General features: G+C 41.0%; 1 protein-coding gene and 1 pseudogene across 1 annotated transcript; one reads left to right on the top strand and one right to left on the bottom strand.

Annotated features, from left to right (window-relative positions):
• The first annotated feature begins 29788 nt into the window (after positions 1–29788).
• Positions 29789–30079, top strand: LOC100658556 (UPF0450 protein C17orf58-like; annotated as a pseudogene).
• A 15422-nt stretch (positions 30080–45501) lies between these two features.
• NPY (neuropeptide Y) lies at positions 45502–54109 on the bottom strand. The gene is made up of 4 exons (XM_064290381.1): positions 54048–54109; positions 52722–52909; positions 47747–47827; positions 45502–45644 (listed from the first exon to the last, which is right to left on the bottom strand). The coding sequence occupies exons 2-4, from the start codon at positions 52907–52909 to the stop codon at positions 45620–45622; spliced, it is 294 nt and encodes a 97-aa protein (XP_064146451.1). The 5' UTR covers positions 54048–54109; the 3' UTR covers positions 45502–45619.
• Positions 54110–72089: the final 17980 nt, after the last annotated feature.

Below are 72089 nucleotides of genomic sequence, written 5' to 3'. Positions count from 1 at the left end.
GGACTCACTCACAGGCCCAGGCAGAGCAGAGTCCACACCTGAGAGTGAGTGTCTCCCTGCATTTCGTGCCCAGGTACTTTGCTTGTCTCACCTAAGTCCCAACTCTCCTACTAGCCAAAGCCAAAAAGAAGGCCATCTACAAGGGAAGCTGGGTGAGGCATTCTGTGGCATTCGGCCTCCTGGGGTGCAGAGAAGAACCGAGAAAGGAAGAGTATTGATTTGGGGGACAGGGAGAGTAATGGAGAATAACAAGCCTCATTTTTCACAGGTCCTGGCAATAATTTCTAAAGTCCTTACATAACGCCTTTGTTCATATAATTTTTTAAGGATGACTTTTTGAAAAAAGAAGAAAAATAAGTTGGTAATAGTCATTTACACACAAAAACACAATTGATATTCTTGTGACTACTCTCAATGTAGCATTTTATCCAATTAGATTATTTGAACTAGTTTAATGGGAAAAATCACTCTCCATCTGTAGAAGGGGAGCAGGGGCATCTCTTTCATTCCTTCCTGAGACTCCTTTTGTTAATTATGAAGACTTGGATTTTTAAGGCCAGGCACTGAAATTTCATGAGTTGGCATTTTAAGCAGAAATAGCAGGCTGATAGAGTTCAGTTTTACTGACAGAAATGGACAAAGGGCTGAATGAAATTTTACTAATAATGGTAAAATAAGGAGCACATTACCTTATTCTTCCACACACTTCATACATTTTTTTTTTTTTTTTTTAGAAAGAGACAACATTTTTAGCATTTCACAGAATCACTAGCTGTGCGATCATAAGGAATGGCAACCAGGACAGGCTTAGGCAAGGAAGAGCAGTGGTCAGCCAGGTACCTTCTCCAGGTAAGCAACCAGTTGGTGAGTTCATTCACAAGTAATGGATTGACATGGACCTCAAGAGTCCTACAAGGAAAGTTAAATGTCAAATAATAGATCAAGAAAACCAAGAACCTACCATGCATATTATTAGTTCTATACTTTCCACTGAAAACAATTTTGCAATATAGAAATAACTGGAAAGGAAGTACTTTTAGAACAAAACTTTTGTATACAATCAGCTTCAGTGCACAAATCAATACTGAAAGTTTTAGTGTCTTCAGGTGTGGTGGCAACAACTAAGAAAAAAATATCTCATAGGTATTGAGTACTTACCTATGCGAGGCACCATTAGGTATACTGCAAGCATTAGTTCATTTAACCTTATCACAGCCCTATGAGGTTGTTGTTGGTTGCCATCAAGTTGGCTCTGACTCATGGCGACCCCATGTATAACAAAATGAAATATCACCTAGTCCTGGGCCATCTTCAAGATTGGCAGTATGTTTCCGTTCAGTTCAGCACTAGACAAGGACCCACCTTCTAGAGTTCGGTAACAATTTTGGTGCCCAACATGGAGCCTCCGTCTGGAGGCCAACACCCCCTGACAGCGAGGGAGAAATTCCACCAACCGTCAGCGCACACTGAGCCTCTTGTTTGGGAGGATTCGGTGGGTCTCCTAACCTTAACCTAGACAAAGACTGGCCAGAGGTGCTTTTACTTTGAGAATTAGAAACTAACTTGGGATGGACGTCCACTAGGTAAGTGCCCTAGGAATTTCTCTTATTAAGTGTAAGTGCTTGGGATTGTAGGTGGGGAGGTATCTGAAGGATTGAGGTAGGACTAAGACATCCCCATTAGGGGGGATTGAAGCCCTACTAAGATCATCTTCGTTATCTTGCCCCACTACTCCTCCTAGCTGATGGCGGAGAATGGGCAGCCTAATTTATGGTTGTTGACTTTGGTTAAGCTCAGGTTCTGGCTCTATTTCTGAGTGTGTGTGTGTGTGTGTGTGTATGTGTGTGTGAATCTTAACTATGACAAAAGAGAAGGATGTCTCTCTGGCAAAACAAAAACCTACAAAAGTGGTATAAGCTAATGATGAATACTTGTATTCTGAGAGACCAACCTGCCCTGGATCAAGCTGCTACATTACCCTGTTGAGAGTCCAGGTGGCCCGTACGTAGAAGCAGGCTCCAATTGAGCCCCTATAATGCTGTGTGGGAAATCTTTCCTTAAGGTAGTCTGGGGATGTAGTGCTTCAGATGATCCTTAAGTAGTCCAGGAACTTAAGTGTTTCCCGGTATCTTAGGTAACCTTAGCTTAAACACTTCTGCATCCTGGCTCCCCATTCCTTGCTCCATTTTTATTTCAGTCTCCTGGGCTGGGAGTGAGGCTGACTTACATTTCAGTGGTTTAGCGCCTAAGATTGACCATTCTCTTGGCCCTCCAAAATCTTAGGGGTGGAGCAAAGTGGCAGAAGCTGACAAATAGTGCTGGTGCCCAGAAGTTGGAAGCCATCAGTGTGTGTACAGTGTTTATGGGGAGGTTCATTGTTAGTTGGATTGAAGGGAAAACCTCTGAGTGTATGAAAGGGCCTGGCAGCAGGAGGATGTCAATAAAGCTTCTGGTGGCAGTAAAACAGAAGGGTCCTGGAGACCATCTGCCTGGGTTCAAATCTTGGCTTTGCTAGCTTTTGATTTTTGGGTCAAAGGGCTTCATTTCCAGGTGGTTCCGTTTCCTTATCTGCAAAATAGAGATAAACAACAGCAGCTGATAAACTGAAAACCACTTAGCTCATTGCCTGGCATATATTCTTTATAAACTATGTTAATGCCAATTGAGCTGGAAGTTCCCTGAGACCATGGTCCCCACAGCCCTCGACCCAGTAATTTGTTCCCTCAAGGAGTTTGGGTATGTCTATGAAGCTTCCACGACTTTGCCTTGAACAAGTTGTGCTGGCTTCCCCAGTATTGTGTATGACTTCTCATTTTGTTTTATGGGCCTGTCTAATCTTTGGCTGAAGGGTGAACCTCAAGAGTGACTTACATTTTTCTCCAGCTCTGTCCAGGACCCTCTGTCGTGGTCCCTGTCAGAGCAGTCAGTGGTGGTAGCCAGGCACCATCTAGTTGTGCTGGACTCAGTTTGGTGGAGGCTGTGTGTTTGTGGTTCATTAGCCCTTTGAACTAATCTTTCCCTTGTGTCTTTGGTTTTAAGTTTTCTTTGCTTATTACCCCCAGGAGCTATCATTCCTTGCCTGTTTTAGGTCCCTAAAACCCTGTCCCATGTCAGCAGGAAGCAGCCAGCTGAGTCACCGGCCATTATCCCTTAAGAGTAAGGAATTGCTACAACTCAACGGGGGATTGTAACTTGACCCTATGAATGCCAGTAAATTTCCAGTAGTCCTTAAGCTAGCCCAAGCCAGAGTTGGTCTACCCTGCATGTGCAGAAGGGCCACCGTGAACACTAATTGACCTCAACAGAGGACGCAGCATCAGGAGGAATGAATCGGAAGGAAAATCATCACCCAGACCCTATTCCGAAGCAAGAGGTCTAACAAGAACCACGTCACCTCCTGTTTCCTGGCCACCTTTTAGAATTTTCCCTCCCCAGTATGCCTGTGTGGCTGCCATCTTGCTGTCCAAATCGCATACGAGCCCTGCTTCCCTACAGCTTGGGGAGCCAGATCTGAGGAACTTCCTCATTGCTCCTTGCCCTGGGTATTACAATAAAGTTACTTTCTCTTTCTCAAAGACCAGTGTGCAGATAATTGGCAAGTCTGAGCGTGCCATACAAGGACCCACCTTTCTGGGTTTGGTAACAAGATCACAGAGATAGTGAGGACCAACCCTAAATGTGAGCCCAGCCCATTTGCCTCTACTGCCCAAGCCCTTAACCATGGCCACGTGCCTCTTGAGCAAATGAGGGCTGACAAATAAATCTTTTTTTTTTTTTTTTTAATTTAAACAAGTATGTAGGAAAGGGTATTTTTTACAGTAAATTTATGGAACATTTTTAAAAGACTTTAGAACAGTAGAAAGCTTCTGAAGAAAATGTGAAGTTTCCCACTCCTAACAGAAGTAAAATGTACAGTCTTTCTCATTTTGTTTTTAAAGCATTTGTTAAAAGAGACAGAGAGAAACTGGAGAGAATACCACTGAATGCTTGAGCTCCTTACAGCTGCTAAAGGTTCAATCATGAGCAAAATAGGCCTGGTTCTATTGACGTGCACCTTCTAGTATGATAGAAAGTTGTTTACACAATATTATTTGAAAAAAGCAGGTTACAAAATGGTATGTAGAGTATGAGCATTCTTCAATTTAAAAAAGAAAAAAAGTGCTTGCCTGTGTTAGTGTTTGTGTGTGTGCGTGTATGTGTTTGTCTGTAATTGGAAGAATATCAAAACGTTATCTCTAGGTGGTAAAATGGAGATGATTAGATTAGATTAGATTAGATTGGATGAAATCTAACTCATTTTGTTTATTTGTAATATCTAAATTCTTTAGAATGACCATAAATCACAGGAACTGTGATTTATTCTTCTTTGTCATTGCAGCTTCCAGCCTGGTGCTGGGTAAAAAGTGGGCCCTCAGGAGGAAGTTGTTGACCCAGAGAATGGCCTGCAATTTCCAATGCCCACAGGCTTGGATGGCACATTCCCAGTATCTGTGTGATTGGAGCTAAGGTATATACATTAAAAAAAAAAAAAAAAAAGGTATATACATTATCTTCATTTATTTTACTGGCTGGTGTGTCTGAGCGTGCTGGGTGGGTGTAGTGAAACGAGGTCTTTTATGTGGCCTTTTGCCTTGATTCTTTGGAAAAAAAGCTTGAGATATTTTTCCCCTAAGCCCTGGGGAGTTACCCTTGCCTTAGTTTTCTACCCCAGATGGTTCGTTACTTTCGTTCAGGTTGATTGACATTTCCTGCTTAAATCTGTAAACAACTTGGTTTCATACTTTTTGTCTGGCCCGGGATGTAGCCTGCCCTGTAATTGATATGCACCTTTCAGGAATTGGTCAATATACTATGTAAATGAAGTGATTATGGACTATGCAAATGAGGTGACTATACCTACTATACAAATGAAGAGTCTGTGGCCTACCAAGAGGGGGTTGGCCAATTTGTAGCCCCTGCTGCGAGGGGCCTTGTCTTGAAATTGACAAGGAGCTGTGTAAATTTGCAGCCAACCCCACAGTTTTTCAGACAGAAAGAACCAGGAAGAGAAGCAGAAGGAAAAAAGCAGAGAGAAGAAGCAGAAAGAGAGAGGAGGCAAGGAACCTCTTGAAAGAGCTGTAATATGGGTCAAGGGCTGTAAAACAAAGATAGCAAGAGGGCCAGAAGGGGCTGTCTTAGTTACCAAGTGCTGTTATAACAAACAGAAATTTATTCTCTCATAGTCTAGGAGGCTAGAAGTCTGATTTTAGGCTACCAGCTCTAGAGGAAGTCATACTCTCTCTGTCAGCTGTAGGGGAAGGTCCTTGTCATCAATCTTCCCCTGGTCTAGGACCTTCTCAGCACAGGGACACTGGATCTAAGGGACATGCTCCCCTCCTGATTCTTCATTCTTAGTTGTAGGAGGTCCTTCCATCTCTCTGCTCACTTCTCTTTTATATCTGAAAAGAGATTGACTCAAGATACAACTTAATCCTGTAGATTGTATCCTGCCTCATTAACATAACTGCTTCTAATCCTGCCTCTATTAACATCATAGAGGTTAGGATCTACAACACATAGGAAAATTATATCAGATCACAAAATGGAGAACAATGACACAATACTGGGAATCATGGTCTAGCCAAGTTGACACATATTTTGGGGGGACACAATTCTACCCATAACAGGAGCCCTGCAGCAAAATTGGTGGTGACAGATGCCAGGGCCAAGAGGAGCCTTTCCTCAGTGGGCTGATTGAGAGAAGCTGAGAGAGCCATCCTGTGCTGAAGAAGGGAAACTTTGCCTGCATGCTTCCTAATCCTGATCCTGAGTTGTAGCTGGTTGATCCTGATGCCAAGTTGTACCTTGATACTTCCTTAATAATTAAACCACTTAACGGTAAGTATGGTCTGTGAGTCCTGTGTGGCTATTGCAATGGATTATTGAACCCAGCAGAGAAGTAGAGAGTGCTGTGAGAGGGACAGCTGGTGTCAGAATTGATAAAAAGTTTGGAGGGTGGTGGTATGTCTGACCTCCACCTCATGGGAATCAGCTTTGGGCTGATCCTGGTTATCAGACCCCCTGAAGTTAAACAGGTTCTGACACTACTACTGCTACTCCCACCTTTTCACAGGGGGGTAATTTTCTGATTTAGGCATAAAAGAAAATGCTTATCAGTATGTGAAATTTTGACAGAGTTGAATCCTGATAAGACCCTGGTTGGTATCCAGAGTTTTGGAAACTTTGCCCTTCACACTGCTGTGACTGTAAAATGCTGCTGAGATGTGTTAGGTGTCCTGAAGAGAGGGAGGCTGTGTTAGACTAATAGGATTGTTAATGGATTTTGTTGCTTTGTTGAGTTTCTCAAATTATACTATTAGGTATAGCGCATTATTTAGAAATTGCTAGAATATATAAATTTGGTTCATTGATTTTATATTATCCATATCCATAATTTGTGAATTTGCTTTGTTCATGTGCAGGCTCTTTAGACCTTGGAAACAGCAAAGAACAAAGTGTTTTGTATGCACTTGCTGCTATGTGAAGGGAGGTGAAATGTAGTTCTGGCTTCGACAGATAAGCGAGTCAATTTATGTTACATTAAATGCATTCACTTTTTAGTACAGCTTTAATTTTGGCCTGGTTGAAAAGGGGCAGGGGATGACAGAGTGAAATTTTAGGTCTATAACAATTTATTTTTAGGGCATGATTTTCCAGATTTGGGTTGGAAGGCAACACACAACGTCCCATTATATCCAGTGCTCTGGGAGGGTTAAAATAGAATTTCATTTTACAACAATCCCAGCTTTTCTCTTCCCCAAATCAGGTTTACCAAGTCTCTTCTCTTACATCTGATTCCTACAGGATTTTATAAAGCTTTTTGTTTCTAAAATTTCTTTATTGATTTATGATTCACAAATGGAAAAATTGTGCAAATAAGTATACAGCTCAATTAATTCACAGAGAGCACACACATGTAGCCATCACCTAGGTCAAGACACAGAAAATTGCCAGCAACCTATGACCCCTCTCATGTCCCTCCCAAACACTTCCCCGTCTCCTCTGCCCAAAGATAACCACTGTCCTGACTTCTAACATCATGGAATAATTTTGCCAAATTTTGAATATAAATCTATTCATTCATGTGGCTGTATGTGGCTGTAGTTAATTCATTTTAAGTGCTGAATAGTATTTTTCTTTTGGTGGATATACTTCTGTGGGGGCATTGGTGGTTCAGTGGTAGAATTCTCACCTTCCTTGTGGAGACTCAGGTTCAATTCTCGGCCAATGCACCTCACGCACCGCCCCCACCTGTCTGTCAGTGGAGGCTTGTGTGTTACTAGGATTCTGAACAGGTTTCAGAAGAACTTCCAGATTAAGATGAACTAGGAAGAAAGGCCTGGCAATCTACTTCAAAAAATAAGCCAGTGACAATCCTGTGGATCACAACAGGCCAATCTGCAACTGATCATGGGGATGGTGCCACAGCAGGCAGCATTTCATCTCGTTGTGCTTGGGATCACCTTGAGCCTGGGGCTAAGTCAATGGCAACTGCAACAACAGGGCTGCAGAAAGACATGGCAAGGTTCAAAACATCAAAAACCATGATCCCAAGATCTTCTGGCCAATGTGGCATTCTAGACAGACTTATCATTCCATCCCACTGCAGTAAAGACCCTAAAAACTTAGTAAAACAGATACAAAAGTCAATCCTGGGACCCTAAGCATCAAACGAAGGGATAAAGAACCAGGTCGAACACTGAATGGAAGAAGAAACTGAATGAAAATGAGAACAAGGAGAAATATTGAGTGGAGGTCACCTGTCAACTAACATGTCACAGCTTCACCATATTGGTGCACAGCCAGAAACAACCCCAGAAAGGGAGCATGGGAAGGCAACTCCATGAAGCTCCCAATAGGAGACAGAGCACCCAGTAACCAGAGAAACATGCTTTCCCATCCCTCATCCTTCTGCTCTGTACACCACCCCCAGCCCTTCCTGATGGGCCAAGCTGTGCTGCTCAGCTAGAGAGCTACTGGCTGCCATCATCCCGGGTCTGACCCACCCCCACCCACCAGCTCCTGTTGTGCCATTTTTTCCCTTTCCTCCTTTTCTTTCTCCCTGTCACCTAACCCCATACCCCACCTCTACCCCTTCTTGCTGGGCCGCACCATGTCACCTTAGCTAGAGAGCCACCAGCCCACTGTCACCCCAGGTTCACAATGCCCCCACCCACCAGCTCCCATCATGCTGTATTTTTCTCTTTTTCTCTGTTCTTCCATTTCTTTCTCCTTCCCACCTAGCCCTGTATACCATCTCTACCTCTTCCCACCAGGCTTTACTACAGGAGAAAGAAAGGGAAGAAAGTGGGGGAAAAATGCCATAGCGGGTAGAGAACTACTGGCCCGCCATCATCGCAGGCCCCCCACACCCCCACCCGCCAACTCCTGCCATGTTATTTTTTTCCCCTTTCTTCGTTTTCTTTCCCCTCCCACCTAGCCTGTTACTGGCCCCAGGTCCGTACCACCCCCACCTGCCAGCTACACTTTTTTTCTCTTTCTCTCCTTTTCTTTACTTTATTCCCCCTACCTAGTTGCATACTCCACCTCTTCCCCTTCTTGTCAGCTCTCATGGTGCAGCTGTGGCTAAAGCATCCTCAGCTCAAGCCCACTGCCGCACTGGGCTTGCACTGCCTTACCCTTCCCACCACTCGACCAGCCGCTGAGCAGAGAGAAGAGAGCTCATTCCACTCCTCATCTGACACAGCTGCCTCTCTGGCAAGGGACTTTGAATTCTCCCACACAGCTAGACCAACACCAGGAGGCAGACAGCACCACCAGTCCTACCTCAGACACTTTGCCAAACCAGTGTAGAGTGAAGTGAGCTCACCATACCTACTGCTGCCCTTCCCACCCAGACAAAGTGGTGAGAGTTATTGTGCCCACAGATGAGCAGGTAGCAAAGCACACCCAGCCCAACCGCCCTGACATATCAAAACAAAACGAGCAGGAAAAAACAAATGAATACACAGTCAATAAATATGGAAAATAATACCTTAATGTCTCAGAGACAATAGACAATGTCAAAACATATAAAAAACAGGACAAGATGGCTCCAGCAAGTGACCAAAATAAGGAAAGAGATGACCTTCCACTAGAAGAAAAGGCAGTGGAACTACCTGAAATGTAATTCAAAAGACTAATATTTAGGGCTTTCCAAGAAATTAGGAAAGAGATCAAGGAAAGCACATGGAAAACAAAGGAAAAAACAGACAAAGTCATGGAAAACACAGACAAAACCAACAAGAACAAAATCAGGTTTAACACAGACTAAGCAATAGAAGAATTCAGGAAAATAATACAAGAACAAAACATCAAAATATATAAACAATTAGAAATCATACAAATACAGCAACTAAAAATCCAAAGGATAAACAACAATATTTCAGAAATGGACAACTCAATAGAAAGTTTTAGGAGTAAATTTGAAACACTGGAAAACAGAATCAGTGAGATTGAAGACAAATTCAGGGACACCACTTTGAGGAAAAAGCAGAGAAAAAAATGAAGAAAACCTAAAAATTATGTGGGACACAATCCAAAGCAAAAATTCGCATGTCGTCGGAGTTACAGAACAGAGGGAGAAAATAGAAAATGCAGAGATTGTTGAAGATTTGCTGGCAGAAAACTTCCCAAATATCATGAAAGACGAAAGCTGACCATCCAAGAAGCTCAATAAGCCTCTTATAGGATAAAAACCAAAAAAAGTCACCAAGATTTTTCATAATCACATTTGCCAAAACCAAAAACAAAGATAGAATCCTGAAAGCAGCTCAAGAAAAACAAAAAAATCATTTACAAAGGGGAAACAATTAGACTAAGATCTGATTACTCAGCAGAAACCATTCAGGCAAGAAGGCAATGGGATGACATATATAAAACCCTGAAAGAAAAAATGCCAACCAAGAATAATATATCTTGCAAAACTCTCTCAAATATGATGGTGAAATGAGGACATTTCCAAATAAGCAGAAGTCAAAGGAATTCATAAAAACCAAACCAAACTTACAAGAAATATTAAAGGGAATCCTTCAGTTAAAGAACCAACAATATCAGACAAAAAGTAGAGTCTAAGATACAAGACGGCAGCAGCCAGATACCAACCTAGGGAAAGAACTCTCAGTAATAAAACAAAACTGAAAGACTTGAAACAGAGAAACAGGGATGTAAATCTGTAAATGATGAAAATGTCAAAACAATAAAAGCAGGAATAAATGCATGGGCATAGAACTTTTGAATGGAAAGAAAGTCAAGATGATATCAAGTAATAAAAGACTAGCTCAAACTTAGGAAGTTAAGGGTAAATTTCAAGGTAATCACAAAGAAAGCTAACCTGCTCATCAGAATAAAATAAATAAATAAAGTCTCTGTAAACACAAAATCTATAAAAAGTGAAAGAAAAGAAAATCCACAAACAACAGAAACCCAGCACAGGAGAGTAAGAAGAACAAAGAAAATGTCAGCACCACACACACACACACACACACACACAACAATATAACAGCAATAAACTCATACCTATTGATAACCACACTGAATGTAAATGCCTTAAATGCATCTGTAAAGAGACAGAGACTGGCAGAATGGATCAAATAAAAAGGACCTATCAATATGATCAATATGCTGTCTACAAGAGACACACCTTAGAAACAAAGGGATAAATATATTAAAAATCAAAGGATGGAAAAAAACATATCAAGCAAACAGTAACCAAAAAAGGGTAAGAGTAGCAATAATAATCTCCAATAAAATAGATTTTAAGGCAAAATCAGCCATAAAAGACAAGGAAGGATATTATATAATGATTAAAGGAACAACCTACCAAAAAGACATAATCTTAATAAATATCTATGCACCCAACAACAGGACTCCAAAATACATAAAAACAAATTCTAATAACACCGAAAAAAGTAGTAGACAGTTCCACAATAATAGTAGGAGACTTTAACACACCACTGTCAGTAATGTACAGAACATCTAGAAGGAAAATGAACAAAGACACAGATGATCTAAAGGCCAAAATCAACCAAATTGGCCTCATAGATATATATAAAACACTCCACCCAACAGCAGCAAAGTATACTTTTTTTTCCAATGTACATGGAACATTCTCCAGAATAAACCACATTTTAGGCCACAAGGGAACCATTAATAGAATCCAAAACATTGAAATAACACAAAGCATCTTCTGATCACAATGCTGTAAAGTAGTAATCAATAACATGAAGACCAAGGAAAAAAAATTAAATTCATGAAAACTGCATAACACCTTGCTTAAAAACAACTGGGTAATAGTAGAAGTCAAAGAAAGAATTAAAAAATTCTAGATCAAATGAGAATGAAAACACATTATAGAAAATCCTTTGGAACACAGCAAAAGCAGTGCTCAGAGTTCAATTTATAGCAATGAATGCAAACATTTAAAAAAAAAAAAAAGTACATGCCAAAATCAAAGCCTTAGCCCTACAACTTGAACAAATAGAAAAAGAACAGCAAAAGAAGCCCACAAGCACCCAAAGAAATGAAATAATAAAGATTAAACTAGAAAAAAATGAAAAGATAACAGAAAAACAATAGGAAGAATCAACAAGACCAAAAGTTGGTTCTTTGAAAAGATCAACAAAATCGACAAACCATTGGCCAAACTGACAAAAGAAAATAGGAGAGAAAGCAAATAACCCAAATAAGAAATGGGATTGCGGACATTACAACAGACCAAACTGATATAAAAAGGATCACAACTGGGCCAAACCAAAAGCATAGAGGCTTCCTAGACATATCCAAACACTTGAGGGACTGAGTAGCTGGTGCTGGGGCCTGGAGACCATAGTCTTGGGGGACATCTAGGTCAATTGGTATAACATCGTTCATAACGAAAATGTTCTACATCCCACTTTGGTGAGTAGCATCTGGGGTCTTAAGAGCTTGTGAGCAGGTATCTAAGATACACCTATTGGTTGCATCCCACACAGAGAAAAGGAGAACAAAGAAAACCAAAGAGACAAAGAAAATATTAGCCCAAAGAGCTAAAGGACCACATGACCCAGAGACTCCACCAGCCTGAGACCAGAAGAACTAGATGGTGTCTGGCTACTGCCAACAACTGCCCTGATAGGGATCACAATGGACAGCCCTGGACAGAGTGGGGAAAAAATGTAGAACAGAATTCAAATTCATGTAAAAAGACCAGACTTACTGGTCTGACAGAAACTGGAGGAACCCCCAAAACTATGACCCCTGGAAGCTTTGTTAAGCCAGAACTGAAACCATTCCCAAAGTCCAATTTTCAGACAAAGACTAGACCGGCCTATAAAACAAAAAATAACACACATGAGGAACACGCATCTTAGTTCAGTCAACTATACGAGACCAAATAAGCAGTTTCTGTCCAAAAGCAGGATGAGAAGGCAGGAAGGAACAGGAACTGGACCAATGGACACAGAGAACTTGGGATGGAAAGGAGGAGCATGCTATCACATTGTGGGGATTGCAGCCAATGTCACAAAACAATATGTACATAAATTTTTGAATGAGGAATTAACTTGAGCTGTAAACTTTCACCTAAAGCGCACACACACACGCACACACACACACATGCACAAAAGACAGAAAAGAAAACATCATGCCTATTAACAGGAACCACTATAGAAAGGCCCTCATTCAGAACTAGGACACCAAGTTCCATTGTGCCTTGGCATGCTTTGCTGCAGAAAACCTTCCACAAACCAAATTTCTACCTGGTGGGATAGGACCTGATGGGACAGAGCAGAAAGGCCTCTCACTAGATTCCTTACACATCATAGAGCAAGCTGCATGTGGTTTTATTCACTTCATGTACCCTCACAGCTCCTTATAGTCATGACTGCTGAGGAGAATTCTTTCCATCACTAACACAAAATGCTACACCCGGCTTTCCAAAACTTAAACACTCAAAAGGTTTTTTGAACCATTAATAAATATTGCTTATTTCAAAAACTGAAAAATGAAATGAGTTGGGGAACATTATAACAGACAAAACTGGAAAAAAAAAAAAAGGATCATAACAGAATACCACGAAAATTATACTCCAACAAATTTGAAAACCTAGAGGAAATGGACAAATTTCTAAAAACACACTACCTACCTAAACTAATACAAACTGAGATAGAAAATCTGAACAGACCCATAACGAGATAAAAGATTGAAGAGATAGTAAAAAAAAAAAAAAACAACAATAAAAGCCCTGGCCCAGATGGCTTCACTGGAGAAGTATACCAAACATTTAGAGAAGAGCCTCACTCCAGTACTACTAAAACTATTTCAGAGCATAAAAAAGGAAAGAATGCTCCCAAATTCATTCTATATAGCCAGCAAAACCTGACACCAAAGCCAGACTAAGAAACCACAAAAAAAAGAAAATTACAGACCAATATCTCTCATGAATATAGATGCAAAAAATTCTCAATGAAATTCTGGTGAATAGAATTCAACATCATAATAAAAAAAAATAATTCACCATGATCAAGTGGGATTCATACCAGGTATGCAAGGATGGTTCAACAATAGAAAGTCAACCAACGTAATCCACCACATACACAGAACAAAAAAAAAATGAATTACATGATCATCTCAATCAATGCAGAAAAGGCATTTGATAAAGTCCAATGTCCATTCCAGATAAACTCTCAATAAAATAAGAATAGAAGGGAAATTCCTCAATATAATAAAGGGCATCTATACAAAACCAATCACCAACATCATTCTCAATGGAGAGAGGCCAAAAGCATTTCACCTGAGAATGGAAACAAAGCAAGAACGCCCTTTATCACCACTCCTATTTAGCATTGTGCTAGAACTCCTAGTTAAAGCTGTAAGGCAAGAAAAAGAAACAAAGGGCATCCAAATTGTAAAGGAAAAATTAAAACTATCCCTATTCACAGATGATGTGGTCCTATACACAAAGAATCTCAAAGATTTTACAAGAAAACTAGTGAAACTAACAGATTCAGCAGAGTAGCAGGATATAAGATTGACATACAAAAATCAGTTGGATTCCTTTACATCAACAAAGGGAACTTTGAAAAGGAAATCAAGAAAACAAAAAAAAAGCCCCTAAAAAGATAAAATACTTAGGAATAAATATAACAAGGGATGTAAAAGACCTATACAAAGAAAACTACATGGCAGTACTGCAAGAAACCAAAGGAGATATACATAAATACAAAAACATACCATGCTCATGGATAGGAAGACTCAACATTATGAAAATGTCAATCCTACCCAAAGCAATCTACAGATATAATAGAATTCCCATCCAAATACAAACAGCATTCCTTATTGAGATGTAAAAACTAATCACCAATTTTATATGGAAAGTAAAGAGGCCCCAGATGAGCAAAGCATTATTGAAGAAAAAGAACAAAGTAGGAGGCCTCACACTACCTGATCTCAGAGCTTACTATACAGCCACAGTAGTCCGAACAGCCTGGTACTGGTACAATGACATACACATAGACCAATGGAACACAATCGAGAACACAGATGTAAATCCATCCACCTAGGGTCAACTGATCTTTGACAAAGGACCAGTGGGAAAAATACACTCTTTTTAAGAAATGGTGCTGACAAAACTGGATGCCCATCTGTAAAAAAATGAAACAGCACCCATGCCTCACCCCATACACAGAAACTAACTCAAAATGAATCAAAGACCTAAATATAAAACCTAAAACGATAAAGATTGTGGAAGAAAAATTAGGAACAATGCTAGGGGCCCTAATACATGGCATCAGTTCAATACGAACCATAAGTAATGATGCATAAACACCAGAAGATAAACTAGATAACTGGGTGCTCCTGAAAATTAAACTTTAATGCTCATCAAAAGACTTCACCAAAAGAATAAAAAGAGAACCTACAGGCTGGGAAAAAAAATTTGGCTACGATGTATCTGTCAAGGGTCTGATCTCTAAGAGGTACAGAATGTTTCAACACCTCAATAACAAAAAGACAAATAATCCAATTAAAAAATGGGCAAAGGGTATGAACAGACGTTTTACCAAAGAAGATAACTCAGGCAGCTAACAGACACATGAGGAAATGCTCGTGATCATTAGCCATTAGAGAAATGCAAATCAAAACCACAATGAGATATCATCTCACCCTAACGTTACTGGCATGAATCAAAAAAACAGAAAATAACAAATGTTGGAGAGGTTGCAGGGAGATTGGAACTCTTATGCACTGCTGATGGGAACATAAAATGTTACAACCACTATGGAAAATGATACAGCGCATCCTTTAAAAGGTAGAAATAAAAATACCATACAATCCAGCAATTCTACTCCTAAGAATATATCCTAGAGAAATAAGAGCCATCACACAAACAGACATATGCACACCCATGTTCAATGCAGCATTATTTGTAATAGCAAAAAGATGGAAACAACCTAAGTGCCCATCAACAGATGAATGGATAAATAAATTATGGTGCATAGCCACAATGGAATACTAAGCAATGGAAAAGAAGAATGATGAATCAGCAAAACATCTCACAACATGGTTGACTCTGGAGGGTATTATGCTGAGTGAAATCAGTCAATCACAAAAGGACAAATATTGTATGAGACCACTATTATAAAAATTCAAGAAAAGGTTTACACACAGAAAAAAACAATCTTTGATGATTACAAGGGAGGGGAGGTGTGGCAAGAGGAAATCACTAACTAGATAGTAGACAAGTGTTAACTTTCATAAAAGGAAAGAGAACACACAATATAGGGGAAGTCAGCGCAACTTTACCAAGGCATAGTCACAGAAGCTTCTTAGACACATCCAAACAGCTCAAAAAAACCCAAACCAAACCCAGTGCTGTCGAGTCGATTCAGACTCATAGCAACCCTATAGGACAGAATGGAACTGCCCCATAGAGTTTCCCAGAAGTGCCTGGCAGATTTGAACTGCCAACCCTTTGGTTAGCAGCCATAGCACTTAACCACTATGCCACCAGGGTTTCCAAACAGCTCAAGGAGCTGAGTTACTGGGTACGACGGTCTTGGGGGACAGCTAAGCCAATCGGCATAACATAGTCCTAAAGAAAATGTTTTAAATCCTACTTTCGTGAGTGGCATCTGGAGTCTTAAAAGTTTGCAAGCCGTCCTCTGAGATACATCTATCGGCTCCATCACATTTAGAGCAAAGGAGAATGAAGAAAACCAAAGACGCGAGGAAACTAATAGTCCAAAGGGTTAGTGGACCACATGAACCACAGTCTCCACCAGCCTGAGACCAGAAGAAATAGATGGTACCTGGCTATCACCACCAACCGCTCTGACAGGAATCACAATAGAGGGTTCCAGACAGAGCGGGAGAAAATTGTAGAGCAAAATTCAAGTTCACAAAAATAGACAAGACTTACTGACTTACTGGTCTTACAGAGACTGGAGGGACCCCCAAGACTATGGCCCCTGGACACCCTGCTAATTCAGAACTGAAGCCACTCCCAAAGTCCACCTTTCAGCCAAAGATTAGACAGGCCTATAAAACAATGACACAGGTGAGGACCGTGCTTTTTAGTTCAATCAAGTATGTGAGACCTGATGGGTAACGCCTGCCCAAAAGCAAAGCAAGAAGGCAGGAAGGGACAGGAAAACTGGATGAATGGACGCAGGGATCCCGGAGCATAAAGGGAAAGGGAGAGAGTGCTGACATATTGCAGGGATTACAACCACTGTCAATAAACAATTTGTGTATAAATTTTTTAATGAGAAACTAACATGTACTATAAACTTTCATCTAAAACACAACAAAAAAAATGAAAAAAAAAAAAATCATCAGCCCTACACATTATGTCCTCAAGTAACGCATAGGAGGACTTTTGCTCCAGGAGTCACAGTGCAGGTTCTGAGGGGGCTGCTTTTTAAGTACCATTTAACAGAATAACTACATTTTCCTCATCACTGATGGTATTCAAACATCATATTTGAAAAGTGTTGTAGCCTCAGTCCTTCTTAGACCCCATTGAAGGTTCCCTTGACATCTCTCTATTTGGGGGATTTGGACACAACAGCAGTGCTACTCAAAGTGAAGCCTGTGGACCAGCAGCATCAGAATCTCCTGGAGACTTGTTAAATATGCACACTCTTGGGTCCCAGTCCAGACCTACTGGATCTGAAACTCCGTGGGTGGGGCTAGGTAACCTGGTCTAACAAGCTCTTCCAGAGGAGTCTCATGCACAAGAAAGTTGTGAAACACGGATATATAGTATTTTGTGAAAATTTTCAGGAGGCTGTGCTGACCTCAAAGTCCCTGGGTGGTACAAATGGTTAACACACTTGGTTGCTAACTGAAAAGCTGGTTGTTAGAATCACCCAGAGGCACCTCGAAAGAAAGGCTGGGTGGTCTAATTCCAAAAAATCTGTCATCAACAACCCCATGGAAGACAGTTCTACTCTGAAACACCTGAGGTCACCATGGATTGGAACTGACTCAACGGCGACTGATACTGGTTTACCTAACCTGGATGTACTTGCCACTGCATTTAATTATTAGGTTAAAAAAATAAAATCTTATATATATTCATTGTTACAGGTCAAATGCTACAAAGATGTTTAAAGCTCATCTTTCCTCCTCTCCAGTCCCAACCTTCAGGGGTAGCTGAGGTTAACAGTGACAGGAATCCCTTTGCACCAATCTGTGTTTGTTCACACATACACAAACACATGTACTCCTAGACGGGTTTTTTTTCTGTTCCTTCTTTCCACTTTTTGTTGTTGTTATTGTTGCAAAAATGAGACCATATCCCAATACACACATGGCTTCGCAATCTGCCTTTTTCATTTATTGCTCCTCCAGGTCTGTACGTGTAGTTCTTTTTTTCCACAGGAGTTGTAGGATATTCCTCAGCATGAATGCTCCATATGTTATCCAATCATTTTTCTATTGGTAGATATTCAGCACATTTTCAGTGTTTCACAGGGGATAAACTAGAGAGCTTCTGCTGTGAAAATAATTTCTGATCTGAAATACAGGCTGAAATTGAAGGGGAAAAGGCAGATATATGAGAAAGTTCTTGATATTCTTGGGTGTAAAGAAGGGCCTATAATGAGTTCCTGAGCCATTCAAACTGGAGTCCTCTGTCTTCAAGCATTTAGCAAACACTTGTCAATTGTCTTTTATGTACCAGGCATTATGCTCATTGTTGGGGGTATAGTGATGGACAAGATAGACATGGTCCTGATCCTCAGAAAACTAACTCTTTGGTGGGGTGACCTGCAGGCACAAAAGGCAATTATAACGCAGTGGAAGAGACATGTCAGGCAGGGTGCCATAAAGAAAGAGAGGGGCACGCAGAAGGGTCCCTGGAAAAAATGCCAGCTAACCTATCTGGGTGAAAGAGGGGTAGTGTTCAAAATAGAGGGACCAGCCACTTATATGAAACATCTAGAAAAGGCAAGTATATAGAGACCAAAGTTTATTAGTGGTTACCAGGGGTGACAGGGAGGGGTACTCATTGCTTAGGGGACACTGAACTTCTGTTAAGAAGCTGTCATGGGTGATGGAAACATTTGGAAATGGATAATGGTGATAGCTGAACAACATGATAAACATAATTAATGTCACTGAATTGTACATGTGAAGAATATTGAAATGGCTTTTTTTTTTTGTACATATATATTTACCACCAAAAACAAAACATAACAAAAAAAATAGAAAAATGAGCATGTGAGTTTGGGGAATTGCAAGTAGTATGAGGGGAAAAAAGATAAGGCTAGAAGTACAAACAGGATGTTAGTTATGAAGGCACGTAAAGGTTTTAACTTTTTCACACACAGACACACACACGCAAAACCAAGAGGCTTTTCTAATATAACAAAAAGCTACCTGTCCAATCTATCATAGAAACATCTCGCATTAGAAGATGGTAGGAAAAACACTTGGGCCCTTTAAGTTGAAAGTTTTGCCAGACTTGAACACATAAAATAAGGGACATTCAGTAAACCCAGGCAGGAAGCACCTTAATCAAGTTCGTGAGTTTAGTTATATTCTGGGTGAAACGCAGTTCCCCTAACCTGTGCTGATATACCTCTGTCACCAAAAATCCAAAATTGTTATAATATGGGAAAAACACTTCCAACTAATACGTGTTGAATGCCTACTGGGTGGTAGGTTCCAGAAATATAACGAAGTGGAGATTATTGTTCACCACATTCCGTTGAGAAGTCATTCTCATTAGAAAAGCAGGCTGAGCAGAAGACAGATTACATGTTCCGAAGACCTGTGCATAGACGTCATGTGCAAGCAGGATTGCTGCGGGGGGCATGAAGAAAATGTGGGAACCATGTGTCTGTGAGGGTATTACATAAATGAGACAGAGCAGGAGATACCTTAGCAACTGCAGAGAATGAAAGAAGAAGGTGAGATGAGGAAAACAGGATTTCTGGGAAGTCTTTGTTTGTAAAACCCACAAAAGAAAGTTCTCTATTAGATCTCAAGACTTCTTAAATTAAACCACTGGTTATTTGAATAAGAAACTACACTGAGCATGGACCATGAGGGCGACAGCTGTATTTGGGTTACACATCTATTATTTAACCCCAGCCACAAATCTTTTCAGTGGACTGAAGGCTAACTGCCCTGGGAATAACAGTGATGAGGCCTGCACTTGTAGTCCAAGGTGTGCTCTTCCCATTTCGTCCTCACTTTCTCCCATCCATGTGATAACATCGGCCATGTGGGTGCCTGCTTTGTCTCCTGACAGAAGTCTACGACACAGCCTTAAGTATGGCTTACACTGTGCCTGTTTCCACAACAATCCATAGGACAAGTATGTTACACCTCCACCTTCCTCCAGTCCCTATGTCCAGAAAAGTGGCCACAGAGTTTCTGAATTCCATTGATGCTCTTCTCAGAGTTCTGAGTACAGCAACTTACAAGATCTTTTCTTTTTTCTTTTTTAACATGTTCCTAATATGTGTACACTATAAAGCGCTCAAACAATATACAAGGGTAGATAGTAAACTTGGGAAAGTCCACTACTCACTCCACCCTATTCTCAGAAGTAGCCAATGTGATGTCTATCTTTCTAGAAATGTTTCTACACACATACATACACCGTACTTATAACAAAAATGAGATTTTACTTATATTCTGTAAGGTAACTTGCTTTTTTTTTTCTCTCTTTAACTTAATATACCAAGGATATCTTTTCATGTCAGTATATGTGTTGTTGTTGTTAGGTGCCATCGAGTCGGTTGCAACTCACAGCGACCCCATGCACAACAGAATGAAATACTGCCCAGTCTTGCACCATCCTTACAATCGTTATTATGCTTGAGCTCATTGTTGCAGCTACTGTGTCAATCCACCTTGTTGAGGGTCTTCCTCTTTTCTGCTGACCCTGTACACTGCCAAACATGACGTCCTTCTCCAGGGACTGATCCCTCCTGACAACATGTCCAATGTACGTAAGATGCAGTCTCACCATTCTTGCCTCTAAGGAGCATTCTGGCCACACCTCTTCCTAGACAGATTTGTTCGTTCTCTTGGCAGTCCATGGTATATTCAATATTCTTCGCCAACACCACAATTCAAAGGCGTCAACTCTTCTTTGGTATGTCTTATTCATTGTCCAGCTTTCACATGCATATGATGCAATTGAAAATACCATGGCCTGAGTCAGGCACACCTTAGTCTTCAGGGTGACATCTTTGCTCTTCAACACTTTTTTGAAGAGGTCTTTTGCAGCAGATTTGCCCAATGCAATGTGTCTTTTGATTTCTTGACTGCTGCTTCCATGGCTGTTGATTGTGGATCCAAGTAAAATGAAATCCTTGAACTCTTCAATCTTTTCTCCGTTTATCATGATGGTGCTCATTGGTCCAGTTGTGAGGATTTTTCTTTATGTTGAGGTGTAATCCATACTGAAAGCTGTGGTCTTTGATCTTTATAAGTAAGTGCTTCAAGTCCTCTTCACTTGCAGCAAGCAAGGTTGTGTCATCTGCATAACGCAGGTCGTTAATGAGTCTTCCTCCAATCCTGATGCCCCGTTCTTCTTCATATAGTCCAGCTTCTCTGATTATTTGTTCAGCATACAGATTAAATAGGTATGATGAAGGAATACAACCCTGACACACACCTTTCCTGACTTTAAACCAATCAGTATCCCCTTGTTCCGTCCGAACAACTGCCTCTTGATCTATGTAAAGGTTCCTCATGAGCACAATTAAGTGTTCTGGAATTCCCATTCTTCTCAGTGTTATCCATAGTTTGTTGTGACCCACAGAGTCGAATGCCTTTGCATAGTCAATAAAACACAGGTAAACATCCTTCTGGTATTCTCTGCTTTCAGCCAGGATCCATCTGACATCAGCAATGATATCCCTGGTTCCATGTCCTCTTCTGAAACCAGCCTGAATTTCTGGCAGTTCCCTGTGGATATACTGCTGCAGCCGCTTTTGAATGATCTTCAGCAAAATTTTGCTTGCATGTGATATTAATGATATTGTTCTATAATTTCCACATTTGGTTGGATCACCTTTCTTGGGAATAGGCATAAATTTGGATCTCTTCCAGTCAGTTGGCCAGGAAGCGGTCTTCCATATTTCTTGGCATAGACGAGTGAGCACCTCCAGTGTTGCATCTGTTTGTTGAAACATCTCAACTGATATTCCATCAATTCCTGGAGCCTTGTTTTTCGCCAATGCCTTCAGAGCAGCTTGAACTTCTTCCTTCAGTACCATCGGTTCCTGATCATATGCCACCTCTTGAAATGGTTGAATATCGACTAATTCTTTTTGGTATAATGACTCTGTGTGTTCCTTCCATCTTCTTTTGATGCTTCCTGCGTCATTTAATATTTTCCCCATGGAATCCGTCACTATTGCAACTTGAGGCTTGAATTTTTTCTTCAGTTCTTTCGGCTTGAGAAACGCTGAGCGTGTTCTTCCCTTTTGGTTTTCCATCTCCAGCACATGTCATTATAATACTTTACTTTGTCTTCTCGAGAGGCCCTTTGAAATCTTCTGTTCAGTTCTTTTACTTCACGAATTCTTCCTTTTGCTTTAGCTGCTCGACGCTCAAGAGCAAGTTTCAGAGTCTCCTCTGACATCAACCTTGGTCTTTTCTTTCTTTCCTATCTTTTCAGTGACCTCTTGCTTTCTTTGTGGATGATGTCCTTGATGTCATTCCACAACTCGTCTGGTCTTTGGTCACTAGTGTTCAATGCGTCAAATCTATTCTTCAGATGGTTTCTAAATTCAAGTGGGATATACTCAAGGTCATATTTTGGCTCTCGTGGACTTGCTCTAATTTTCTTCAGTTTCAGCTTGAACTCGCATGTGAGCAATTGATGGTCTCTTCCACAGTCGGCCCCTGGCCTTGTTCTGACTGATGATATTGAGGTTTTCCATCGTCTCTTTCTACAGATGTAGTCAATTTGATTTCTGTGTGTTCCATCTGGCGAGGTCCATGTGTATAGTCGCCGTTTATGTTGGTGAAAGAAGGTATTTGCAATGAAGAAGTCGTTGGTCTTGCAAAAGTCTATCATTCGATCTCCGGCATTGTTTCTATCACCAAGGCCATATTTTCCAACTACTGATCCTTCTTCTTTGTTCCCAACTTTTGCATTCCAATCGCCAGTAATTATCAATGCATCTTGATTGCATGTTCTATCAATTTCAGACTGTAGCAGCTGATAAAAATCTTCTATTTCTTCATCTTTGGCCCTAGTGGTTGGTGCATAAATTTGAATAATAGTCGTATTAACTGGTCTTCCTTGTAGGCGTATGGATATTATCCTATCACTGACAGCGTTGTACTTCAGGATAGATCTTGAAATGTTATTTTCGATGATGAATGCAACACCATTCCTCTTCGAGTTGTCATTCCCAGCATAGTAGACTATATGATTGTCCAATTCAAAATGGCCAATACCAGTCCATTTCAGCTCACTAATGCCTAGGATATTGATGTTTATGCATTCCATTTCATTTTTGATGATTTCCAATTTTCCTAGATTCATACTTGGTTCATTCCAGGTTCCAATTATTAATGGATGTTTCCAGCTGTTTCTTCTCATTTTGAGTTGTGCCACATCAGCAAATGAAGGTCCCGAAAGCTTTACCCCATCCACGTCATTAAGGTGAACTCTACTTTGAGGAGGCAGCTCTTCCCCAGTCATCTTTTGAGTGCCTTCCAACCTGGGGGGCTCATCTTCCAGCACTATGTCAGACAATGTTCTGCTGCTATTCGTAAGGTTTTCACTGGCTAATGCTCTTCAGAAGTAGACTGCTGAGTCCTTCTTCCTAGTCTTAGTCTGGAAGCTCAGCTGAAACCTGTCCTCCATGGGTGACCTTGCTGGTATCTGAATACCAGTGGCATAGCTTCCAGCATCACAGCAACACACAAGCCCCCACAGTATGATAAACTGACAGACATGTGGGGGGTCAGTATATGTAGAACTACTTTATGCTTTTTAACTGCTACATATAGTACAGTGGTACCATAATTTCATCAATCATCTATTAATGAACACGTAGCTTATTTTCAACTTCTTCCATACACAGGTCCACAGAAAGGTAGATATATCATTGTGTAAGGATACAATCTATTCTATAGGATAAATTCCTTGTAATGAAATTAATGGCCCAAAAAGAATGCATTAAGAAAATCTTTCTCTACACTTTTGCCTAAACTGGCTGTTTTCAATTAATCCTTTCAATTCGTGTCTTGCTTAGGAAGACCTACCTCACACTAACATTATAACAAATATCCCTATATTTGCCATTATAGTTTTTTTTTTCCCCATGTGGATGATTCTTTAACCCAGGGGTCAGCAAATTACTGCCTATGAGCCAAATCTGACCCGATGCCTATTTTCTTAGAACACAGTCACAGTCATTCTTTTACATATTTCCTATGGTTGTTTTGTGCTACAATGGTGAGTTGAGTAATTATGACAAATAACATATGGCCCACCAAGACTAAAATTTTTCTATATGACACTTTATAGAAATACTAACCCCAGCCTAGAATTTATTTTGTTTATTGTTTGTTTGTCTGTGTGAGGCAGGAATTTAACTTTAGTCATTCACTCAAAGCCATTCAATGACTATTTTATATTTTCTCTACCCAAAAAACCCAGTGCCATCGAGTCGATTCCGACTCATAGCAACTAATTTTCTCTACTAATTTAAAATACCATTTATTCCGGCTTCGTTCTGTACCACTAATCCAATTATCTCTTCCTGCATTAATACCACACCTCATTTCTTTAGTTTTACAGCTTTTCTTTTTTTTTCCTTCCTGCTGTTTTACAGTTTAAGTTTTTGTGTTTGGTAGGACAAATCCTTATTTGCTCTTTTTGAAAAATATTTTTTATATTCCTTTTTTGTTTTCTCCTTCTGTTGAATTTTAGAATTTGCTTGTAAAGATCCCAATGAGGTTTTTAATTAAGATTTCATTGACTTTAATTTGGGAGAGAGTTGAAATCTTTACAATATTCTATGACAGTGACTGCTTCCTCATGGCCTTACCCACAACAAAGGTTATCATTTTTTCATCTTTGCCAATTGGTAGACCATAATGGAGTTTTATTCTAATAATTAATGATAGATAAAGTAGGTATTTTTAGGTTATTTTTATTTTTCCCTCTGCTTTTTCTTCCCACTAGTTAAAACGAGCATCTCTCTGCAAGGGGCAGATGCAAAAGGCAGAATTTTTACTACATTATCAGCAATGCAGTTTTCTATGCCATAGACCAATTTAACAATTGGTCGACTGAAAGACATTGATCCCTAAAATAAGATCTTTAGCAAACATCCCCCTTGTAGATAGACTCAACATCACTGCCCCAAAAGCCTCCACCACTTCCTGTTGCCAAAATTATTTTTAATTTGCTGCGCGCCGAGTGAAGAAGTACAAGTAACCCTGGTCGTCAGGCAGGCATGCCCTGCAAAGGGCAGCAGGGAGTGGCTGCGTTTCCAGCTCCTGTCTGCTCACTCTTAATAACTAGCCCCTGCTTTAGCCTCTCTTCCCTCCTCTGCTACGCTTCACCTTATACCACTAGGGAGTCTCAACAGAGTAGGAGTGTCTTAGGTTGGATTCCCCGGGACACAGGCTCTGTGATGGAAATTTGGAAGCAGGAAGGGTTTTTTTTTGGGGGGGGGGGGCTTGCGACTCCACAGAGGGAGAAACGGAACCACTGTGCAGTCACAGCCGAGGTCTCAAGGTCTCATCTACCTGTCCTGCAGTGAGTGCTGCTCTGGAGCTGGGATGGCCCTTCAGAGTTGTGTCAAATTAAGCAAGCAAGCGGCTGGGGCTTTATACTCCCACATCAAGCAGTCACTGGATGCAGTCTGCCCAACAGCTCTGTTTACCTGACAGTAATTCCCAGAGAGAGACCCTGCTGAGAGTCATCATCCGTGGAGACTTTCAGCACCTAAGGGAATAAGGGTCTCTCTCCTGAAGGGGATCTGGGCAATGCATTCCAGGATCCCCTACAGGGAGTTCACCTGTCTTTCCTTGTACCACTCAGCATTTCTATGAGCTTTTGTATTTAAGTTTTCATGTAAAAACTTCATGTGACATAGAAGTAACATTCTATACCTTCTGAACACATCACCAAAATTTACAAGCCAAATATCTGGAAACAATGGTTGCAGAATTATGTTTTTTTACCAAAACCCCAAAATATGTTTTTCAGATAAATGAGAAAAAAATTGACTATTATAAGTCAGTTATACAGCCAATGAACTAACACTTTGTCATGGTCCCTTGGCATTTTGCATCTGTTTTATGGAAAAAAAATTATGAATCACAGCACGTTGCAATGAGTCAAAATATCTTGTGAAATTATTCCTATGATCTTCAACAATAACAGCAACGACATCAATAATAATGATGGCTATCATTTCTATGATGCTTTAGAGTTTACAAAATACTTTCACACCATCAATTTGCTGCAGTCTTATGAGAGGCAGAAATTATTATGAAGAATCTGAGGCTCAGAGAAATTAAGTCACCTACCTGCTCAAGGACACATCAGTCATCTTAACAAGCAGGCTTCAGCCCGGAGCCAGCACTAGCCCATGGATGCTGCAGCCAGGATTGTCTCTGGAACCTTCTACCTCCCCTGCCTCAATTCTCTCCTTCTCAGCTCCACCCCCACCTTCACCCAGTCCAGGTCACACACCCTTTCTCTGTTACTGCACCCTAAGCACCCACTCTCTCCAACCAAGATTTTCCTTCCTGGGAAGATTCCTCTACTTATCTTTATTAAAACCTGCTTACAGCTGGTTGTTCCTGGGAAAGAGACTCAAACTATTTCATACCAAGCTATCAGTGCTCAACAATGGGAAATAAACTGCCCTCTATGCCCATTCCCAGGTATACATCATCTATATTTTAACTTACTGTATTACCCCACTGCACTCAAGTCGATTTCAACAGTCAGAATTGACTTGACGGCAATGGGTTTGGATTTTGGTTTTTACATAGTATTGGAATATGGAACAGGTTAATGAGGAAGGTATTTTGGAGAAAGAGGGTCTTTCCACCTGTCGCTGTGTCCCCCATTCATGCTATTTTACTGATCTACCAATGAAGCATTAATCACACAGAGCCGTGGGCCTGGAGTCAAAGGACTGTGATGAGCTGCTGCTCTTGAGCAGACACTTCACTTTCTGCCTTGGCCTTCTCCCCTCTTAAGTGAGGAATTGGATTAATGTTTCACTTTGCAAGGTGACTAAAGGGACCAAAGGCATAAAAATCTCAGTGTCATTTAAAACAGCAGTTGTGTCAAAATTCGGTGGCTAGAGGAACTTGTAGTTGGAGATGGTCCAAGGGTGAAGCCAAGAACTCATTGTGAAGCCAAGAACTCATTGCCTCCCCCACCCTGGGCTTCACACTGCTGGTCCCTGGGGTCCCAGGAGATTCTCTGGTGCATATGAGCTGCAGAGACAAGCTCTGCCACTAGCCGATACTGGTACTTATAGTTGTTACCTGTTTTACTTTGGCTTGTCCTTGAACACGTACAAGGGTGACATATTTGAGGCATTTCACCTCTTACGAATTTTTTTTTTTTTTTCTCTTCCTCCTATAAACTTTTCACCCATTAATGCTGTTTTATGGCTTTAAGGAAGGAGAGGGTGAGTGCTGCCTAGAACAAAGAAGGTAGGACAAAAGGGGATATGACACAAGGCATCAGATAGGAAGGGAAAGTGGAAGCCCTTTTGTCAGGAAGACAGGGAGATCTGATGAGGTAAGATTAGCGTTAAGGTGCTGTTGTTCTTTGGAGTTAACTTGGTGTATATGTGAAGGGAGCAGTGAGAATATAAAAAATCCAGAGAGATTGAACAGGTTTATAAGGTGCCCTTCTCAAACATGGGTACACAGAAGTAGAAGAGAAGTGGTAATATAAATTATTTAGGTGGGAAAAAGGATAAAACAATGCCCTCTTCTCAGAACATGGGAAAAGGAAGGGACCTGGAGGTTCTCCAACTGCTGGGAAGGCAGAGCAGAGTGCTGGTTGGGAAGCATGTGCTAAGAGGAAGGACGACAGGTCCTGTGGCAGAGGGCAGAATGTAGGTTGTTCGAGCTGCCAGTCGAATGGGACTCAAGTCAGTGCTCAGTGGGCCCACAAAACAGTGAGTGTTAAAGCTCAATCACCTGGGACCCCCTGGGAGAAGAAATCACAAGTTATTCTAGACAAGAACATTCTAGCAGTGGATACAGTGAGGGCAGGGCCTACTGTTACCCAAACACCAATGGAGATAAATTGCTGCTTATTTGGGGGCAAGAAGTCTCCAGAGATGGATGGCATTTGAGTCAAGATTCCTTACCCCAACACCAAGATTCTCCCTGCATTTAGATTATATCATGGGAGGAGGAAGGGAAACATTTGAAGGAGAGAAACTGTCCAGATATGGAGTTTAAACTTGGTATCCCTCTAGCATGAGGCAGAGGAGATTTCGTTATAATTAACTGGCAAATTTAACTCCTCTCACCATTAATAGGAAAGGCACCTTACAAGGACGTTTAGTTTCATGAGAGTGGACTAAGGAAAGTTACCTAAAAAAAAAAAAAAAATCTGTGACACAGTATGTGTCACAAATTTATTTATTTGTTTTTTACTAAAGTGGGGAGAAGTAGCCCATCTTTAACATTCCGGCCAATCCCAATCTTAGACCATACATCCTTAATAATGTAGAAGATCATTTTTAGTTCTCTAGCATAAGCAGTTCTCTGTAACAACTTCATCATTATCTTCCAGGGTATAATTAATATTCATCATTTTGTTACAAAAAACCACCTAAGTCTGCTAGAGACTGATACCAGGAAGAAGGCTTGACAATTCCCAACAAGTTAATGATTTCTGAAGTTCCTTCAAACTCTCGATCCTCATGGAACACTGACATAGATTTTATCAGTATGAAGGAGTAGCCAGGGACTTGGCCATCTTTTCCACTTAGTGCCTCCCCTTATTCATTCACAGCTGAGATGTAGGAGGAGGGGGAAGGACACATCAAGGGGAAATGTTCTACCGTTTTACACAGATGTCATTTCTCCTCAATAAGATCAGATGAACAGGAGCGTAAACCAATGACCCCATTCAGATCTTTCAAAGATGGTGACAGTGTTGGAAAGATCCCATAATTTGAGACTCAGAGGCTGCAAGTCACCAGTGTGGGGGGAATGTGAATGAGGGATAAGTCAGGCTTTGCAACTTTATTAACCTTTGTTTCCAGTTGGATCCTAAAGGACTCCAAATTTCAAAAGGCCAAGTTGATTATGCACCAAAATTAGTTGCTAAAATGTCTTCCTGTATACTACTCATTATACTCGTTCCAACTCACAGCGACCCTATAGGACAGAGTAGAACCGACCCATAGGGCTTGCCAAGGAGCTCCTGGTGGATTTGAACTGCTGACCTTGTGGTTAGCAGACATAGCTCTTAACCACTACACCACCAGGGTTCCCATCTTTCTGTATAGCAATTTCTAATTAATGATATGACAACATACAAGCCTATTCTCTCGGCTGTTTTGATGGAGAGAGGGAACTATAATTTATTGAGCACTCACTGTGTGCCAGGTATTTTGCCAAGTATTTGCTGCATTCTTTCATTTAATTCTAACAGTTGTGCAAGGTTGGTATTATTATTCATTCTTCCAGAAACTGAACTGAAAGGAGAAAGAGACTGTGACTTGCTTGAGGTCATTCAGGTAGTAAGAGATGGATATAACTTCACAGTTTGTTTTTCCATCTACCCCATACTTCCTTGGTGGAAGTGGATTTTCTTACTACTCCATCAGGTCCTCTTCTTTTCCCTGTGATGGCTGCTGATACACTAACCTAGATATATTTGTATAACTCCCTCACATACATGCCAACGGGTGACTGCCATTTTGTGCACACACAGGACTTAGCAACGAGAGAATTGGCGTTTGCGAGATTCCAATTCTGTAAAAATGAAGAACTAAGATGATGAAAATAAACTAGAAATGCTGAATAAAATACGTAATTTTTAAAACGCAAACCAGAGCTCACAAGAAAGGAGAATTATTTGGTACCGGAAATGAAAAAGGTAACTAAAAACCAAAGCTCTGGAGAGATGTAGAGCCCTGAGTGCATGCCTGCAGGGTGGACCTCAGTGAGCTCCAGTCCCACTGCGGGAACGAATTTGCAGTGAACGGAATCATGCGTGATGTGGACGTGCACAGCAAAGGGATCCTGCTGGTGACTGCTGGTGGACCGCTACAGGCTATACAAGATGGGCCACCTGTACATCACTCCTGATGGATTTTTCTTCTGCATTCACATAATGGCTCTTCACCCCTCTGGTTGCAATAAGCCATGTCCAGAATTTAAACCTGCAGGAGGTATATTGTGATGGGTCACATCTGCCATAAGAGATGGCAGATCCCTACAGCTCTGCTCCGGGTCCTGAGAGGGCTGTCTGACAAGAAGATGGACAGCTTCCAGCAGTAGCAGCTATGTGAAAAGATTTAACAGAAAAAGGAATGGTCAAGTTCAAGGTGCAATTCACACTCAATGCATTTGAAAGGTACCATCCTGGCATTTCTGGATCTGAGGCTATTTGGAATTCAGCAACAAACCACGAAAGGCCTACTTTTCATGTAATGAGATCTTCCTTTAGAACAGGGCTGGCAGCTTCTTTATGAACTACTTGCATAGTTCCAGCTCTACTCTTGAAGTTACCACCTTGTTTCATTACAAAATGCTTTTGAAACGTTATGCTTCTGAGCTCAGTGGCAAAATTATTCAACTGTAGTGCCAGACAGTGATTCACACAGCTCAGATAACTGACCTGTCCCGTTAACAGATCACTGCTTCATGTTCGGTTTATGTTTAAATACATTCTCCAGTAGAAATAATTCACAAAAAAACCTTTCCTTGAATTTAAGTATACAACTTTGAAAAGTTTATATCCTGTATCAAACCAAATTTTATACTCAAACCAACATGTTTTAAAATTCTATATGTACCAGTAATTGTACTGTTGTGTTGTTGTTAGGTGCCATCAAGTCGGTTCCGACTCACCGGAACCCTATGTACAACAGAACGAAAAACTGCCTGGTCCTGAGCCATCCCCACAATCGTTGTCATGCTTAAGCTCATTGTTTCAGCCACTGTGTCAATCCATCTCATTGAGGGTCTTCCTCTTTTTCACTGATTCTCTACTTTACCAAGCATGATGTCCCTCTCCAGGGACTGATCCCTCCTGACAACATGTCCAAAGTATCTGAGATGTAGTCTCTCCATCCTTGCTTCTAAGGACCATTCTGGCCATACTTCTTCTAGGACAGATTTGTTCATTCTTTTGGTAGTCCATGGTATAGTCAATATTCTTCCCTGAACTCCTAGACACTATGCCACCAAGGTTCCTGTAATTGTACTTGCCAAAGACATTTACTTATGAAATGTCATTTAGATCAAACACTAGGGTCAGAACCCAGGATAAGTATTAAAATTTTACGTTTAAAGAGTATTAATGGGCTTAATTCAAGCAAAATATTTGAACAAGTGCTCCAGATGTACTCAAATATAAAATATAGTTTATTTTAATGTCTCCCTGCCTCTGATAACTTATATTTTGTGCCAAACTAGCAGCTATCTCAATGCTAAAGGTATTCTGATTATCTGATGTCATTTTTCTGTTAAGATTTAGCATCGCGTGTGTTCGTAAAGCAGTAAATCTTGCCTTGAAATAAAGAACAAAACAAGCAAATAAAGACCAAAACTCTAAGCATTGTAACTTTTACAGGAGAAGATCATGAGGTCTTTTCTCCTGAAGAGTGACTGGTGGGTTCAAATTGTCCACCTTTCTGTTAGCAGCCAAGTGCTTAACCACTGTGCCACCAGGGCTCCTTCTACAGAAAATGTTAGGAGCCGTCGATTCTGTTCCAACTCATAGTGACTCTAGGTACAAGAGATCGAAACACTGCCTGGTCCTGTAACCATCCTCAAAATGGTTGATATGTTCAGCCCATGGTTGCAACCACTGTGTCAGTTCATTGCGTTGATGGTCTTCCTCTTTTTTGCTGACTCTCTACTTTACCAAGCATGATGACCTTCTCCAGGAACTGTTCCCTCCTGATAACATGTTCAAAATATGTGAAATGAAGTCTTGCCTGCTTCTAAGAAACATTCAGGCTATACTTGTTCCAAGACAGGTTTGTTTGTTCTTCAGGCAGTCCATGGTATAGTCAATATTCTTCACCCACACTAATTCGAATGCATCAATTCTTCTTCAGTCTTCCTTATTCATTATCCAGCTTTCACATGCATATGAAAAAAAATTTTTTTTTTATTTACATGGCTTAGATCAAGGGCACCTTAGTCCTCAAGGTGACATTTTTGCTTTTTAACACTTCGAAGAGATCTTTTACAGAACCTTTGCCCAACACTTGTCTGTCAGTTTGTTGTACTGTGGTGGCTTGCATGTTACTGTGAAGACGGAATCTATGCCACCACTATAGATACACTTAAAATAATTAGAAGCATAAAAGTGAATCAAAGTCCTAAGAAGAGAATAAAGCACTATAATACAAAAAGATAAAAAATAACAATAGAAATTCCAAAAATAATCATTTTAAAAATTATAGCTATTAAAATAAAAAATTTAATGGATGAATTAAGCAGCAGGTTAGACATGCTGAAGGGAAAATCACAAATTAGAAGACACATTTGAAGAAATTATTCAGAATACAGCATAGATAAATAAATGGGAAATAGGAAAAACAGCATACAACTTGGACAGGGGGAAAATAATAAGGTCTAACTCAGGAGGGCAAACAAACAAAATAGCTAAAGAGGGTTATTGAAATTGAACACATTCTAATATCTTTGTTTTGTTCAGGAGAAGGGTAAAAAATATATCCAAACTAGTAGAGGAAAGAAGAGAAATAAGGAAACTTTATTCAACAGAAGGCAAGAAAAAGAAAAAAGTAAAAGCATGGTACACAGAAAGAACAAAATAAGATGGTAGAAATGAATCTAAATACATTAGTAGTCATAATAAATGTAGTCTAAGCTTGGTAATTAGAAGAGCTCACTGTTTATATTTTTAAATAGCTATATTCGGTGACAAGAGATTCCACTAAAAATGGCTCAAAAATGTTGACATTAAATGGATAAACAAGGTAGGGTAAATACAAAAAAATCCTAGTGTAGCTACGTTAGTATTAGACACACTAGACAGTTAGGCAAAATGCATTATTGGTGATAAAGAAGATCATTTCAGAATGATAAAAGAACCTAGGTCTTTCTGGCACCAAAGTCTACATGTTGGCAAGAGAGGACAAAAGCAGTTCTCTGCTTATGACCATGTTTTTGTTAGTTGCCAGCAAGTCAATTGTGACTCGTGACAACCCCGTGTAACCCCATGTGTGCAGAGTAGAACTACTCCATAGGATTTTCAAGGCTACAACCTTTCAGAAGCAGATCGCCAGGACTGTCTTCCAAAGCGGAGCTGGGTTGGTTGGAACTGCCAACCCTTCAACTGGTAGTTGAGTGCTTACCCGTTTGCACCATCCAGGGACTCCTGTCATGACCATAGTCCATGATATATCACCAAACCATGGATTAGAACTCTACTGATAAGAACACAATGATTTTAAATCCCCATAGGCAGAGCCGTGGTGGCGCAGTGGTTAAAGAGCTCAGTTGCTAACCGAAGTGTCGGCAGTTTGAACCCACCAGCTGCTCCTCAGAAGAAAGATGTGGCAGTCTCCTTCTGAAAACATTTACAGCCTTGGAAACCCTATGCGGCAATTCTACTCTGTCCTATAGGGTTGCTATGAGTCGGAATCAATTTGACAGCAATTGGTAGAGGTAGAAAAATGTAAGACAAAAAATGGGGGGCCATAGTCAAACTGGCCCAGGTTGGAGGTCCAGCTCTACCACTTACTAGTGGTATTACCTTGCTTCATTTCACCTCTCTGTGCCTCAGTTTCCTCATTTGTAAAATGTGACTAGTAATACGTGTCTCTAACGGTTTATGTGAGGATTAAAAGAATTAAATGTAGGTTCAGTTTATACTAACTTCTGAACAAATGTTAGCTTCCTTATACCCTTTCTTACTACAATACAAAACCTGCGAAACTTACTTATAACTTCAGAAGGCAAATCACTATGTAGGATTTCAAGTTGAAATCATTTTTCTTATGAAGAGTTAATTACCCATGAAATTAAAAATTTATGCATTCATAGAACCAATGTATTTATAGTGTTAGAACACGAAAATGGCTGGTCTAGAAATTATAAGGTATTCTTAACATCTTCACAGCTGCTGTTTCTCTATCATGGGAGTTTTTTGACATTAGGTTTTACAATTATCTAAAGCAAATAGTGTACCATAAGGTCAACGAGGGAAATGGCATGCGATTGGACATTTATATTCAGGTGTGTAAATGCTCACTGCTGGTTGAGATCCTCACTTGTAAGGAGTACGGCACTCAGAGCATATTTCCCCTTAAAATAAAGTTAGAAATGGGTGGTTGTCGTCCAGGTGGGGGGACTAACTGTCCTGGTTTGCCTCAGACTGAGGGGTTTCCTGGGATGTGGAGCTTTCAGTGCTAAAACTGGGATACCAGTTCCCAGCTTCCCTCAGGTCAGTTCCAACTCAAGGTGACCCCTTGTGTGTCAGAGTGGAACTGTTCTCCACAGGGTTTTCAATGGCTGATAATTCAGAAACAGATCGCCAGGCCTTTCTTTTGGGGAGCCTCTGAGTGGACTTGAACCTCCAACCTTTTGGTTAGCAGCTGAGCACGTTAATCATTTACAGCTCCCAGGGACTCGGAAACTGGGATAGTCCTGGGAAGACCAGGATGGTTGATCACCCTACGAGACCAACACCCCAAAACTGATCTGCCTGCCTCAGCCACAACCGCTGAGTTCTCCCTTCCTGGCGCTGCTCCACCAAGCGTCAGGGTCTCTCCAGCTGCGCTGCCGGGCACAGTGTCCAGGCTCTGGAATTACTCCGCGGCTTTGTGAGGACAGAAGTATCTCCTCCCTGTCGCTTTGTCACTTAGATTCCAAAGCAGCATATCCAATGCCCAGAATGTCACATCTTTTAAAAACACGGTGTTTTCAGCTTTGAGTACTAACCCTTCTCATATTGGGGCCCAAAAGCAGTCTTTCATTTTTAGGGTGGAGGAATGAGCGGCGAGAGCAGACAAATGCCGTTCATTCCCTCCGTGGTCCTTCTCATCCCACCTCCCGTGCAGATCAACGCAGACAGTAGATCCTTGCTCTGGAACGGATGGATAGGTCGGGGAGGGGGGTGCACAAACGGTTTGCCGTGGTGAAAGCCATCTACTGCTAACCACAAAGGCGGTGGTTTCAAACTACCAGCGGCTCTGCAGGAGAAAGACGTGATGGCCTGCTTCCACAGAGATTTACAACCTTGGGAACCCTATCGGGTTGCTATGAGTTGCAACTGACTCCACAGCAGTGGATTTGGGTTTGGGGTTTAATTAACCTAAAGGTTGGTGGCTGGAGCCCATCCAGAGGCACAGGAAGAAAAGCCTGACAATCTGCTTCTGTAAAGATTATAGCCAAGAAAGTCCCATGGAGCGCAGTCCTGCTTCATCACCTGGGGTCACCATGAGTTGGAATTGACTGGGCATCAACAGGGTTTGTTTTGTTGTTGTTTTCCTTCTGGCATGGATGGCCAGCACCACTTCTCCGGACAGCCATCTCAGATCCCGATTTGAGCTTGCCTAGGCACCTGCACAGCCTTTTTTCAAGGACTATGATATAGTTGAGAACGAGGACAATTGCTGACCTTCAGATCTACAAAAGCGAAGAGCAGCCTGTTGAACAATTGCCGTTCATCAAGGTCTAAGTCAGTTGGCACCTCCCACTCCCCCACACACCAGTGGAAATGATTTCAGCCTCCCCTGTTCTCCCATAGTACTTGCTTTATGCTTCTGTTTTAATCTCAATCACGATGTACTTTGTATTATAGTCACTTAAGCATGGGTCTCTCACCTTCATAAATTATTAGGTCTTTAAGAGCGTGAAAACAGTCTCACTCATCTTTATGCCACCCTTAGAACCTCGAGCAGTACTTGTGACAGAGAAACTACTCAGTGAATGTTTCAGGAATTGATAACATCCTGGGGACTCCAGAAAACCACCAGAGATCAGCTGGTTCCATTTATAATATAACTTGGTCAATAATTCAGTCTTTTAGGAAGAATTACTATATCAAACATATTTTGTCAATATTGCTTATTCTTGTACTAAAATTCATAGACCAGTTAATCTAGTAGGTCGCTATGGTTTGAAAAGATTTGGCAGTGAAAGAAAAGATGTAGGTATTAGAATAAGTAAAATTCAAATTATGTCAGGCAACTTTCATTGAAAAATCATTTGAATGATGCTATTCTCTCTAGTAGATAATTTCCAAATAGCAAGGTGTTACATAGTGAGAAGAATGGTAAAATATCACTTTTATATTCTTCTCCAAGGCCCTCACTTTAGCTGTAAATTGCTCCATAATACTATACTACACTAGAGCAGCCAAAATAGTAAGTTGAGCCAAACTTCAAATAAATACACTGAAAAAATCAAGTTTCAAGTTCAATTAACTTCTAAGAAAACCAAGAATCTTGAAATTAGGGATAGTTTGGGAATTAAGAGAATCAGTATCTTGCAGAAAAAAAAGTTATTTATTTTTTGTAAAGAGACTCAAACCCTTTCTAAGTTTAGCTATAAAAAGAATTTATCTAGGGGCAAAAACAGTTGTAAGATGTGCCCCAAATCAGAGTGAATACATTAGTGTCCAGTATAAATGGTAACGATAGGTGAGAATTCCAAAGTTATCATTATATTTATTCAAAGTCCTGGAAAAATTATTAATGATCCAAAAGGCATTTCAGAGGATTGTGTTACCACAATTATCAAGAGTGAAAAAAAAAAAAATGTTCTTTATGAACTTGAGACTAAAAGTAGCCCAAGGTGAATCAAACTTCTGAGGTGGTGGGAGAGAGCAGTCTATTCAATCAACACTTTTCAACACTCCGGAAAGCTATGGGTAAACAAACTCTTGCCCTTTTGACAAGGCTCTGCGTCCTTGGTACCTGTGCCTCTTGAAAGAATCACAAAGAACTTTCACGAAGTTCCTAACCAAACATGACATTTGTTCTGGCTCCTCTGGGATCTCTCCCAGCTGGCACAATCATTTCCAGCCTAAAGTAGCTCTTGCTGAGCACCTACTTTGTGCCAGGCACCAGGCAGACATCGGAACACACATAATCACCCAGAGGCGGATTATCCAATAGGCAAGGTCAGCAAAGTGTTTGCCTTGCTTACCAGATCACCCATAGTGAACAATTTCACATTTTTTCACCACATCAAAGATTCTGCTTCTAGATATGGCTGGCATCTGTCTCTCTCCCAACCCTACAGCACCTTCCTACAAAGTGAGAGTCTCTTTTCAAATTTACAGTCCCTGACAGGGATGGATTACCCAGTAAACTTACTTGTGCTCACTTACTAATCTGCAGTGCACAATTTCACACAGGATTCACTGCATCAATCACCGCCGTCCTGTAATTGCAGAGTGGTTCAGTCCTACAGCGTTAAGACGAGCTTAAGTTGATATCTATTTCCTAGCACATTAAAAAATGAGCTCAGATGACACATACGATTAATTATGTTATTCCATTCAGATTTTAAAAAGGGAAAGAGATTCTGTGTGATTTGACACTGTGCTAATTTTCCCAATAGGCAGAAGAAAAAGGTAATAATTTAGTTGTGACAATATCATAATATTCCTACCTAAAAGAACCACAGTAAAAGAAGAGTCTCCTGAAACACCGCATTCAAAAGGCTGTTTCCTTTTATGTTAATGGAAAAGGTATTTGTTTCATTACGATGACATTGTAACTGATTCCAATGTCTTGCAAAGAAGACAAAATTTTTTCTTTTAATTGCACACATAGTAACAAATAACCATATAAAGGTAATGCATGTGCATTAGAAAAAAGAAGGGCTATTAATTGCCATCTTAATTGGTAAATACTCTCAGAAACTATTATGAATCTTCGTCTTCCCAATGTCCAATACATATCCCACCACCACCACCAGTGCCATCAAGTCGATTTCAACCTGTGGTGACCTCATGTATGTCAGAGTAGAACTGTGCTTCATAGGGTTTTCAATGGCTAATTTTTCAGAAGTAGATTGCCAGGTCTTTCTTCTGAGGTACCTCTGAGTAGAGTCGAATTGCCAACCTTTTGGTTAGCAGCTGAACACATTAACCGTTTACACTACCCAGAGATTCCCCAATACATATCAGGTGCTCAAACAAACAAACAAAAAGATAAGCAAATGAATTGAGTTTGGCCATTCTTAGACCTACTTCATCAATCCAACCTCTGGTCACGTTTCTTCCATTCCTGTCTAAATGCCTGACTATGCCCTACACAATCTGTTCCTATGTCAGATTCACGTCTGTGTTTAGCCCAGGTAGTTACCTCACCTAGAATGTCCTCCATCCCTTATTCTCTGTTAAGCCTTTTCCAATTAGCTTTAGTCACACTTTCTTTTCTAAATACTGTTGCACAATTATTTTAGTATTTTGTTATTCTCTAATCTGTTTTAAATGTGCCAGAGTTATGCTCTTAACTAGACCATCTATAACCTGATCTCTACTTACTTCTTTTGGAAGACATCATCAGGCAGGCCAAAGACGGCAAGTAGGAGAGCTGCCATCTAGTCCTGCTAACTTAATAGGAGGTGGGGTAAGTCACTTTCTTTTCCTAGGCCTCAGTCTTCTCATCTGTGGAAATGGAGGGCATAGTACCTGCTCAACCGTATCATGAGCATTGTAAGAACCAAAATAAAAACAAAGATGACATCTGCAAAACATTATGCATAATTCATACCTTATGGAGTGTAGAATAGAGCCAGGATCAGAGGTGGTGGTTGTTGTTAGGTGCCATTGAGTCAGTTCCAATTCATAATGACCCTATATACAGCAGAATGAAACACTGCCTGGTCCTGCGCCATCCTCAAAACCATTGTTTAGCTTAAGCCCACTGTTACAGCCACTGTGTCAATTCATCCCATTGAGGGTCTTCCTCTTTTTCACTGACCCCCAACTTTACCAAGCATGATGCTCTTCTCCGGGGACTGATCCTTCCTGACAACATGTCCAAAGTATGAGAGCATTCTGGTTGTACTAGAATTAGGATCAGTGGAGAGCTTCATAAATACTTATAGATTTATTTGATAATGGTTATATTGCTTATAGGCATCTCATTAATGAAGGATGAATTGTTCTTATTTTAATTCTAATGAAGATTACCATTATTTTTTGCAGTGACAAGTAGGTGATCTGGAGCCTGTACCAAGGGGGATGAACAGTCAGCAAATGTTTGATAAATACTGCTGTAGAGAACCTCTTGGAATACAGTTTTGCAATTTTTTTTGGTAAACTTATTGTCATTGTGTTTCTTAAACTAATTCTTGTTTGTTAGGGTTTTATAATTCATTATGGATTGAATTATGTCCCACATACCCATGAATGTGATCTTGTTTGGAAATTAGGGTCTTTGAAGATGCTCTCAGTTAACATGAGGTCGCACTGAAGTAGGGTGGAACTGCTCCAACATGAATGGTGTCCCCATAAAAGACATGAAGAGACACAGGCTCACACACAGGAAGAACACCATCTGACGACGGAGACAAAGGTTGAAGTGATGCACCTACAAATCAAGGAATGCCAAGGACCACCAGCTGTCACCAGAAGCTGCAGAGAGGCATGGAATAGACTCTACCTCAGAGCCCTCAGAAGGGATCAACACGGCCAACATTCTGATTTTGAACTTCTAACTTCCAGAACTGTGAGACAATAAATTTCTGTCATTTTAAGCCACTTACTTTGTGATAATTTGTCACACCAGCCTTAGGAAAATAATACATTATCCCTCTCAGAAATCATCAAAAATTACATTCTTATTCACTTCCCTTCTATTACCTAACTTGTAACATTATCTTAACTTGAATTTTGATCCCAGTAGAGATTTACAGGAGCCCTGGTGGCACAATGTTTAAGAGCTTGACTGCTAACCAAAAAGTCAGCAGTTCGAGTTCACCAGCTGCTCCTTGTAAACCATGTGGGGGAGCAGTTCTATTCCATCCTATGGGATCCCAATGAGTCGGAATCAATTTGATGGCAACAGGTTTGGTTTTTTGGTATAGATTTACAGGGAAAGCTGGGCAGGAATTACTATCCCCATTTTATGGGTGAGAAATCACTTTAATGAGTTTGAAAGTCCCAGAGCTTGGAAGTCACTGAATCAGAACCATAGAGCTCCAAGGTATAAAAGATGAAGTGAAGAGGCAGAGAGATTAAGGATTGGAGTATATGTCAAATGTAGGCCATTTAATGTTTAGCTTTTCAGGTCTTTAGATTTGGTGAGGTAAAAGGTTTAAATTTTTGTTTAAAATGAAATTCTGGTATTATACATCAGTATTCATATACATTTCCCCATTTGCTCTAATCTGTATAACCAAGAATTCTGTATATGGTAATGAATGTTTAGCCTGCCTATGCTACCAAATGGATCATGAGTTAACTTTCTTGGCATAATACTAATTTTACTAAAGAAAATCTCCAAATACACTAGGTTAATAAAGAGCTCTGACATTGGGGGATAATAAACTGTAACTTAGTCAACTTTTTAAGATTACAAAAACACTTTTTATATAAGTGCTTGTTCAAAGCACAAACAAAAATGAGGGGGGATTTTAAACGAATGCCATAATAGTTTTATATGAGTATCATTTAAAAAATAATATACCCACTCATATCGACATGGTTAGTGTCTTACTTATCTAGTGCTGCCACAACAGAAATACCAAAAGTGGTTGGCTTTAACAAAGAGAAATTATTCTCTTACAGTCTAGGAGGCTAGAAGTCCGAATTCAGAGTGCCAGCTCCAGGGGAAGGCTTTCTGTCTCAGTTCTGGGGGAAGGTCCTTGTCATCAATCTTGCCCTGATCTAGGAGCTTCTCAGCTCAAGGACCCCAAGTCCAAAGGATTCTCTCTGCTCCCGGTGCTTCTTTCTTCATGGTATGATGTCCCTCTCCTCTCTGCTCAATTTTTTTATAGCTCAAAAGAGATTGACTCAAGATATAACCTAATCCTGTAGATTGTATCCTGCCTCATTAACATAACTGCCTCTAATCCTGCCTCATTAACATCTTAGCAATAGGACTTACAATGCTTAGGACGATTACATCAGATCACAAAATGGTGGATAACTACACAATACTGGAAGTCATGGCCGAGCCAAGCTGACATACATTTGGGCGGGGGGGGGGGGGTGGGGAACACAGTTCAATCCATAACAGTTAGGTTCCAAAGACCAGATCATTATGTGAAAATTGGCATTATGCAAAAATGGAGGATGACCACATCAGATTACAAAATGGAGGAAGACTATATCTTAATGTAACTGCCAAATTACATCATTAAATAACCCAATAAAATACATTATTATATAACTGACAAACCACTGAGAATCATGACCCAGCCAAGGTGACACACAACCTTAGCTGTCGTAGCCAGTGTTACTCTTGCTTTGCACCTTGGCGTTCATTACTGCCAGAGGTAGATCATTAATGATTGAAATAGTCAGATAGTAATTTTTTTTACTATTATCATAAATCCTAGGCATTAGTGAGCTGAAATGGACTGGTATTGGCCAATTTGAATCAGACAATCATATGGTCTACTATTCTGGGAAGGACAATTTGAAGAGGAACAGCACTGCATTCATTGTCAAAATGAACATTTCAAGATCTATCCTGATGTACAATGCTGTCATTGATACAATAATATTCACACACCTACACCCACCAAACCCACTGCCGTCGAGTCGATTCCGACTCATAGAGACGCTATAGGACAGAGTAGAACTGCCCATAGAGTTTCCAAGGAGCTCCTGGTGGGTTTGAACTGCCAAGCTTTTGGTTAGCAGCCATAGAATTGAACCACTAAGCCACCAGGGTTTCCATACACCTACGAGGAAAACTATTATTCAGTTTATGCACCAACCACTAATGCTAAAGATTTAAAAATTGAAGATATTTACCAGCTTCTGTGGATAAAGAGCCCTAGTGGCACAGTGGTTAAAGAACTCAGCTGATAACTCACAGGTTGGCGGTTCTAACCCACCAGCTACTCCACAGGAGAAAGATGTGGCAGTCTGCTTCCTTAAAGGTAATAAACTTGGAAACCATGGGGGACAGATCTACCCTGTCCTATAGGAGCAGTGTGAGACAGAATCAACTCAACAGCAATCGTTTTTGCAGTCTGAAATTGATCAAATATGCGATCAAGATGGATTGGTAACTACCGGTGATTGGAATGCTAAAGTTGGCAGCAAAGAAGAAGGCTTGGTGGTTGGAAAAGATGGCCTTGATGATAGAAATGATACCAGAGACTGCATGATAGAATTTTGCAAGACCAAAGATCTGTTCATTGGAAATACCTTTTTCAACAACATAAACAGTAACTATACACATGGACCTCACCAGATGGAATATACAAGAATCAAATTGACTACATCAGTGGAAGGAGATAATGGATAAGCTCAATATCATCGGTCAGAACAAGGCCAGGGGCCAACCGCAGAACAGACCATCAATTGCTCATATGCAAGAGCAAGTTGAAGCTGAAGAAAATTAAAACAAGTCCACAAGAGCCAAAGTACAACCTTGAGTATATTCCACCTGAATTTAAACACCATTTCAAGAACAGATTTCATACATTTAATACTAAAAACAGGAGACCGGATGAGTTGCGGAATGATATCAAGGACTTCATACCTGAAGAAAGCAAAAGACATTAAAAAGAAAAGATTAAAATGGACGTCAGAAGGGACTCTAAAACTTTCTCTTGAACATAAAGTCGTTAAAGCAAATGGAAGAAATGATGACACAGAAGAGCTGAACAGATTTCAAAAGGCAGCTTGAGAAGACAAAGTAAAGTCTTATAATGAAGTGCACAAAGAACTGGAGTTAGAAAACCAAAAGGGAAGAACACGGTCAGCATTTCTCAAGCTGAATGAACTGAAGAAAAAAATTCAGTCCTTGAGATGCAATATTGAAGGATTCTATGGGCAAAACGTGGAAGGACACAGTAAGCATCAAAAACAGATGTAAGGAATATACAAAGTCACAGCACCAAAAAGAACTGGTTGACTTTCAACCATTTCGGGAGGAAGCATATGATCAAGAACCAATGGTACTGAAGGAAAAAGTCCAACCTTCACCAAAGACACTGGGAATAAACAAGGCTCCTGGAATTGATGGAATACCAATTGAGATGGTTCAAGAAATGAACGCAACACTGGAAACACTCACTTATCTATGCCAGGAAATTTGGAAGACAGCTACCTGGCCAACCAAGTGGAAGTGATTCATATTTGTGCCCATTCCAAAGAAAGGTGATCCAACAGAATGAGGAAATTATCAAACAATATCATTAATATCTCACACAAGTAAAATTTTGCTGAAGATCTTTCAAAACCGGTTGTAGCAATACATCGACAAGGAACCGCCTGAAATTCAAGATAGACTCAGAAGAGGATGTGGAATGAGGGATGTCATTGCTGATGTCAGATGTACCTTGGCTGAAAGCAGAGAATACCAGAAAGACGTTTACCTGTGTTATATTGACTATGCAAAGGCATTCAACTGTGTAGATCATAACAAATTGTGGATAAGATTGCAAAGGATGGGAATTCCAGAACACTTCATTGTACCCCTAAGGAACCTGTACCTAGACCAAGAGGCAGTCCTTAGAACAGAACAAGTGGATAGTGCATGGTTTAAAGTCAGGAAAAGTGTGCGTTAGGGTTGTATCCTTTCACTATATTTATTAACCCTGTATGCTGAGCACATAATCTGAGATGCTGGACTAAGTGGCGCAGCCTGGTTGAAGGAAGAATCATTAACAACCTGTGATAAGCAGATGACACAACCTTGCTTGCTGAAAGTGAAGAGGACTTGAAGCACTTACTGATGAAGACCAAAGACCACAGCCTTCAGTACGGATTACAGCTCAACATAAAGAAAACAAAAATCCTCACAACTGGACCAATAAGCAACATCACGATAAATGGAGAAAAGATTGAAGTTATCAAGGATTTCATTTTACTTGAATCCACAATCAATGCCCATGGAAGCAGCATTCAAGAAATCAAACAATACATTGTATTGGGCAAATCTGGTGCGAAAGATCTCTTTAAAGTGTTAAAAAGCAAAGATGTCACTTTGAGGACTAAGTTGTGCCTGACCCAAGCTATGGTGTTTTCAATCGCCTTACATGCATGGGAAACCCTGGTGGCATAGTGGTGAAAAGCTATGACTGCTAACCAAAAGGTCAGCATTTCGAATCGGCAGGCACTCCTTGGAAACCCAATGGGGCAGTTCTACTCCATCCTTTAGGGTCACTATGAGTCGGATTAGACTCAAGGACAATGGGCTGGGCTTGGGTTTTACATGCATGAGAAACCTGGGTAATGAATAAGGACGACCAAAGAACTGACATCTTTGAATTATGGTGTTGACAAAGAATACTGAATATACCATGGACTGCCAGAAAGACGAACAAATCTGTCTTCGAAGTACAGCCAGAATGCTCCTTAGAACTGAGGCTGGCAAGACTTCATCCTATGTACTTTGGACATGTTATCAGGAGGGACCAGTGAGTCCCTGGAGAAGGACATCATGGTTGGTAAAGTAAAGGGTTAGCAAAAAAGAGTAACACTCTCAATGAGATGGATTGGCACAGTGACTACAACAATGGGCTCAAAAGATTGCGAGGAAGGTGCAGGACTGAGCAGTGTTTCATTCTGTTGTACATAGGGTCACTATGACTCAGAACCACTTGACAGCACCTAACAACAGATTTTTTTACCATTGTCATAAACGAGAAATGTCAGATAACTAGATAGTTGATAAGTGAGGAGTAGGTGTATTTTGTAGCATTATTGACATCACTGGCCGAAGATACACTAGAATTTAAACAATGTATTTTATATACTATAAAATTTTGTAAGCCATGATGTATATTATTTATGGTTTTTTGTAAGCAGTTTTAAAATGTCATATAAAAATACTCATACATGTTTTTTACAATGTGATTTAAAGTACCAATGTGGGATGAGACCCATTTTGATTTAGAACTTACATGTATCTAATAACATTAATTTTATTTAAGCACATGCAAATAGGTACTTGAAGGATGAAGAAGTTTAATAACCTTTAGCAAAATTAATTAATATGCCCCATGTTGTGTGAAAGGTAATCATCCTGCTTGGTGTATTTCTGTGTATGATGCAGGTTCTAAGAGTAGTGGCCTAAACAGATGTATAGACCTGTGCTGTCAGATACGGTAGCCACTAGCCACATGTGGCTATTTGTATTTAAATTAATTAAAATGAAATAAAATATAAAACTCAGCTTTACACTTGCACTAGCCACATTTCACATGCTGAAAAGCCACATGTGGCCAGTGGCTACTATATTGGACAGAGCAGATATGGGACGTTTTACAGAAAGTTCTATTAGACAGCAATTCCTTCTCTTGTTAGCATAGGTCAACAAGGTTAAGAAGGATTCCATGTGCAGGGGAAAAGAGTTCAGAAAAATTTCCCAAATTAGCATTCTCTTGCTCTGTTTCTAAATACTTCTATATCTTACACACACACACACACCTGAGTCTTGGTCATGAGAAATAATCATATCCTTCATAGCGACTGCCTTAATATTGGTGAAACGAATCCTGAATCTGCCACTTGAAGGTGACTGTAACTTAATGACTAACTTCAAACGGTGTTCACTATTGCAATGACAGATTTTCCACCCAGGAGGATACACTTTTGACTGCATGGTACTTTATTTAAACACACATATATACAATGTTGACAAAGGAAAATGCTGCAGAGTTCAGCACAGTGGCTGCATGCATTGGTAGGGTGGGCAGACTCTGGTTTCATAGTATGAAATATGGGTTGCAAAAGAAGAAAAGACCAGAGAGCAAGTTTCACTTCCCATCACCACATAGAAGGATCTTCAAGCCTGTAAAACATAAGAAGCAAAACATGTAAGAGAGGCTTCCCAACCTCCAGGGAGGCTAGCAAGAGTGAGACATTCAGTTCTGAACTGAAAGATGACCAGAAGGTGTTGATAAAGCTCCTGTTGGCATTCTAAATAGGAGCCCTGGTGGTGCAATGGTTAAGTGCTCAACTGCTAACCAAAAGGTCAGTGGTTAGAACCCACCAGCCGCTCCATGGGAGAGAGATGTGGCAGTCTGCTTCCGTAAAGATTACAGCCTTGGAAACCCTATGGGGCAGCTGTATTCTGTCCTACACAGTTACTATGAGTGGGAATGGACTCGACAGCTGTGGAGCAGGTGGGCGTTCTAAACAGGAGGCCGTTAGAATGTCAAGATGTGAGACGGGAGCATAGCATGCGTAGTTTTCACTACATAAATCAGTCTCAGGCAAATCTCTGAGGGAGCATTTAAAAAGGCTTTGTATATATCAAACAAGGCAAAGAACTCTGTAATCATTCTGAAGACCAAAACTACAGGAATAACACAAAACTGTAACAAGAAAGTTCTTGTTACTCCACCCTTTGAATACACTGCCTTGTTTTCCCATGAGCCTTTTTATGTAGTAAGATGCTATTTATTTATAAAGAACCCTTTTTAATAAAATAGCAGTCACAGGCGACTTCAAGCTTGTCAAGTTTTGTCTCATTCTAACTGTACATAGTTGAGGCTGTCAATCAAAGTGCAATTAACTTTATTTCATGAACTAGCCATGTGATTTAAAGCCATAAAACAAAAACCAGCGAGGTTCTAAGTAGGGCTGGATTGTTATTCTCCTAACCCTGAGTAGATATAGCTGAACCTAAACTTTTTACTGTGACAAACATGATATGCATGTCAATCAGATATGAAAAGGCATTTATTGTTTCAGTGTTTAAAAACAACCTTTATGAATTTTCCACCTGTTTCTCTTGTACTTTGTTGTAGTCCAAGAATCTGTAAACATTTGCCATTTAAGTCTAGGCTGGTACCTCCAGGGGCAAGAGTACTAGATACTCCAGTCTAAATCATAATTTCCCTCAGAGAAAACATCAGAGAACTCTACACTTGCATCCTTTTCCCAAGCTGACCATTTCATTCGAGCACTGAGGGAGGGTGGGTAGGATGGAAGGCAGATGGCTCAGTGGGTCCTAGGATTCTCTAGGGAAGACCCCAATGAAGAGTGACACCCAAGTCATAGTCAGTGAGCAAGTGTTCTAATGACCTCTTCTGGGGAACTTGGTCCTTCACGTTGTAGAGCTTTGAGTTAAAGGCAGGCAAGCTACCACAGAAGTGGACAGACCATGTGCAGCGTGACCTTGCCAAGGGCAGAGGACAGAGGACCCAGGAGGGTTATGAAAATTGAGGAGAAGCACGCTCCTTTTGAGCAGTACTCTTTATCCAGGAGGCACCAGCGAATCCTAGCCCAACGCGTAACGCTTAGATACTGGCAAGTACCTCTTGCTAAGATAGTGCCACACTCCGAAGAAAGCCCCAAGGTTACAGACAAGCTCCTAAGAATAATACTTCATTCAACATGCATTCATTGAATGCAATATATTACTGTATGAAATCAACTGAGCTAAAATATAAGTCAAAACGTAAACAAGAGCACCCCATGATTTATCTACAGTTTCAGGTACAGCCACGGAGACTGGAGGAAGACCCATCAGGGACACTTCCTAAGACATCTAGACATTCAGCTCAGAGTATAAAAAAAGATGATTCCAGCTAAAGCTGGACAATTTGTCATTTCAGTTTAAGAGTTAGGGACTCCTCCAATTCTAACAAAGTTAGAAATGCTATAAAGAGTAATTTCTGAGACAAAAGTTGCTCAAATTTAACATTTTCAAAAGAGCACCTAATAATTTGGCTTGAAAACATCTCCCCACAGATGTTTAGAGAATCACAAGTGAGTACATGAAAAGACAGGTCCTCCCCACTCCAGTTCCCCATTTCTGCCTGCCCAAATCCTGCCTAGTCTTGAGACCCCATCCCAATGCCTCCCCACTGTGACGGTATCTCTAATTTCCCTTCACTTAGCAACTCAGGATCTGCACTAATGTCTGCATCACAAGCTTTTGCTTACCTAGTTCTGGGGACGTTTTCTGTGCTCTCCCTCATCAAGAGGTCTGAAATCAGTGTATCAGGGCTAGATCGTTTTCCGTACCTTAAAATTAAGGGGAAGAAAAGTCTGTTAAAGCAAATTTGGAATAGCCATTAAAATCTATAGAAAAAAGGAGTTTCCCATCTGGATTATTAAACCTAAAATTTATTTTCAGGTGATCTTTGCCAACAAATAGTCTACTAGGTATATGGAACATACATTATCATAAACACATACAGATGTAATTTCATAACTAAGTGGCAGGAAATAAAAATGCATCTGAGTATGATTTTTTAAATTTCTACTATAAGTAAATTAGATACAGTCCTGGTTCACAGAGCAGTTTAAATCTTAATGAAGAGATCAGGTGGGGTTTTAGAATCAGCGCTAAAAAGGAAATCAGCAGACTGACGCTCTCTCTAGAGGCACCTGTGTCTCTAAATCTCAGGGTCCTCATTTGTAAAAACAAAATCATAATTCCTGCTTAAATCAGGGTTTTGGGAAGACCCAATAAGAAATGCGTGTCACAATGCTTTGAAAATGATAAAGTGATACACAGATGCAAGCTACTACTGTTGACATGCATCCATTGTTACAGAATCTTAGAGATTCTGGGTCTCCTATATTCCATGTTTATTTGGGGTTCCCAAAGCTAAGAGCATTCTCTGATACTATCTGTGGCTTTCACCTGTCCTGTAAATATAAAAGAATCTTACTGGTCCATGGAAATATGCTTGATCTTTTTCTCCTGTGGCAAGATATGGATAGAATAAGGGAATGCAAGGTTATGTTTACCTACCCTGCTGGTGTATGCTACATGCTCCGTTCCAGGTGAGTAACTGGTTTTTCTATCTCAGTCTCAATCTCTCTCTCTCTCACGTGCAGATATGCACACACGCACACACATACACACATACACGCATGCGCACACACACACATATAGACACATATGGATTGCTAAAGGTTGACCCTTCTTTACCAAGCTGCATTTTTTGAAGAGGTTTTTTTCCCCCCATTCCCTAAAAAGGCATTGGTCACCAGCAGCAGGACCCTTCACAGATGAAAAACTAGCCTAGCAGGGACAGATTAACAGGTAAAATAGCTGCACAAAGCTGACAGGAGGTGCACTCTAACTGCATAACCAACACAGTTAACTCTAAATTTTTGGTAAGGATTTTCCTGTTCTTGCTCCTTTGCTGAGGCTCGTGGAAAGCAAAAGCAAAACAAACTCTGCTGGCACCCCATAATTTGTAAGATTTTCTCAAAGGTTTTCTGGGGTTGTGATATCAAACTGTAAGCAGCTGCTTATACTTACTCTGCCCAGTTGATTTTACTAATATTAAAATCTTAAAAAGAAAAACCCGTTGCGTTGATTCCGACTCATAGTGAGCCTATAGGACAGGGTAGAACTGCCCCATAAAGTCTCCAAGGAGCACCTGGTGGATTCGAACTGCCAGCCTTTTGGTTAGCAGCCGTAGCACTTAACCACTACGCCATGAGGGTTTCCATTAAAATCTTGGGCACCCTTAACTCATTTATCTTCATTGTGCTCCAGTAAGTGAAAGAAGTGGCAAATATTATCTCCAATTTACCAGTCAAGAAACTAAATCTATAATAGCAAGATTTGCTCAATCATAAAACAAGTAGCATCCAGAGCAGCGTTCACTATTCCTCCTTCTCTAATTCTGGATTGCCCTGTTTCTCCACTATGCTCTAACTTTCAAAGATTGAGTCTCAAGGACAATGATTCTCAACCTGACTGCACATTAGAATCGCCTGGGGAGCTTTTTTAAAAATTACCAAAGCTCAGCCCACCCCCTAGCGATTCTGACTTAATTCGTCAGGGGTGGAGCCCAGCATCAGTATATTTTAAAAGCTCCCCAGGTGATTCTAACGTTCAGCCAGGGTGGAGAAACACTCATCAAGGGCAGGGTTTCTCAACCTTGGCCCTAGTGACATTTTGGGCCACATAATTCTTTGCTGTAGGCAGCTGTCCTGTGCACTGTAGCATCCCTCCCCTCTACCCATTACATGTCAATAGTACCCCTCCAGGTGTGACAAGCAGAAATGTCTCCAGACAATACTAAATGCCCCCACACCCAGAGGGAGTGGTAAAATTGCCCCTGGTTGAGAAAAACTGATCTATAGGACTGTGTAGGAGTCCCTGGGTGGTGCAAATGGTTAAAAATGCTCAGCTGCTGACCAAAAGGTTGCAAATTCAAATCCACTCAGAGACACCTCGGAAGAAAGGCCTGGCAATCTAATTCCAAAAAATCAGACATGGAAAACCCTAGAGAGCACAGTTCTACTCTGAAATACATGGGGTCACCATGAGTAGAAGTCAACTCTATGGCTTCATGGCTCCTGGTTTTTAGAGGAATGTGTACGCAAAATATGGTAGATCCACACTCTAGAAAATCAGTGGTATAGGCAGCCAATGAATATAGCTTAAAATAATTATTAAGTAGAGAAAAGGAAGAAGGGAAATGACATCTTACGCGACTTTTTTACCAAATTAAAACATATATTCACAAAGTGACACAGTAATTTTCCACAGCACACACATACTCAAGAATATACGCCAAACACGTTGAGTGGGTGTCTGTGATTCGAAGGCACTGAAAGCGCAGAAAGGAAAGGAAGGGTGCAGACTGTGGGCATCTCACGGGTTTTAAGAAGGAACTTATAAGGACAATGAGACAGTTAAGCCCACACATCTCTGCTAAGTGAGGGGTATTTTTGTGTGTGACATTAGGAAAAAAATAAATCAAGAAATTCCTGAGGCCAGCCCTCCACTTTCTGGTGGGGCTGTACATAAAGAAACCATCATCTAATTTCTTGGAGGAAACAAAGGGAACATGGTACACTATCTATTCCCAACCTAACATTTGCTCTGGGTGAAGGCACTCTAGACAGGAAACTGCCTCGGGGAGGGGGTGGGGGGGACTTGTTCCCATCTAACCTGCATCCCTTCCCGTGAAACTCAAGTTCCTTTCTCCTTATTTTTTCCTTATCAAAGGTGTTGAAGAGATCACATCATTGATGGTGATGACAATATTCAAGGAAAATTAATAGGATGGCTCCAGTTCCATCACCCCTAAAGCAAAAGCATTCATGAAATGCCCTTAGTTTCATGATCTGTAAAATGGAGATAATTATACACACCTCAAAGTTCTGGGTAAAAACTAAATGAGATAATGCCTAAGAAAATATTTTGAAATGGTAGAGCTTTAAACAATGGGAAATGGGCATCACCTTGGAAAAAATAAGTTCCATTGTATATAGTGCTGTAGCTGAAATAACCAATAAAGGTTTAGCCTAGAAAAAAATAAGGCAGTGATTTAAAAGACAAATGTTGTTATTTGTCAAAGTTTGTTTTGTATGATAGCATAAGCAAGAATTTGAAGCAAGGAGCTTTTCTGGAAAGTCTATTAGGGTACACAATGTTATTGCTTTTCCCTGATTAAAATGATCAGATTTCAACAGGTCACAAACCAACACTATTTAATTCTGGCATTTCTGTGTATTCCTAATAACTATATAAATATATAAAGCTTTTTCTAAACCTTTTTGGGATGTCATACTCCTTTTTGATGAAACAGAAGAAAAGAAATTTTTATTTAAATAAAATAAATTCTCCCCCGTTTGGATCCTTTCCAAATATTCCCTGATTTGTAAACAGTGAAATTTTGGTACCGAAAGTTAAAAAAAAAAATCTTTATAAAACATAATCTAAACATATTAAGTAACACTAATGCTTTGAAGGGTTTATCCCACATAGCTTATTAAGGCGTTAAAATAAGATATTAAACGATTTATCTGTAAGGGGTACCAATTGTGGAAACAATTTTTAAATTCTATATTATCTGTAGGAACCCTGGTGGCCCAGTGGTTAAAGTGTTCAGCAGTTAACCAAAAGGTCAATGGGTTTCCACCAGCTGCTCTGTGGGAGAAAGATGTCCCACGCAGTCTGCTTCCGTGAAGATTACAGCCTTGGAAACCCTATGGGGCAGTTCTACTCTGTCCTATAGTGTGAAGATGAGTCGCAATCACCTCGAGGGCAGTGGGTTTGGTTTTGGTATATTATCTGTAAAATAGTTTGGCTTTGCCATCTTGCTTAATATTCAATGCTGAGAGTGAAAAGGTGGTATTCAATTTTGGCTTTCTGGGGGTTCTTAGGAAAATCTTAGGATTTCTCAGATTCCTTGGAAACCCGGATTCATCCTAGAGTGAGTAGATCTATGTAAGTTTCTCCTTAATAAACTATCAGGTGAGCACGTTCTTTACAGAAGTCACCTGCTGTAAAATAAGCAAAGTTTCTGCACCTCAGATCCACTGGTTATATGCTAAATCTCTAGTTATAGGGACTGAAATGCTCAAGTAAGGATCTGAGACTGCAAAAAAACACTGTACAGAAGGAAAAAATGATAGCTCTCTTGGTCCTTTCCTAAGTATTGTCATTCAGTTTGGCCCAGGCAGGTTGTAACATCAGGGAGTGTCTTTGGCAGCAAGCTGTATCCTTGTGCTTTATTTGTTTGTTCATGTGTTTGCTGCTTTCTACACACTCTGGTCACCCACTCTGGTCACCCTCTCCCTTCCGCACTTCCCTAGAGCACTCCTGCCTCCTTTCACGGGTCATTTACCCATCCAGGTTTCTAGACAGACCCCCAACGGCTCTAAGAACAATAAAAGACGAGGGAGTGGGTGGGAGGAGACCGCCAGCCACACAGCCTGGGGAACTGGAATCTGTGGGTAATGAATCTGTGACTGTAGTTGCAGCCTGGAAGTACCCAGTTTCCTGCACAAACATTTACTGAGCGCTGAGGATTTGTCTGATACTGCCCTGGCCTTAGTACGATGCGAGGTAAAAGAAACGGTCCCTGTCCCTTAAGATCTCCAGGGTCCCAGGAATACAGACCGGGCAGGCCCCGAGTCGGGTCCCGTCGAGCTCACCCACCTCTGCCTGGTGATGAGGTTGATGTAGTGCCGCAGCGCCGAGTAGTATCTGGCCAAGTCCTCCGCCGGCGCGTCCTCGCCGGGGTTGTCCGGCTTGGAGGGGTACGCCTCGACCAGCGCGCCCAGGCACACGAGCAAGGACAGGGCAAGGGTCAGTCCGGACAGCCCCAGTCGCTTGCTACCCAGCATCTGCGGGCACAGAAGGTGCGGGGGAGGGGCTTCAGAACTGGGGGACACTATCCACAGCACCTCCCTCCTCTGCCTCCCCGCACCTCCCGCTGCTAGCAACTGCGACCCGCAATTCCTCCTCGACCCAGCCCCGCAGAGGGAACCCGAGCGTGGCGAGCACCACCCTGCCGGCTCAGAGAACAATCTGCCCTGGCCTGGCCCCTCTACTCCGTCCGAAAACTCCGCGCAACTTAGCCGCAAAGCGCAGGGCGACGAGTCGTGTGGCGAGAGAAGTAAGTTGGAGGGCCCCCCGTGCCCGTTAGACGCTTTTAAACAGAAAGAAAAGTTCTCCCTGCTAGGTGAAAAACTATCATTTTCCTACCCTCTACTACTCCAAATCTCTGTCAGAGAAAACTTTCTTTTCTCTAACTTTTGGTCTGCAGGAGGCGTCCTCGACAGTGGTGGCTGAGATCACCATGGGGAGGCAGGGTTTTTGTTTTTGTTTTTGTTTTTGTTTTGGTAGATGGTGGGGGTGGAAGGGAGAGAATTGCTTGCTGGCACCAAAGTCATTGCCTTCAAGTCGATTTCGACTCAAAGCGACCCTACAGGATAGAGTAGAACTGCCCCGTAGGGTTTCCAAGGAGCCCAGATGGTTTCCAACTGCCAACCTTTTTGGTTAGCAGCCGAGTTCTTAACCACTGGCTGGCACAGCAGGTCTCAATTCGGATCCCGAGGGTCCCGGGGGTGAAAGGGCTCCCCAGTGCCCGGGATTCCTCTGTTAGGGCGCTACCCAGCAAACCTCCCTCTCGCGAACCACCCTCTGGGCTTCCACGAGGCGACCCTGGAGCAGACCGCCGGCTGCTCTGGGTTGGGGGTCCTGTGTTCTCCGTTTTCTCCAAAAACTAACCCAGAGGGACCACCCAGCCTGAAGGGCCCGGAAGAAGGGAGGATGGACAATCATAGGGGACCCAGAAGAGGAGCAAGTGGAGTTTAGCCGCCGAGAGCGGCGCGGAGAGGGCAGAGCGCGGCGCGCAGAGCTGGGGACCCGGGCGCGACCCTCCCAGGACTCCAGGGATCGCGGAGGTTGAGAGCGCACCCCGGACAAGTTCGCCCGCGCTCTCTACCCTCGGGTGCGGGCCGAGCAGGTGGTGGTACTCACGGTGGCGGGCTGGCGGGCGGTCGGGCGTGGCCAGGCGGTGAGTGCTCTGCAGTCGGGCTCGCCTCTCCGCGGGATGAGAGCTGTCTGGTGGGGTGTCGAGAGCGGGTCGCAACAGGGCTTTTATGGCACTCCCTCGTCGCGGCAGGAGGGGCCTCGGGCAATCACGCTCCAGTGACTCCCACTCCGCCACTCCCCGCCCCCCCCCCCCCCGCCGCCGACTTCGAGTCGCGGAAGGAGGGGGCTGGAGCCGCAGCCGCACGAGCGTTGGCCTCCGGAGCCGCCCACGCCCCAACGCCCCGGCTCCAGGCCAGGTCCAGGAAAGGCGAGCTGGGCGAGCGCACGCGGTCCGAGGGCGCAGAGGACGCCAAAGCTCCTAGCCCTGCGCTCCCGCGGCGCCTCAACTCCGCTTCCCTTTACGACCGGCCTACTTTTGCCAAGATCTTTGGGCAAGACATAGCCCAGGTCACCTTTGTCGCCTGTCCTCGGGACCACCAGCAGGCGCCGGGGTAAGAGACACTTGAGTCCCCTACTTGGATGGAGCATCTTCGGGACCCGCGCCGGGCACAACTTTGTGCGCTTTCGGAGGGAAGCAACTTGGCGCACATTGTCCCTCATTTATCCGGCAGGTCGGAGGCGGCTGACGGACCTACCCAGATAGAGAATCACAAACACCGCTCCCTAATGAGCTAAGAACGGACTTCCATGGCTTTGGCCCCCTTCCCCAGCTTGTTTTTCTGGGAGATTAGCCCTTCCCAAAGACTTGCCCAAATGCTGCGAGCCCGGCTAGGTGAGGACCTGAAAGACTGTGGCTGCTAAAACTCTTCAGGGGCGGAATACGGTAAATCCAATTCCACCATTTGCTGGAAAAGTGCCACCTTTCCAGTGTCTGAAGACTCCTTAAAGCGCGATCAAACAAAAAAGTTTGGTCCAAGGTGGCCGGTATAAAAGAACTGCAGTTTCTCCGTTTATCTCCTGGCCCTTTGTATACAGGTGGGGTAGTAATTAAGATCTACGGTTGCTAACCAAAAGGTCGGCAGTTCGAATCCCCCAGGCGCTCCTTGGGGGCAGTTCTACTCTGTACTATAGGGTCACTGTGAGTCGGAATCGACTCTACCTCAACGGGTTTGGTTTTAGTTTGGTTACGTGTGTTCAATTAACATTAGCTGAGAATTAATTAATTGTGTTCTGACTGAAATAAAAACAGGCTTTCAGAAAATGATCAACATTAATTTGCACATCGCGTTAAACCTGTTGAGTGTATATGAAAAATAGACCACATACTATTCTTAAAAGATCAGGGTTTTATGTAGTGGACTGCAATCTTAAAGTTCCCTGAATGAATAAGCCTAGAAGTCTGAATGTTACTGATTAAAATGGCACGTTAGGGAATAAAAACGTTAAGTTACAAGTTGCTTGAATGCCAAAATGACCAGTGATTCTGTTAAAATGTTTTGACAGCATTCAATTAAATATCAATTACTTAAGCAACCCTAATACACACACACAAATGCAATCAATAAGCAGGTTATGAATTCCGAAAACCCATATCCCTTCCACTTTGTTCCTCTTTCCATGTTACAGAAATAACATGCCCAGAGCACACATGTATCAGGGCTCTCAGCTTTGCTCAGAGAGTGCTCATGTGGAAACATCTTCGGTAAAAGAGCAAAACATTGTCTAATTTAGAGCCCCTTCTAGAAAAGAGGAAAGACACCATCTACTTTTCAATAAAATAATCTAATTTTTAGAGTGTATCACAAATTCCTATCATTTAAAACCTCATAGAAGGAGCCACTGAATTCGGGAGAAATTACTTCTAAGGATTTGTGCCAGCCTTCAGTGGGGAGCACTAGGGAAATTTGATGATTTAGCTGCAGATAATGTCACTGGCACCCAAGAATAAGAATCCATTCTCAGGGGGCAGCATTGAGAAAATAAAAAACAAGAAGTGATGTGCTCCACATGTATCTTACAAACATCTTTATTCCTTTCTCTCCAGTCCAAAACGCACCCCCTCACCACCATGGGCACTGAATATTCTCCTTCTCTCTTAGGACCTTGTTCCGTCAATTGCCTCCCTTCTTTCCTATACTTTTCACCTCATTCAGCTTAAAAATTTGCTTGGGTTTACACTATAAAAGAAACAAAGCAAAGCTACCACCCCAAACAAACAAAAACAACTGTCTCTCAACTCAGCATCTCCTTTAAGCTGCTGAACCATTTCTCTACTTTGTTTCAAAGTTAAGCTTGCATTTATGTATGTATGTTTGCATGTTATTTATTTATTCAGCCTTATTGAGGTACAGTTGGGATGCAATAAGCTACAAATGTTTAAATATTCAATTTTATAAATTCTGACATATATTACACATATACTGTGGTCACCAGGAATCAGAATTAACTCAACAGCAATGGGTTTGGGTTTTGCGTGTTCATAAAGCCATCATCATCATCAAGATAATGAACATGTGCATCACCCCCAATAGTTTCCGCAGGTTCTTTTGTAATTCTTCCTTCCAACCTCTCTCCAACCCCCTCCTCCAGGCAACCTCTTATCTGCTTTCTGTCACTATAAATGCATTTTCATTTCCTAGAATTGTATATAAATATAGGTTTTTGTTTTTTATAATCCCACAGTACGTACTCTTCTGTCGGAGGCAGCTGCCTTCTTTCACTCAGCGTCGTTATTGTAGATCCACCCATGTTCGACTCGACGGCACTGGGCGCTTTGTTGCATGTATCGATGGTTTGTTCCTTTATTCCTGGGTAGTGTTCCATTGTATGACTATACCTCAGTTTTGTTTTGTTTTTTAATCCATTTACCTGCTCACAGACTTTGGGTTGTTTCCAGTTTTCACTTTTACGAATAAAGCTGCTATAAACATTCATTTACAAGTCTGTGCATGGGTATATTCTTTCATTTCTTTTGGGAAAATACTTAGGGGTGGAATAGCTGGGACGTATTGTAGCTGGTATGTTGCCCCACAGTTCACAAATTGTCTGTTCTTTGTTTTGTTTCCTGTGTATTTTATTTTTTATAGTTTCCATTCCTATCTTTAAGTTCACTAATCTTTTCTTCTGCAATGGCTAATTGGTGTTGATCTTATCCAGTGCATTTTATACCTCAGAGCATGTAGTTTTCATCTCTAGAAGTTCAATTTGGATTTTTTTTTTAGTATCTTTCGTGTCTCTGCTTAGTATGCTTGATCTTTTCTCTAGCTTCTTGAATAAAAATTAATAGTAACTTGATTATTAATTCTTCTAATTATAGCTTATACTTTTCCTTCTTTGTATGTCTTGTATTTTTTTATACGAAGGCAGACATTGTAATTCTACCATGTTGTCTGTTGGATATTTTTGTATTCCTACAAATATTCTTAATTTTTGTCCTGGGATGCAGTTAAAAACCTGGGAACAATTTGACACATTTGGTTCTTCCTTTTAAGTTTTGTTAGATGGGATCAGAGCTGAATTTAGTCCAAGGTTAATAGTTCCCCATTATTGAGGCAAGACTTTTCTTACTTTAACTGTCGCCTCCTGAATGGTGCAGTTTTCCACTCTGACTGTTGGAACAGGCACTATTCCTGGCCTTGTGTGAACACTGGGCCCTGTTTCCTTTAATTCTTTTGTTCTTTCCCTGTCTTGGGTAGTTTTCGACCATGTATGATCTGATCTGTAATCAACTGATTACTAGAGAGGAACCCTCTGCAGATCTCCAGAGTTCTCTCTCTCTGCAGCTCTCTCCAATCCTGTATTCTACCTGAGAGCTCTAGCTGCCCTGGCTTCCCCAGACTCCTAGCTCCATCTCTTCAACTGAGCTGCCATTCTTTGTGTTGATTCCTCCCCTTGTGCACTACAGCCTGGAAAATTTCTTCAGGCAGTAAGCTGGGACCATTACAGGACTCCCCTCATTTGTTCCCCTCCTTTAGGAGATAGCTGTCCCATGTTGCCTGATGTCCAGTGCCTTGAGTGCCATTGTTTAACATATATTTTCCAGTTTTTTTAGTTGTTTCAGATGAGAGGGTAAATTCAGTTCCTGTTTCTTCCTTTTGACCAGAACTACAAGTCTCAGAGCAAAGCTTTTTTTAAAAAAAATGTTTCCACTCCTTGCCTCTGCTTCTTCAGGTTTGGTTTGGTCATAAGACACTGAAATATAGGTTCTGTCTGTTCAAGGTACTGAACCTGTATCAGTAAGATCATGCTGATTGCAACCCCATAAACCTTCACTACTTATTTGACTTCTCTTGACCATTACCTTCACTGGTCTCCTCTAGCTTACCACCTTTCCCTCTGACCTTGCCCCAGTTTCTTTTGCTGACTAGTCCTTCTGTACCCCAAGTCTCAGCCTCAACTTTGATCTTTTTCCATTTTACATACACTGAGTGATCAAGCTCATATACTCCTATGGCTCACGAGTCTGAAATCTCTACCACTAGCTCAGCACTAGCTCAGGCCTTGTAAATTATATCTAAATTATCCAAAGTGGAGCTTCCATTAACATCAATTCCTAATTCTATAGCATTATAGGAGAAAGACATTTACCTGTGTTTTTTTTTTTTTTTGACTATGCAAAGGCATTCAACTGTGGGGATCATAACAAATTATGGATAACATTGAGAAGAATGGGAATTCCAGCACACTTTATTGTGCCCCTGAAGAACCTGTATATAGACCAAGAGGCAGTTGTGCAAACAGAATAAGGGGATACCACATGGTTTAAAGTCAGAAAAGGTGTGCGTCTGGGTTATAACCTTTCAGCATAGTTGTTCAATCTGAATGCTAAGCAAATAATCCAAGAAGCTGGACTATATGAAGAAGAACACAGTGTCAGGATTGGAGGAAGACTAATTAACAACCTGTGATATGCAAATGACACAACCTTACTTGTTGAAAATGAAGAGGACTTGAAGCACTTGATGAAGATCAAAGACCACAGCCTTCAGTATGGATTATACCTCAACATAAAGAAAACAAAACTCACAACTGGACAAATAAGGAACATCATGATAAATGCAAAAAACATTGAAGTTGTCAAGGATTAAATTTTACTTGAATCCACATCAGTGCCCATGGAAGCAGCAGTCAAGAAATCAAAGGATGTATTGAATTGGGCAAATCAAAAGACCTCTTTAAAGTGTTAAAAACAAAGATGTCACTTTGAGGACTAAGGTATTCCTGACCCAAGTCATGGTATTTCCAACCACCTCATATGCATGGGAAAGCTGGACAATGAATAAGGAAGACCGAAGAAGAAATGATCTCTTTGAATTATGATGTTGGTGAAGAAAATTGAATATACCATGGATTGCTAGAAGAAGGAACAAATCTGTCCTGGAAGAAGTACAGCCAGAATGCTCCTTAGAAGCAAGGATGGTGAGACTTCATCTCACATACTTTGAGCAGGTTATCAGGAGGGACCAGTCCCTGGAGAAGACATAATGCTTGGTAAAGTAGAGGATCAACAAAAAAGAGGAAGACCCTCAGCGAGTGACACAGTGGCTGCAACAATGGGCTCTAACATAGCAATGACTGTGAGGATGGCACAGGACCAGGCAGTGTTTCCTTCTGTTCCACATAGGGTCACTAGGAGTAGGAACCGACTCGATGGCACCTGTTATGGATTGAATTGTGTCTGCCAAAAATGTGTGTCAACTTGGCTAGGCCATGATTCCTCATACTGTGTGACTGTACACAATTTTGTTAGCTGATGTGATTTTCTCACATGTTGTAAATCCTACCTCTATGAGGTTAATGAGACAGGATTAGAGGCAGTTACATTAATGAGGCAGGGCTCAGTCTATAAGATTAGGTTGTATCTTGAGTCCATCTCTTCTGAGATATAAACGAGAGAAGCAAGCAGAAAGACAGGAGTACCTCATACCACCAAGAAAGAAGCACCAGAAGCAGAGCACATGCTTTGGACCCAGGGTCCCTGCACCTGAGAAGTTCCTAGACCAGGGGAGGATTGATGACAAGGACCTTCCCCCAGAGCCCACAGAGAAAGAAACCTTTTCCCAGGAGCTGGCACCCTGAATTTGGACTTCTAGCCTACTAGACTGTGAGAATAAATTTCTCTTTCTGAAAGCCACCCGTTTGTGGTATTTCAGTTATAGCACTAGATATCTAAGACAGCACCTAAGATCAACACATCATATGAAGTCCAAAATATTTTCAAAATCTTCAAGTTGAACTACAAGGCCCCATGTATTTTGTCCCTATCTACCTCCCAGCCTTATCACACAAATTTATCCTTCACTCCCAATATTCCCGTCCATTGGCCTTCTTTCTGTTTCTTAAATATATCAATCACCTGTCCCGGTTGGGTCTTCACCATGCTATATGCTCTCCCTGAAACATTCTCCCATCTCTGTCTGGTCAACACCTAAACATCCTTCTTACTTCACCCAAAATGTCACTTCTCCATGGAGCGCTTTCTTGGCCCTCCGGGCTGAATGAGGTTCACTTTCACATGTTCTCATAGCATTCTGAACTTCTCACTAATTGCATGTATCTACAGCTGAATTGTATATGTAATACATAGTTGTCATCTTGTTATTTGTTTAATATCTGTATACTCCATGAGAACAGGGCTGATACATTTTTAAATTTATTTCTGCCTCTCTGGTGCAATTCCTAGTACCCAGTAGATTTCCACTAATTATTTGATGATCAGAATAAATGTCTTTATGCAACCGAGGTTTACAACTGAGTTGTAGAATGGCCTGTAATAATTTAGAATAAAAATTGGCAAACTATGGGCTGCTGCACTTCCCCCACCTATTTTTGTAAATAAAGTTTTATTAGAAGACAGCCACCCCCATTCATTTACATATTGTCTATGACTTCTTTGGTGGTGCTACAACGGCAGAGTCGAGTAGTTGTGACAGAGACTGTATGACTCATAAAGCCGACACTATTTACTATGTGGCCCTTTATAGAAAGTTATCAGACCTCTGATTAGAACATAAGTATTTTACATAAATCACAGCTAAGGAAACATAATAAGCAATTTGAATGTCTAACTATATCAGATACCTTCCTGCCACAGGGCTCTTGCACATGCTGTTTTCTCTCCTTTACGTTGATTCTTTGCTTGGCATACTTCTTCTTATCCTTTATGTTGCACTTTACATGTCATTTTTCTATGATTTCTCAATCTAGATTAGGTTCATCTCTATTCCACCCCATTTCATGGTCCCATAGCACCCTGAAGTTTTCCTCTAGAGATCCTCTCACAGCTATAATAGTATATGTAACCATATATTCACACGTGCTAATATTTGATGTCCATAATGTTTCGTAAGTGCAATCTCCATGAGAGCAAGGATATATGTTTTGTTCTCCTTTATATTCCCAATACTTAAACTGATATCTGCTTATAGTAAAAAAAAAAAACCAAACCCACTGCCGTTGAGTGGATTCCGACTCATAGTGACCCTATAGGACAGAGTAGAACTGCCCTGTAGGGTTTCCAAGGAGCACCAGGCAGATTCGAACTGCCAACTTTTTGGTTAGCAGCCATAGCACTTAACCACTACGCCACCAGGGTTGCCCTGCTTATAGCAGGTGCGCAATAAAAGAATTTTAGATGAAACTGAGACTTGGCATGTCTATATATATGTATATGTATGTACACACACACACACACATATATACACAAAGGCATACCAAGTCTAAAAAGTTTGTTAGAGTTTAGAGGATCAATTAATTACACTCTAAATGGAAACTGACTGAGGAAAGTAGTCAGATAGAGATCAGAATGCCAAGGTTATCACTGGTAAACATTGGATTGGAGGATGTGTTCTGTAGCCATGGAGGTCTTGCTAATACTTCATTCTAGAATGTAGCTGACTTGCCCACTCCACCCAATCACAAGCAGGTCTGGATCAACAGGAGACCTTAGGTCTGCCAGTAATTGTCTGTGCAACCTTGAATCAGTCACTACCTGGGCATGGAACAATAAAAAATTTCTCAGTTTGCTTTTTGTAAACAGACCAACGCTAGTCTCTCAACTTTATTTCTAGTCAGCTTAATAAAGTAGGTTTGCATGCTTTGTTTCCCTTCTAGAATTATCTTAATGGCCTCTTTTAACACAAGTATCCAAATACTATGTTTATTCCTTATTTCCTGTAACAACATTTTCTTTCAGGTGTTTGCTTCCAAAGAATTTAATAGCCACTCCATCAGATTAGTAAACAGTAGTAAAATTAATACACCACTCTTCTTCAATGTCTTTTTTCCATGGATCACAGAAAGCTGTGCAAGTAATGGTAAGCTGAGTTTTGCTGCATCCTGTCGAAATGGGAACTTTCTCAGTGGAATAGAAAAGCGAAGATGGAATTAAGAAACCAGAGTGGAGAAATAACACAATTAGTTTTGGTGGGAGAATAAGGACACAAAATGGCTATTTTAAAGTAACCTAGAGGATTTTTTTTTTTTTTAGACGATACCAATTCATTTTATTAAGGCTCAGCAAAATTTAAGAGAGAGAATGATAATCCAATAGTTTAGTTTTATTTTTTGAAACAGCCTGGTTATTTTTTCATAGTGAGTTTATACTATTTGTGTTTATTTTGTTATGCGGTTTTTTAATTACTTTAAAATTAGTTAATGCAAACACATTTCAAAAATAAAAATGATATTTAAAGTAAGACATAATTTGAAAAGTCTTGCTTCCATTTGACTGGATTGGGCTTAAGCGAAAGAACAAAGATAGTTTCACTGCAAAGGAAGGGTAGAGATATGGGCCAGTGACTGTTTTTGTGTTTTTGTTTTTGTTTTGTTTTTCTTTTCTTCTTTCTTTACTTTTTGCCTTTGTTATTTTTCCTATTCTATTTTTTTTCCAGGTTATTTGCTTTTTGATAAGGGAAACCCCTATCTGAGCCTTATATTTACCTTTCTCTTTGTAGTGGATTTTCCTTTACTCTCCTACCATGCTGTCTGTGCTCCGCTGTCTCTTTCTCTCATAGACAAGAGCTAATTTAGAGCTGCTGCATTTGTGGGTTGTGTTACGTCTGCTTTTCTGTTATCTGAGAGGGCAGCAAGGATAGGAAAAAGTGGGGTTTGAAGGGGAAAAGAAAGACCGGTGCTGTGGGGTATCACAGAAACCCTGGTGGCGTAGTGGTTAAGAGTTGTGGCTGCTAACCAAAAGGTCTCCAGTTTGAATCCACCATGTGCTCCTTAAAACTGTATGGGGCAGTTCTGCTCTGTCCTACAGGGTTGTTGTGAGTCTGACTCAATGGCAAAGGATTACAGGTGGGGAATCACAGTTGGGAAGTCACTAACTTCTCTGAAAGCTCTGTATTGAGGTTTGCTCTTTGTATTTGGAAATATATCTGATCCAGTGAGAAAATCCCTTGGATTTCAGATTGTTCACTAGATTTCTAGTGAACCCAAAGCCTTCCTTTTCCTCAAAGACAAGCAGCCTTAGGCCATTACTTCCTTCCCTGCCCTCTTCTCCATGTTTGTCTCTCCTACACCCCTCGGGCTACAGGTGGAAAAGGCATGAAAAAGATAAGTAAACCAGGAATTCATCCTATGTGTCCCTTCCCTGCTTGTGTATATATATATATATATTTTTTTTTTTTTTTCCTGTCATGGTGAAGAGAGGAATTGTTTATATGGACTCCTGAATCTTTTCTTTTGAACTTCCTTTTCAACTCCCATCCCCAACACCATCAGCCTACTTCCCTCCAAATTAGGGGGTATTGGTAAGTTTTCTCAGAACTTTATTTTCTTACAGTTTTGCCCACTGTACTGCTTCTGGAAACCCTGGTGGCGTAGTGGTTAAGTGCTACAGCTGCTAACCAAGAGGTCGGCAGTTCAAATCTGCCAGGCGCTCCTTGGAAACTCTATGGGGCAGTTCTACTCTGTCCTCTAGGCTCGCTATGAGTTGGAATCGACTCGATGGCAGTGGGTTTGGGTTTGGGCTACTGCTTCTGGAGGAGTCGAGTAGAAGCTACAATAAAGTTCCAGAATCTTCTCTCTGTGGATGTGATGGTTAATGTTATATGTCAACTTATCTGGGCTATTATTCTCAGTGATTTGGCAGATACTATATAATCACCTGCCATTTTGTGATTTGATGTGAGCAGCCAGTCAGTTAAGAGTTTCCTTGGGAATGTGGCCTGCCTCCAGTACATATCGTAAATGGATGTTTTGCAAAGCTCACTTCTTTCTCAACCTTGTACTCTTCTCATTGCCTCCAGTTCTTGGGATGTAAGCCTGCAGAAGTCTTTGGCCTGCCATCTGACCTGCAGATTTTGGATTCACCAACCTCAGCAACCCCATGAACCAGTGGAGGCTTCCAGTCTGCCACGTGGCCTGCAGATTTTGGCATCAACCCCTGCAACCACATGAACCAGCAGAGGTCTTCCGTCTGTTGCCTGACCCACAGAGTTGGGACTTGCCAGCCTCTACAACTGTGTGAGCCATTTCCTTTAGTAAATTTCTCTCTCTATATATATATCAATATACACTTCACTGGCTTTGCTCCTCTAGAGAACCCAGACTAAGGCAGTGGATGATATTTTTAAGTTATGGTATGAAGTGGTGCTCCTGCCTTGGTTTTGACACTTCTGACATATTCTTTGCTATTCTTATTTATTTTTATACATTTTGTGAGATTTGGAAGGGGGGAAATTTTGTGGTCCTGTATGTTTTCCCCAGCTTCTCTGTGAAATTGAAGCAGAATTTACTGACAACATTATTTCTATTTCCACATATTTTTTAGCAGTGTCTAGTTTTAGAGGTACTTGTACAAGAGAACTGAGACAATTATGACGATTATTTGGACCAAAATTCCGCCCAAATCTATCTGAAACATCCAGATAATTGCAAGAAAAAAAATTTTTTTTTAATTTGAAAGTATTATGATAATAGCTTCAAGTCTCTCCTCCACTTTGCATATGTAGGCACAAACTTAAGATTCTGAAATAGCATCCATAGTGCTGGGTTGAGACTGGCTTTGTGTTCTGATCAGCTAGAGTTAGGTTTTCATATTTGTTTTTTAGCTCAGGTCTCCTGTTGCTAGTCACACCGACCCATACAATGGTGGAATCTTGATCTTACTGGGAATAAAAAGTTAGATGTGATTATGGAAATGACAAGGGCATTCTGTTGCATTAAAGGCAGTCTTACTAGGAAGATACTTATTTCCTATTGTGTAGAAGGCTAAAATGCTATATAGAGCAACTTCCAACTTTGATGATAGCATAGGGTTTGGTTCAAAGAACATTCACTCTGCTGTGAAGACATATCATTTCCATTTTAGGGACTGTTGTGGATATTGTGGATTGGATGTCCCTCAAGACCCATTGGAGACGCTTCTAGCCTCCCAAGACTCCAGAGTGTGGATCCATTGCCCACCTCACTTGTAGCCATGGTTCAGATATGGTTTAGGTCAAATCCACTTGCTCAGGACTTGACTGAAAATTGAGTTATACCACTAATGAGATGTTCAATTTTCTCTAGGTATATTAACAAACAAAATTTAAAAATAAGAACCTTCAGTTATGAAAGGACTAAGTTATATCCTTTCTTTTACTTTTAGCTTCTTTCTGTCCTTGTATTTAAAGTATCTCTCATAAACAGCATAAACAGGTGACAATTTTTGTTTTTAAATTCAAGCAATTAGTTTGTTTACATTTAATGCAATTACAGATGTATTAGGTTTTTTCCTTAATTTTATTTTGTTTTTGTTGTTGTGGTGTACTTGGTTTTACAGTCACCATGTTGCTTTTTCTTTTCTATTTTTTTATGTTCATTTTTTCTCTTCTTTCTTGCCTTTGTTCAGATACTTCAATTTTCAAATCATTCCATTTCCCTCTCTATTGTCAGTTACACAATTTTTACTATGGCTTTGATTTTTACCCTAGAGATTCTAGAAAAAATGCTGTCTAATACAAATGTATATTTACTACCTCCTTCCAGAGAACACGTGGACTTTAGAGCTGAGATCTGGAGTATTTGCTAGGCCCCTCATCCCTGGAAAATCCTGGGTTCCCATTTTTGTCTCTCAGAACTGTAAGTCTGCAAAAATCCTCTGCTTGGCTTCTCAGTGGCTTTCTACTTAGCTTCTTAGTCTGCTGTCCTGTGTCACTAAAGAGCTTGCAAGTGCATTGAAGGAGAAACCACCCAGCATTGGACTTACTTCTCTATATTTCCCTTTTCACCAAGATCTTAGTCACTCAAATCCTTGACAGCTCCAAAATCCAATTTTTGTCTCCCCAGCCATTTGACAGCTTCAAAAGCTCTGTGGCTGGCTTCTGTGCCACTGGCAGCTGCCCACTGCCTTGACTGCCAGCACCAAGTATCAACAAGTTAGCAGAGGGAAAGCAACTTCTAGTGTTATGGATTGAATTCTGTCCTCCAAATTGTGTATCAATTTGGGTAGGCCATGATTCCCAGTATTGTGTGATTGTCCACCGTTTTCTTATGTGATGTAATTGTCCTATGTATTGTAAATTCTAACTCTCTGATGTTAATGCACCATACTTATTCAATCTGTATGCTGAGCAAATAATCCAAGAAGCTGGACTATGTGAAGAACACAGCATCAGGATTGGAGGAAGACTCGTTAAAAGCCCGTGATATGCAGATGACACAACTTTGCTTGCTGAAAGTGAAGAGGATTTGAAGCACTTACTGATGAAGATCAAAAACTCCAGCCTTCAGTATGGATTACACCTCAACATAAAGAAAACAAAAATCCTCACAACTGGCCCAGTAAGCAACATCATGATAAATGGAGAAAAGAGTGAAGTTGCCAAGGACTTCATTTTACTTGAATCTACAATCAGCATGGAAGCAGCAGTCAAGAAATCAAACAATGCATTGCTTGGGCAAATCTGCTACAAAAGACCTCTTTAAAGTGTTAAAAAGCAAAGATGTCACCTTGAAGACTAAGGTATGCCTGACCTAAGCCATGGTATTTTTAATCGCCTCATATGCATGTTAAAGCTGGATGATCAATAAGGAAGACCAAAGAAGAATTAATGCTTTTGAATTACGGTGTTGTCAAAGGATATTGAATGTACCATGGACTGCCAAAAGAACGAACAAATCCATCTTGGAGGAAGTACAGCCAGAATGCTCCTTAGAAGTGAGGATGGCAAGACTTCATCTCACATACTTTGGACATGATGTCAGGAGGGATCAGTCCCTGGAGAAGGACATCATGCATGGTAAAGTAGAGGGTCAGGGAAAAAGAGGAAGACCCTCAAGGAGATGGACTGACACGGTAGCTGCAACAATGGGCTCAAGCATAACAACAGTTGTGAAAATGATGCAGGAGTGGGCAGGGTTTCATTCTGTTTTCATTCTGTCATACGTATGAGTCAGAAGCAAGTCGAGGGCACCTAACAACAGCAGTGATCTTAATGAGGTAGGATTAGGGACAGTTATGTTATTGTAGCAGGACTCAACTGATCTGCAAGATTAGATTGTGTTTTAAGTCAATTTCTTTTGAAATATATAGAAAGGAGTGAGCAGAGAGACACCAGGACCTCATACAACCAAGAAACAACAGCCAGGAGAATAGTGCATCCTTTGGACCTGGGGTCTTGTGCTGAGAAGCTCTTTGACCAGGGAAGATTGGTGACAAGAACCTTCCCTCAGAGCCAACAGAGAGAGAAAGACTTCCCCTTGAGCTGACAACCTGAATTCGGACTTCTAACCTCCTAGACTGTGGGAGAATAAATTCCTCTTTGTTAAGGCCATCCATTTGTGGTATTTCTGTTATAGCAGCACTAGATAGCTAAGACGTCTAGGATATTTTCTGACTCTGGTCATCCTCTTTCCTCTGGAATTTTGACCCCTACTGCCCTGATTGAATTGGCAGCTACCCAAGTACCTTCAAAAATACTTTGTGTTTTATCCATCTTTTCAAGTTGTATCAGCTGGAGGGTTGGAGTTATATATTGAATTGTATCTTGCCCCACCCCCACCCCACCCCACTCCCAAAATGTGTGTTGGATTCCTAATCCTTATACCTGTAGATGTAATCATGTTTGGAAACGGGATTTTCTTTGTGAGGTAAATTAGATCATATCCAAGAAGGGTGGGCTCTAAATCTAATCACTTCTGAGTTATTAAAAGAGCAAGATGGACATGGAGGGAAACAATGTAAAGCAATAAAGCATCCATTTGGCTCCTAAGTAATGAGGGAGGCATTGTTCTTTGCATTAACAGGGAGAAAAGGAAAGTGGACTAAGGAGACATATGTATCTATAAGGATCGCAGGCAGCTACTAGAAGCTGAAATAGACAAGGAAAGACCTCCCCCTAGAGACACACCCTGAATTCGGACTTCTAGCCTGAACTGTGAAGATATAAATTTCTGTTATTTAAAGCCACACTCATGGTATTTATGTTACAGCAACACTAGGTAACTAAGAGAGTTGGTCAGTTATAAGCTATTCCTCACAGCCAGTAGTGGAAATCCTTCTATAATTTATTTACTCTGTCACTTCTTGACAAACGTTTAATTTTTTTTCTCTTGTCTGCTGCTATTATAAACAAAGTTGCAATGAGTAACTTGGGCCATCTGTCTTTGCCAATATGTGCAGACGTAACTGTTGAATTCTGGAAATGGAATTCCTTGGTCAAATAAAGCATACGTTTGAAATGCTGGTAGCTCTTACTAAGTTGTGTTCCTAAGAGATGTAGTGTAATTAATGATGTATGAGAGGGCCTGTTTTCCCAGAGGGTGTGTGCTTTTATGGAAGAGGTACAGGACCCTCTTCCATGAACAATGGATCAGAGGTGCCCGAAGATAGGCAAATGAATGTGCCTGCTTAGATTTTTGGTCCCCCCAACTGGTCCCGAGATGGAAGGGAGCCTCTTTCCAAAGTGAAAATCCGTGTTTGTGCCTGAAGTAGCTTTTGCCCCATGCTAAAACTGGACCCCAAGGGAAGTGAAAACAAACTGGGGTACAAGGCAGAGCAAGTTAATGAATGGCCCCAAAGTGAAGCTGGAAAATTTCCTACTGTTTTATTAAACTGCTAGGAGTTACAGGAAGACTGTTTCTACAGACCTTTAAAACTGATGAACTCACCAGAGTTTTTTTTTCTTTTCAGTGTTAGTCCAAAGACAGTTCTTTTTTTCGTCAAACAACTTTAAAGTTCAAATTTTGAAATACAGCTTTTCTCTTTTTAGAATCGTTAAGGTTTTGCACTATTGGGAAATAATGACTTAGATTTTGTAAATTCATTTTGGTTCCTTAGAGAATGGTTCAATTTTCTAGCTTTCCCAGGAATATCAATACTGATAACTGTGTTTATTGCCCTCTTTCTTTTTTGAGAAATTACGGTAGTGCCTGATTTGGCATTTGGAAATATTTAACTGTTCAAAGTCTCCTTTTCAATTCAAATTGTTTTTTTTTTTTTTTTCCCCAACCCTCTAATTGGTTCCTGGTGGAGAGAATTTAAAACAAGCAGGTGAGCAGCCCTTTAGGAATAAGTGAATTAAGCACACACTGTTCTCATCAAAATCTTCAGAGGATCTTCTCTGACTGAGAAAAGGCGGCCTACCCATGAGAACATTATGCTCTAAACGTCAGCGCTACAGTGGATATCACCTTATAAGGCAGTTGTCTCCAGTGGGATAAAATTTAGCCAGGAAACCAAAGTTCACCAACCTCACTCTAAGACTTGGTTCTCACACTGGTCTGCTATCCTCCCTCCTTCCCACAGGCTACGGACTGCCTTCAGGCCCCATTGTTCCAACATCCCTAGTCCAGTTTGTTGTAATGTTTTTGTCTCTCAGATATTTCCCTCTCCACACACTCTGGTGGCCATTTTATTTTATTTTTAGGAAAGGAATCAGGATAGATGACCCAAAATATTGTGGCAACCAAGATTCCTTGAATCGTGGTGCCTTGATTTATTTTTGTCAGCGTTATGTAGGTAAAGCATACCCACAGGTCACTTTCCACAAGAGATTCACTCAGTATTTCTTATGGACTGTTCTCTTATCTTCTCCGACTGGGCCTCTTGGCTAACTCATGCCAGCTTTGATCTCAGATTAGCCTATGCACTTTACCCTACTGAAATTTGGGTTGGCATATCTTTGCCATTCTTGATTCCTTGATTCACAGACTAAGATATAAGTTAAGATTTTTTTTGACACAAGAACCAGAAACCTGATGAACATGGACTTATACAAGGAAGGAATTTATTTGCCTCATGTGAGAAGATATCTGGGTTTCAAAAGATCAGGGCTAGTATGTTGTTGTTATTAGGTGTCATTGAGTCGGTTCCGACTCATAGCAACCCTATGTACAACAGAACGAAACACCGTCCAGTCCTGCACATCCTCACAATCCTTGTTGTACTTGAGCCCATTATTGCAGCCACTGTGTCAATTCATCTCATTTAGGGCTAGTATAGTAGTTCAAAAATGCCATCATTCGGCTGACTGATGTACCTCCAGTAATGAGCTCAAATTCCAGTCAGAAACAAAGAGGAGTCAAAGGAGTCAGAACCAGCCAACATATACTTATGTCTCACTGATCAGAACTTCAATGGTCTCTCCTAGAAAGTTTGGGAAGTTTCAGATTTCTAACTTCTGTGGTAGAGGAGGGCATGGAAGAGGAGAAGAATGGGTTCTGAGTGAGCCAATTTATAGCATCTACCACAAAAACCACTACTAGTTCTGGGCTTTTTGGCATCTGGTCCTGCTCATTCTAGGTTTCATTTTCATCATTCCCCACTGAGAGGCTACAGCTACTACTTCCCATACTGCTGCTGAGTAGGACAGTGAAAGCCAAAACGCAAACACTGTTTGTGGCTTGCTTACTTTTTTTTTTTTTTAATATGAAAAGAGCACAATGGCCTGGTGTCAGAAACCTGCATTTTAATCTTGTATTATTTATCCTAAACTGTTTTATCTCAGGCAAATCACTTCACTTCTCTGAATAGCAGTTTCCCATCCATAAAATAGGAGAGCTAGGCAAGAATCTTCTCCTTTCTTGCCTAGGATTGCAAATGTATATTATTAAAACATGGCAACCCCATGTGTGTCAGAGTAGAACTGTGCTCCATAGGGTATTCAATGGCTAATTTTTGTAAGCAGATTGCCAAGCCTTTCTTCTGAGGCATCTCTGGGTAGACTCAAACCTCCAACCTTTCAGTTAGCAGCTGAGCATGTTAACTGTTTGCACCATCCAAAGACTCTTTAACCCTGCCTGCAACTATGTAAATAGTTCTTTTGTTAAGCTCACCTCAGCTCCCGGTTTGATTTTGCTACTGAGATCCTGATTGATCCATCTGACTACATTACTTTGATCCCAGATTATGAGTTCTCCATTTTGTCTCTGTTGTGTAGGAAGGGAACAAAACAAAGACAATATTACCCCACCAGTTATGTGAGATAGCTCTGCTCCTCTCCACAGAGGAGTCACTGCCAGTACATCTCACTGCCTAGCTTCCTATATATATGAATCATGGAGACCCTGTGGCTGGAAACCTAATAACAACCATAAAGGGTGTTCTCAATCATTTTTTCCCTTCCTGTGTAGATTTACCAGCATGAAAAGGACAGACAAGACCTCTGGCAACAGCCTGACTGCTGAGGCCATAGACAGAAAATTAGAAAAAGAAAAAATATACACTCACCAAAAAGGAGGACATTAGGCTAAGAGGAAGCCTGCTTATCGGATGACTTTACCAGAACCTAAGATTATGAATAGATCCTTCCTGGTCAAACATGAGATGATTCAAGATGTATGTCTGAGTCAACCCCCGCAAACGGTGATGCTGCTGGATAATCTTATTTCTGGCAACCATGTTGCCTGAATCACTTATGTTCCAGAAATCTGATTGCAAAAGTGATCATTCCCATCATCATTACCATCCTCACACATTTATTGACACCCCCCCCCCCATGGGAAAGACACTGTGATCAGTGCCTCCACACGAATAGGAACATTTAGAGAAAATTTAATGCTGCCCAGGTGGCCTCCCATGTCACTGATCAGGTGAAAGCAGAAATGTCCAAAGCAAGATAGGAAGAAGGCACACAGAATAAGCATTTTCTTAGGAAT

This window comes from Loxodonta africana, chromosome 8 (assembly GCF_030014295.1).
Source record: "Loxodonta africana isolate mLoxAfr1 chromosome 8, mLoxAfr1.hap2, whole genome shotgun sequence".
NCBI lineage: Eukaryota > Metazoa > Chordata > Mammalia > Proboscidea > Elephantidae > Loxodonta > Loxodonta africana.
The sequence above is the reverse complement of the archived record's forward strand: the minus strand, read 5'-3'. Positions and strand labels throughout refer to the sequence as shown.

Coding starts and splice junctions, on each gene's coding strand:
- NPY (XM_064290381.1), bottom strand. CDS start 52,909: ATGCTGGGTAGCAAGCGACTGGGGCTGTCCGGACTGACCCTTGCCCTG. Junction 47,828..52,721: donor AACCTCATCACCAGGCAGAG/GTGGGTGAGCTC, acceptor CTTAATTTTAAG/GTACGGAAAACGATCTAGCC. Junction 45,645..47,746: donor GAAAACGTCCCCAGAACTAG/GTAAGCAAAAGC, acceptor TATGTTTTACAG/GCTTGAAGATCCTTCTATGT.